Below are 72,089 nucleotides of genomic sequence, written 5' to 3' on the forward strand. Positions count from 1 at the left end.
TGCTTAGATGAATTTATTGGATACTAAACACATTTGATACATCGAGCGGTGAGCAATTGAATTCAATTGTACCTAATTATAGATACATATTCTCCAGTTACAAAGAGCTGTCACAAGATTTGCAACAATTTTGTTGAATTTTATTCTCCATATAGAGATGCTATATATAGTAATATGCAAATTTTATTATTATGTGTGTAATAAATGTTTGTGATTCAGAGAAGTTTGTCATGTGGATCAATTAAGTATACCTATTACGTAGCAACAGCAGCGCAACCTATTTTTTCTTTCTTGTAAGCGCTGCTTTTTCTGCCACCATAATAATAATTACTTCTGATCTGCTCAATAAATTCATTGGTTGCGACCCCTTTAATCCAATTCACTGTCTCTGTGTCATTATTACTAGTGTTTCAGGTTTAGTATCAAGTTGTATTAATAAACTGAATAGGTGACTTACAGAAACTGAAGACTGTATAAGTCTGATGACATATAAGCACCAGTTTTTTTTAAGGAATATTTGACACGGTTTGGTAAGGGTTAATGTTTGTTGCTAGCAGTGTGGGGTGCTATGACAGTCAGGGTTTTTAACCTATCAGTTTAGTCAATGGGGTGGCTTCATATAAATAGGCAGTTCAAAGAGCATTATCCCTTTTTCCAGTTTTGGATCCTCACCCACCCACCCGACTATTCTATGGTTTGTATAATTTTTAATGTAGTTGGAACTTTTAATTGCAATCTGATAATTTCCGACAAAAGGTGGTGCAGCATTGCGGAAAGCGCGCTCCTTAGCAGCCTATTTGGCGCAAGAGTGGTTCGGTGACATTTCCCCTCTGAGAGCGGAGAGTTGGTCACTACCTCAGGGGGAAACCTGTTCTCCATCTTATGGAGGGGCCAATGCAAGGCCAATTGGGGGGAGGTGGTGCTGCCTAACCCTGTTTGCGCTAGGGTGGGGATCCGCCCACATTGTTTAAAATTATTCTATTATGCTGTGGCCAAGGTAGAGCTGTCTTTTTCTGCCACCATAATAATAATTACTTCTGATCTGATCAATAAATTAATTGGCTGTGACCCCTTTAATCCAATTTACTGTCTCCATATCAGTATTTCTAGTGTTTCAGGTTTAATATCAAGGTGTATTAATAAAAACAATAGGTGACTTACTGGCTTTTGTGTGATTGCACCTAGTGTTCATGAGATAACAGCACCTACAGTACAATGGGTGTAAAAATCTATTTATGCAAACAATCTTGCTGTTAAAGTAATTGACTGCATGTGATGCAGTCATTAAAAGTTGGTGACACTTATACCCCTTTTACACCGGAGCTAAAACCCGGGTTTTTGAAGGGTTAACCCGGGCAGCTCCCTGGTGTAAAAGGGGAGAGGGTTGGATTGCCGGGTGGAGTGACCCGGCAATCCAACCCAGGTAACTAGCAGGGTTTAACACGGGCCTAGCCTGTGAAACCCTGCAGTGAGATCAGCGCACTCCGGGTCACGATGACCTGGAGTGCGCAGCTAGCCAGCCGATTGGTCCGGCTTCAGTGGCATTTGGAGATGATGTCATCTCCAAGCGACCACTTTCACTCCGCAAAAGCCGTGTCTATGCAGACCCGACTGCGGTGTGAGCGGCGCTGACTCGGGAATATCCCGAGTCGGCGCCGGCAAAATTCTGGGTCTGATCCGGATAGGAACTTTGTTCCAACTCTGGGTCTGACCCGGAATTTAGGTGGAAAAGGGGTATTACTGTACTTCAGCAAGGTAGCTGGGTCTCAGGTGTTTGGAAATATTACCCATAGACGGAGACAGGTTTCCAATGCCTGGCACTGTTTGTAAGTGTCTGTACATGTGCTATCAACTAAATTGTACGTTAGAGCTTTGATTCTTAACATTTATAATGAGACCTCACCTAACACTCATTGCTAGGTGATTGTTCTGTGAACCTGAAATGGTGCACACTCTACAAACTTTGATATATCAACTTCTGACTTCTGGCTTGCTTCATAACTATTTTCCTTCCTGGCTATGGATCAATTGTGGCCAGACACTACAAGGACGGTGATAAATACTTTATTATATCCATTACAGTGTGGAAAGTTAGTAATGATATATAGTTACCTGTGACACTTGTCACATGTTGAAGATTGAATTAAAACAGTCAGAGTACTATAAAATAGTACCCCAGCACTAAATAAGGTTCGGTTATTTATACTATGTTTGATAGATACTATATAAATAGTAAATCTGAGTTATCCTAAAATGATCCATCATTACCATTTTTGTTGCCACTATCAGCATCTAATATTGCATTATTGGCTCAAACTTTCTCACAATTGGTTGAGGTTTTACAACACCCATCTTAGAAACCAGTTACTAAAAGAAGGAAGATTGCCAATAGCACATCGGTGTGCTATGCTACTGTACCTAAAATACAGGAAAACAGTCCTATATGAACTAATCAAATGTCAGAAGCCTAATACAGTATGTACCTTTAAAAAATAATTTTTATAAAGTTGAATTAGATATATTTATAATAGTGTTTCTCTATAAAGGGCAATAGATTTGTATATGTATATTTATGCATATCATTTATTTGTTTTGTTTTTTAAAGTTTACAAAGGTAACCAGCAACTTACAGTACTTGCACCATTCATTAAAATACTTTTTAGATACCTTTTAGGCTACATTTACATTTGGATTTATCAAATGTCAGACTCTCATAAGGAAAAGTATGTGGAGGTAACTTGCACTTAATTGAAGAGTTATATTGTCAAGCCATAGTCGATGCAGGAAAACAAACCTATCATTAGGAAAATAAAGCCTTTCACCTACAGTACTATTGAAATGATAGCAATCTGCCCTAGCTTGCTATATTAGTAACACCATTCACACACCCGTCTACATTAGTGTACTTGCCATGGTCGGCAATGGGTTCTTAAATGTTACGGGTTTTTCAAAGGAAAATGCTGCATTTTTTTATTATCTTACATATAGGTGTGTTTGTACAGTACAGTATATATGTTAAATGCAACACGCTTCTGTACCACCGTTATGGAATACTACAAACTATGATCTGTTGTGCAATCCTCATAAACAAATCCCATGATTACCTATTAACTGAATTCAATGCTTTTCACATCGCTCATTAGTGAACTTGATTGAACTGGCTAAATGTAATTGAACATTACATGCTGTAAACAGAAGAGAGATATATAACAGGTGCAGACTAGATGACCTTCACAGATGATATAGATATTATGAGTTCTTGCTGGAGGACACGTAATACAGAATAAGGCAGCAATATTGATATATTTTAATGCAGTAACATGACTTATAACATAATAACCATTTGTCTACCAAAACTAAAAAGTGTAAATTTAAATAGTATATTGCATACTGTAGTTTGACATTTTAAGATGCATGTGTTTCTCAATGGCAAATGCGGGTATTGCATACTGGCATATTAGTTTCTGAAATCACACTATGGACGAGATGTATCATGTATTGCAATTTGATTCCAATACCTCCCGATCCTGTTCCCATGCCTACTGGTATTTTGTGAAGTCACTATGTATGATCACTTACCTGCCGGAAACACTCTTTTGATGTAGAGCTGTCTTGGCAAAGTACTGCCATCGAGCGAGATTTCTGATCCCAGAAGTCCATTTGCCAGCACATGCAGAAAGCTGCAGTGGCACGGAGAGGGATCTTTCGGATCCCTCTCTGGAGACTTTTTATGAAAAGAAGCTTATACTGTAGTTACACTTGCCAGAGCTTGATGTGTATGGATACAGCACAGCCTCATATAATTCTATGAGGCTTACTGTGCTGCAGATCTTTTTAATACATAAGGGATCCATATGTATTGCGGTGAACCTCAGAAAACTGCAGTTTTCAGAGGTTTTGGTGCATTTTTAGTAGAGATGTGTGGTTTGGTTTTGCTGAAAACCAAACACCCACAAACTTTGGGGTTCCAAGTTGAATCGAGTCCTGGCTCGGAACACTTTTAGGGTTCAAAGTAGATCCGAGACCCTGCTCGGGTCTGCTGGAAGTTTGAAACTAGGATTTAAAAACGAATCTAGTGTCTTGGATTGCGTGTAAACAGGACCAATTGCATGATTTTAATAAAGAGCCTCGTAAAACTTTTATTACTGTCACTTATTAATTAATACTCGATTAAAGCCCCCCGAAAATACTAAAAATATTGATAAGCCATAATTATTTAAATATTTTATTATTGGGTCAATAATGTTTAAAAATAATAACATTAAAACATTATGCAGGCAATAATGTTTCCGTGTTAATGAGGGCCATGTTAATGAAATAATGATAGAATCACCAGTTATATTCCAAGCTAGTGGCACTACAAGAACCGTCACGGAGGTACTTCTAGCATTAGCTAATTAATATGGCCTCAATTTACATAAACATATTATTGTCTTCATAATATAAAATGTTATTTTTATTTAACATTATTTCTCCAATAAACAATATTATAACATAAATTAATTACATAATTATGGCCCACTAAAATATTTATTACCGTATATTATAAGGCTTCTTAATTGAGTATTAGGGAGTGACAAAATTATGTTTAATTTGGCACTGTACTATGTTCTGACTGGACAGATAGCATAAAATACATGCAGTGTTGGTAGTTTTTCAGGCAAATTTCCAGCAAGTTTACAAGTTGCAGATCACTACATCTGATGTCTTGTATATTTGACAAAATTGGGACGGTGACCAGTGGCGGTTCCTATCTACTATTACTGGTCTGAAGTGAAATGTGTGCATGTGCGGGATGGTGTTCTCTCACATACGCACAAATCAACAACCAAGCTTCTAGGCCAGGGGTTCCCAACCATGGTCCTCAAGGCACACTAGCAGTCCAGATTTTGAGGATAGCCATACTGGAGCACAGGTTACTTAATTAGTACCTCAGTTATTTTGATTTAACCATCTGTGCTCAAGTCTGGATATCACCAAAACCAGGACTGTTAGTGTGCATTGAGGACCGAGGTTGGGAATCACTGTTCTAGGCACTGCATCAGCTGCAACCTTTAGGAGCCAGATAGGGCTGTTCTTGTAGCATGGTCGTGGCTTCCCATTGAAAGTGCTCTCTCTGGCAATTTAAGTCCGCGCTGGCAGTCCGAGGGGGAGAAAACACCTCCCCTTGGAACAGTGTGTCCATCTGTGATAAGCAGGGAACACTTCCCATGGAAAGCAAGTGCCACTGTTGGGATGTAGTCAGGAAGCCGGCGGTCGAAATGCTGACCCCCGGCTTCCCGACTGTGAAATCCCGGCATGGGACTAATGAAAGGTGTCTAAATACTGATGCCTATCATCAGCCCCACGCTGAAATCCCGATGCCCGGCATACTGATCATAGGTAAGCCGGGTGTCGAGAGCTCAAAATGCATGCAGAGGGTATTTTATGAGTAAACCAATACAACTGCTTGTTAATGCAAATATCTAATCAGCCAATCATGCTTGCAGCAACTCAATGCATAAAACCATGCAACATGGTCAAGAGGTCCAGTTCTTGTTCAGACCAAACAGAATTAGGAAGAAATGTGATTTCAGTAACTTTGACCGTGGTATGAATATAGATGCCAGATAGGGTAGTTACCCTATCTCAAACTTTGGTGATCCCAAGGGATTTTCATGCACAGAGAATGAAGGGAAAGTGCAAAACAGCCAGTGTGTGGAAGTTCTGTTTGTGAATATGCCTTGCTCATGAGAAAAGTTACAGGAGAATGGACAGACTGGTTCAACTTGACATCAAAGCTATAGTAACTTAAGTAACAATCGTTACAACAGCAAAATGCAGAAGAGAATCTCTGAAAACACACACACAGCACTTTGAACCTTTAAGTGGATGGGCTACAGCAGCAGAAACCCACACTAGAATGACTTCCTGACAATTTAGAACAGGAAACTGAAGACACATTTGGGAAATGCTCATTAAAACTGGACAATTAAAGATTGGAAAAACATTGCCTGGTTTAATGAATATGCAGATGGCAGGGTCCTGAAAACTATTTTTGAGCAACCCTGGTAGTTCATTTATTGGTGGTTCTTCACACTTCACATATCAGCACTAATTAGCATCTTTGTTGTATTTTAAATAAATAACCTCTATACAGGAAAAAAACCTAAGTTAATATTTTTGTCACTCTTTCCCCCTTTTTGTAAACATTTTACATTTTACTCTAGGAAAGCACCACCTCTAAAACAATAAAATAAACATAAAATTAATAATGTAAACATAAAATCATAAACACATATCAAATAACAGGATAGATGAACTATACATAAATATTGTATGTGACTAAAGGAAACAGCGCTGGGTAGGTGTGAATATAATGTGGATATACTCTAAAAATTCTCCATATGCGGCTTGGTTAAAAGAAAAAATACATTTAATAAATCTGAATACTGTGATATATAATATCAAATATACAATTACTAAAAACAGTATATATGTATATATATAAATATATATATATATATATATATATATAAATATATATATATATAAAATTATCATTAATGTATATGGCGCCACAAGTGTTCCGCAGCGCCTTACAAAGTACATAAACAAATTGCAGACAAGCGACTTACAGTACAATACAATACAGGACATGGATAATATATGTGGCTACATTAGCGACCATAACACCCAGATAAGCAACAGAGTGTAAGCAACCAAGGTGTTAGGTGCCCTAGTGGTGAGTAAGAATTAGATGAAACTAAAGTAGGGTAGTAGTAGAGGGCCCTGCTCGTAAGAGCTTACATTCTAATATATATATGCCCACATTCTATATATATTTATATATATATATATATATATATGGCCATATAAAGGAGTACTTATCTAAAAAGTTGTACAGTGTGCACACTGATTTTATATGTAAAAGGTTATCCCAAAAATTCTGCTTTAAAAGACTCACATCATAGTCAAGTATATTGGTGTGTGTAGAATATCCAGGCGTGCCAATAACCATGCCGAGCCTGGGTAAAGGAGGGCGTGGCCTAATTGCAGGAGACGTGATCACGTCCCCTTAGGGAGAAAATATTTAAAAAAATATTTTTGTAGCATGCTGAGGGGGGTGGGGTGCTGTTAGCCCCTCAGCCTGGCACATAGCCAGTGGGGGGCACAATCAGTGTGATCGTTCCCCCCTCAGCCATAGGAGACTGCTGTGGCTGCTACTTAGCAGCCGCAAGCAGTCTCCCAGTGCAGCCCAGCACACAGCAGCGTGTGCTGGGCTGCTGTGATGTAAGAGGGGGGGGGTGGCACAGGGTCAAGGCCCCAGCCGGGCCCCACCAGCAAGCCCGGGCCTGGGTAATTAGTACCCAGAGAGGGGAGAAGAAAGTTACTACTTAGAAAATAAACTGTACTACACACATGTATATTTGTTTCTTTTTTATGATCCCCTCCTTCTTGAGTTGAGAAGAGTGAAAAGAAGGACCTTTTGTGAGACACGCATCATCCCTCAATCACCAGCAAAAGGGATGTATTTTGATGCATTTATGTACTTTTATTATTTATAAAGCACCAGGTTTATGAGTCCCAATGTTTTCTTACTTGATGTGTTATTTTAAACTTTGGTGAAAGTTTTTGTGGTGAATCTGAGATAGGCAGACTCTTTTTGTGCCAAACACTAGGGATACACTTGTTGCTTATAGTACCCACTCCCCCCACCTCTTGGCACCTCTGAGAATGTTTTATCCGGTTTATTATGCAGTATAGGTGAGAGTTCTATATTACCCCATGTGGATCCATAATTAGCAAGGTCCTATCTAGAGGTAGTAGACGATCCAGGTAGTCATCCCCAAAGAAAACTGGTCTGGGAATAATAAATGGATTATGCAGGTACTTATGTAGGTAGGCAGATCATGAATAGCACTACTCAGCTCTACATGTTTCTGTGTGGTATGAGCTCATACCTTCATCAGGAGCAAATATGTACACTGCTGAGGTGGTGAAGGGATCCACTCAGATTCCTCTTCACAATCGTGGACTTTCTGCCCAAAGGAAGGAACGGGGTTCTGGGAAATGTAATGCTATCTCAGAGTTTGCTGAATATTAGGCAGCCCCATCAGACCCATAATAATGAATATGGGTCCATTAATTAAAACTATGGATGTGCACCAACCCCTGTGTTTTGGTTTTGGATCTGGCTCTCACCTGATTTTGGATCTAGATTGGTTTTGCCAAAACCTCACCTGCGTGTTTTGTGTTACGGTTTTGGTTTTGGATTTGGATTTTTTCTTAAAAAATCATAAAAACAGCTAAAATCACATAAAATGGGCCTGTTTTTCTTCCTACAGTACTATTAACCTCAGTAACATTTATTTACTCTCGTTTCCAGTCAATTGTGACCACCTCACAGCTCACAATATTGATTTTTTTCATCTAGTTAAGGGCCAAAAGGTTGCATCCAACTAGCTGGCTGTCACGATTCCTAGGCGGAATCAAAACTGAGTGATAAATAGAGTTGAGGACTGTGCAGAGATGATGGTTGGGTACCCCTTGAGGATTGAAGAATTGATAGTGGATAATTTATGCAATCACTGGCTGAAGTAAGAGAATTGACAGTTGATAGTTGGCACAGCCACTTGTTGAAGTAAGAATAGTTGATACTTGATAATTGGTGCAGCCACTGGCTGAAGTAAGAAGAGTTGATACTTGATAATTGGTGCAGCCACTGGCTGAAGAAAGAAGAGTTGATACTTGATAATTGGTGCAGTCACTGGCTGAAGTAAGAAGAGTTGACACTTGATAATTGGTGCAGCCACTGGCTGAAGAAAGAAGAGTTGATACTTGAGAATTGGTGCAGCCGCTGGCTGAAGAATTGATAGTTGATAGTTAATTGTTGATGCAGCCTCCGGGTTGAGTAGTAGTGGAATACAGAGCTCTGATTAGGAAGGAACCAGTCCTGCAACAGCCTTCAGGGCTGGAACTCTTGGCAAGTTGTGGCCGTTACACCCTTGAGTGCTGGTGAGGAGTTACTACAGGTGGCCTTTGGGCCATGAAGCAGGATGCGGGCTTTGAGCTGTGTAGCAGCTTTGAGGGCTGAGAACCCTTGGCTAAATGTCACTGTTGTGCGACTTGTGCCGCCGGGTTGACACAACAAGCAGCAGTTGATTCAGAATTGTCTTTAAAAAAATGAAAGGGGCATGCAGGAGATGCTGTCTGTGGCATTACAATTTCTGGACATTCATAAACCATAACATTAAAAATGTCAGGCAGCAATGCCCCAAACAGCACATAATGGAAAGGAAAAAGGTGCAAGATGGAATTGTCCTTGGGTCCTCCAAACCACCCTTATGTTGTATATATGAAACAGGACATTCACAGTTTCACAAACCAATCACTTCAGCGACAGGGACTACCACTTGTGGCTGAAATGATTGGTTTGTTTGGAACCCCCACAAAACAAGCTGCCAATGCCCAGTGGACATTGGTGGCAATGATCCCATACACAAACTGGCTTTACAACATAGGTAAGATCAGATGTCATCATCATTATCCCCAACAGTGTGTACATCCTCTTCTCCACCATTACAGACACTTCAGTAGTTATTTTACTTAATTGCTGGTAAAGGTGGAATTTGTAATTAATTTTGATGAACATCATCTTTCCCACTTTCTGGCGAAGTAATCTCCTATGACTATCACTGACAAGGTTCCCAGCTGCGCTGAAAATTCTTTCAGAGTACACACTGGAGGGTGGCCAACTTACATAAAGCAAAGCCAGTTTGTGTAAGGGACTCCAAATTGCTATTTTCTCCTGCCAGTAGTGAAATAGACTATCTGACATGCCTATTTGGATGCTATCCCTAAAATAGTCATCCACCATTCTCTGAATGGTGACCATATCAGACAAAATCATGGTAGACATGTCACTCATTGTAGGCAGTTCTTTCAGACCCAACCAGATGTCATTAGTTTTTGCTGACTGATCTGCATCACCACCAGCAGTGGGTCTCTTAAGAAAATTTAATTTTTTTCCTGGCAGCTGCAGAAAATGAAGGAGGATAAGATACTGTGTCTCGTACCACTTGAGCTGACAATTTTTTCACCAACAGCTCTTTGCATCTTTTCAGATTTATGTCTATTGGACTGAAAGACACAAGGTTGACTTAAACATAGTATTTAGTATGGGCGCCAAAATATAGTGATTTGATTTCAAGAGATTGATGACCTTTGGATCCTGGCAAAGTGAGTGAAGGGCTTGATCTACCAGTCCTAAATACCTAGCAGAATCACTCCGTTTCAGCTCCTCCTTCAGTTTCTCCAGCTGCTTTTGCAAAAGTCTGATTAGGGGAATGACCTGACAACACGGAAATCATTCTCCACTGTCCTTGACTAAGGTGCATTCCCACTCCTCTCCATATGTCATAGGTGGTAGTGTAGACTTGGATGGCCTTTTGCTGCTCCTCCATCCGCTGAAGCATATAGAGAGTAGAATTCCACTTAGTTACTACCTCTTGCTTCAGATGATGGCAGGGCAAATTCAACAGTTGTTGCTGGTGCTGCAATCTTCGACACACAGTTGTTGAATGTCAAAAATGTCCAGAAATCTTACGGGCCACCGAAAGCATCTCCTGCATTGCCAAATTATTTGTGTGAGCAAAACATGGGATGTGTTTGAATTCGCCCATATGTAATGCTAGCACAATATTTCTGGCATTGTTAGAAATCACAAATTCCAAAGAGAGTCCAAGTGGAGTAAGCCAGTTTGCAATGATTTCCCTGAATTTCTCTAAGAGGTTCTCAGCGGTATGCCTCTTAGTGAAATTGATTATACACAGAGTAGCCTTCCTCTGAATGAGCTGGCATTTGTCAGATGCTGCTGCTGTTTGCACTGTTTGAGTCAATACACATGTCCAGCGGGCTTTCGTAGTCATGTAATCTTTAGGTTGCCTTGTCCCACTTGTCCACATATCTGTGGTCAAGTGGACAGTGGGCACATCACCATTTCGGAGGACATTAATAAGATTTATTTTAATGTCCTTGTACAAATTGGGAATTGCTATTCTAAAGAAGTGGAATCTAGAAGGGACATGGTAGCGGGGACACAGGACCTCCATTAACTGTCTAAAACCCACTGCATTAATGGTGGATACTGGACGCACATCTAATACCAACATAGCTGTTATGGCATCAGTAATCCGCTGTGCAACTGGGTGTTTGCTGTCATACTTGTTTACCAATGCAATGGAATGTGTGATAGTCAATTGTTTGGTTGAACTTGAACTACTAAAAGTAGTCTTCTTCCTAGTCCCCTTCTGGGATGAAAATCCACTCATAGCAACAGCAGCAGAAGGCGTAAAACTCAAGGATCCTTCTGATGAACAACGGATAGGAGAGGATGCAGGACTACTTCTGATCATGAATTAGGATGTTGATGATGATACAGGTGGTGGTGGAGATTGCAGGTGCTTGGATATAGATAGAAGGGAGCAGCTAGGTGACACTGGACTGATTATTGTTCGGTGTCTTGTCCACAAAGTTTCTATACCCTTTCCAATTTGATGAATGCACTGCAATAACGTAACAGGGAGGAGGTTCCAAGATGGTTAAAGTCCTTACCTCTACTCACTGTTACATGGCAATGGTTAAAAATGGCTTGGCAAAGGTTGTCCGGATTTGGATGGAAATGATTCCACACATGAGATGTGGATTTTTCCAAACATGGGCAACAACTGTTGTCTAATTTACAGTTTTTACACAAACATCCTTGACATCAACATCCTCATCCTCATCATCATCATCAACATCCTCATCATCCTTGTTGTTATTGCCAACTACATAAATATCCTCCTCATCCTCCTCGTGCAATTCCACAGAAGCATCCTGGATTTCTAAATCAGCATGTTGACTTGTGCTGCTCATCCCCACTTTTGCAGAGGCACACAAATGGTGGAAGGAGGATCCTCTTCAAGTATAGTATTAGAAAGGTCAGGCTCACACATGGCGACTGCGGACACACTTGTACTTGGGGATTTGAGATTTTTTACAGCACATAGTTGGTTCCAGTCTTAACAATTTGTTTATTTTTTTACTTCTCCTACAAGCAGAGGGGCTTAAATCATCACAACTAGAACCACCAGTCATAAATAAAGGCCACGGCCTTATCCTTTCCAAGCCACTTTGTGTATTGAATTGCATATTGCCAATTTTTTGTCTCTCAAAAGCTGACTTAGCTTTAGATTTTTTTCTTTAACAGGGTAAAAGTTACATTTTTTAGCCTGACTTTTTGACCTGACTTAAGCCCTGGTACATCGGCCTTCATAAATGACGTTGACGGCCTTGCATCGTCATCATGACTGCTGCCGGCAGCTACAAGACTGGTATGTGGATTCGGGTCTCCTGTCATGTGACTATCCTCCATACTCACTGTGGTCTTACAGCAGTATTACCAAGAAATTATAGCGCAGCTAAGTTGCAGCTAATGCACACAAACAACCACACACACAAAAAATAGTTTTTATTTTCTCACTGGTGGTGTGGCAGGCTAACACACACGCAAAAAATAGTTTTTATTTTCACACTGGTGGTGTGGCAGGCTAACACACACACACAAAAAAATATATATTTTCACACTGGTGGTGTGGCTAACACACACACACGTAAAATTGTTTTTATTTTTTTCACTGGTGGTGTGGCTAACACACACGCACAATTTTTTTTTACACTGGGGTGAAGAAGAGAACCCTTGATGGACAGAGCACCCCCTGGAAAACACAGCAGAACAGCCAGACAGCCCTTATGGACAGGACAACAGCCTGCCAGCCCCTATATGGATTAATACGGACAACAGCCAGCCAGCCTATATGGTCAGGACAATCTCAAAACATCGAGCCAGCCCCTATGTACTACAGCCAGCCAGCCCCTATGTACTACAGCCAGCCAGCCCCTATGGACATGACAACAGCCAGCCCCTATGGACATGACAACAGCCAGCCAGCCCCTATGGACATGACAATAGCCAGCCCCTATATGGTATGGATTATGGACAACAGCCAGTCAGCCCCTATGGACAACAGCCAGCCAGCCCTTATGGACAGGACAACCTCACAATTCTGCACAACAGCAGCACAGCACAGCTCCCAGCTCCCTCCCTCTTCACTCTCCACAGCCAGAATGAAAAATGGAGGCGATCACGGGACCTTTATACAATCTAAAACCCACGAGAATCCCACTGCGGGATGATGACGTTTTGCTTTGTTTTGAGATCCGAGTCAGGCTGGAAAACCTGAGCCGACATGGATCTGCCTCGTATCTGCTAAGTTCGGGTGGGTTCGCTTCTCAAGGAACTGATCCTGCTCATCTCTAATTAAAACATGCAGAAACTAGCATTTCCATATGTGTAATGGACTCATTACTGATAATGAATAGCCCCCTTCTATTTATTAATAATAATAGATACTAACATTGTGTTTGACTGTTATTTGGTTATAGTTTAAGTTTCTATGATTATTTATATTGTTATTGCCATTTTGAACACACACATCTGCAGCTGGATATTTTAAAAATGTTTTGAGATATACAGTAACAATAAATAAATATGTAAACATAAATGGTGCAGACATCCATTTAATCCAAATTAATTGCTATACTGTACATGTTTTTAAACCAAATGCTAACACCATAAATTACTAATCACAGGCAGTCCTAAACTGATAAACTAACCAGCAACTCTGCTATGCAGCTAATACCAAGAGAAAAACAGCTTCGGAATGGACAAGGAAAATTGAAGAAAACATGTAGCAGATTACATTACCCAATCTATACATGAAAATAAATACAGTAATTAAAGTAATTATATGACAATCAGAAAAAAAACTATCTGTAACTTACAGTCCTAAGCTGAAAAATAAATAAATTAAAAATGAAATATCATAGTATCTAAACCCCAAGCAAATCCCAACCAGCAATCAGAAAAAGGCCATTTCTGGAATCATAGCATTTTTATATATAATAATATATTTGATGAACATATACATACTGTTACTGTACAGTATATTTTATGTTATAACTGTTTTATTTGATAGAATTATTGTACATATGATGAAATGAGTAAAGAAAAACTTAATTGCCTTCAATGCTGTTCTGCATGCAGCTGCGAATGGGGCTCAGGCTAATAGGCATATTCAATTAGGTGCGGAAGTTTGTTTCTGCGGAAAAGTATCACCGGTGACATTATTTCGCCAGGCGAAAACTTATCCCTGTATTCAATTTCAAAGACATTTTGCCGATGTGGAAAGTCAATGCTTTGGAATAGGCGAAAAAGATTTGCCTATGAAACCAGGCGGAAAAAAGTGCAGAATTCGGGTTTTGGGGTGCAAACTTGCGGGAACCACAATACACCCTTGGGACAGTCCCCCAAAAATAAACTGTGCGAAAATAAGTTTTAAAAAAAACTTAAGAACACCCCAAAAAATGACTTTGAAAAAGAGGGTTAAAAAGTACAAAGTTGGGAGACAAACTGAAAAACTAGCAAAATAGACTCCAGGGGGGTCCCCAAGTATGTTCCAAGTGTTTTTAAGATTGCAGGTGTTTGTGACAGGTGGATTTTAACGTTTTTTTAAATCTTCACTTTAGCACCCATTTTCGTGTACCCCAAATTTGGAGGGACTTATTTTCTGCAAAAAAACTGCTAAATGCTATTCTTCACCACTTCTGCAAAGACGTTAATTAGCAGCTATTGAGAGCAGTTAAGTACTCCAAATACCTTCAGCAGGCCTATCCTGGATTATCTATAGTGATCCCCAATGTCAGTGCATCTTTTGGGGGGTGGCAGGATGATTTCCCCAAATCTGAGAGCGCTTTTCGCCAGGTCTGAATTCGCCGGGTCCCGTTTTCACTGATTTCTAATTGAATACAGGGATAAGCAGGGAGGAGCGCGATACTTTTTCACAATCAAAACCAGCGACGTCGGCGAAAAAACCCGGTATGCGAAAGTACGGGACTTTTCGCGTCTAATTGAATATGCCCCTAAGTATTCAATTTTAATGCGCTTACTGACTCCTTAATCTTAACTAACTTCCATGCTGTAGATGTAAGACAAAGACTATAATAATAGATAACCCTGAGAAGCTTTTAACCCTCTCATTATATAAAAATATATATATTTACATATAATTTCTATGCTTCTATACAGTATATAGAATTACTGTCTCTTGCTATGTATAGCATTGCAGGCATCTATTCTCTTAACTTGTTTTTTCCATAAATTTTACTAAAAACTGAATCTAGTTACCAGATGTCATACAAACTTACTACATATAAAAATTCATATGCAGATATGGGTAAACTTCATCTCTACCAACTTCTTATAATAGATTTGTTTAATACACCTTTTACACCAACCAAAAGATCCCTGATTGATGCGCATCAACCTGGGATTTTTTTCAGTGTAAATGGATCCATCCGGGTACTTTGCAGGGTTAGCCACTGGATGTTCCCGTTCCACCCTGTAGTCTAAAGGGCATGATCTGGGTCAAGAATACCTGTTGAAATTATTTAAGCTTATACATTTATTTGTATATTTCTCTTGATATTAGTTCAGATTTTAATTTAATAAATCCTTTGTTTAAACACAACTGTTACATTTCAACTAAAGGTAACATCTGTACCTGTCTATCATACAGGGAAGCTTTACAAGTTGATGGCAGTAATAGAAGACAGTTTCTGGCTTCAGACCTTGGTGTGTCTTGCAGGTTATGAAATATAGATATCCGGCACTGCAACCATGCTGTTCTCAAAGATCTGTCCCTTTGTTTTACCATCGTCATGACACCTGCTGAGCTGCAGCTGATGAAAAGTCATGCCTTAACAGAAGTGTCATCTCTCATTTACATGACCTTCCGAGCCCATGTGAGTTCTTCCCTAAATTACCACTGACAACGTCCTCACCTTGGTTTTCAACATTTGTAAGTGTTTTATGTCATAACAAACACTACTGGGAGAGAAAGTTGATTTCATTAAGAGAAAATAAAGGCATATTGCTACTTTGTTTTTTGTTAATGACAAAACCATTTTCTGTATAAGAAGTTACTTACATGGGATGATTTTCATTTCTAGTTGTGTTTTGCCTTTACTTGTTCTGTAGAGTAATTTGTAAATAGACAAGCAGGATTTAATGTCAGAAAAGGTTTTTTTAACCTTCACACTAAAAAACAAAAACAGGGACCTGCTAAAACTGTGTTAATGTCACAGAAGATTCAAATTCACTGGTCCCAAAAAATCTATAATGGATATAAGAGGAGTGTAAGGCTTATTTTATTCATGAGATGGGCTAAACCTCAAGGTTGTAGCAGGAGCAGTGGTACATTAAGAGTTACAGTATGTTGACTCCACCTTTTTACTTAGTGTGCTTTGCATTTGCTTTGTTCAGCCAATAGGGTTTCAGGGGGTGTGTTTTAAGTTTTATATCAATGCTTAGAAATCTCTCCCTCCCTTATCTGTGTTGTTTATGTTGTGGCAGAAAAAACTGACGGATTTAGTTCACTGGTTAGGTGTTTTAGATTGTCCTTTATTTAATTATAGACCAATTGGTCCCTGCCCAAAAATGACACAGCCCATCCAGGCATGCTTCTCACCAATGAATGATTTGTATGCATATTTCTGTCATATTTTGTCCGCTCTGTATTTGTCCATCAACATATTAACTTTATTTAATTTAATCAATTTAATACTTAAAAAATTACAAGAAGTGTAATAGGTTGATGTCAAAATAAATTTGACATAAATGAATCCCAAATCTAGTTTTTCAGTGTCTTTATATATTCTAAAGAAGTAAAGGTCATTCGCTGCTTTATTGCTTGAGGAGGCGGCCAGAAGCCATAAAATGCATTCAGTTTACCCCACCAGTGAGAGTCATTTTATTTATATATTATTTTATGCTTTATTTTTTGTTTATCTGATTTTATGCCTAAATGTTATTATAATGCTGTGGTGTTTTTTAAAAATGGAATATCTTTTTTTCCATATACTATCTGTAATAGTGAAAAAAATGTTTAACTCATTAATCCAAGACAGAAAATTGTATGTTATTTAAATGGCACAATAAACAATAAATTAACTTTTATGTAACATGTGGGTCATCTCTTTTGTTAAACCTATTGTATTAATGATTTTAAGGTTCTAATCCCATTTTGTATAGCTGTACCAACTCATTGAACCCTTCTCAATATACATATTTGCTTTTCATATATGGGAGAGTAAGGGAGGGCCTAGTAACAGTATTGGGTCATATAAACACATGTATAACTTATTGTGATTTACACTTGCACCCTTCCAGCACCAGAAAGTCCTTTTGTATATCAAACTGTCCAACAAGTGTCTAGGAAGCTCCAATTTCTCCTAACTTGACTGCATATACAGGGTACCCTTTGGTTCTGCCCATACCTATTGAATTTCACAGGTAAGGAAATATGCACTATGCAGGTGTGAAAAAGTTATTGACAACATAATGCCATTTTAACATATTGGCACACTGGGCAGCTGCCTAGGGCCCCACAATTCTGAGGTCTTTGAGTAGAAGAATACTGCCCAGCTGCTCTGATTGTGAGTTATCTACACTCAGAGCAGTCAGGGACCATCTTTCTCTGCTTGCCTCTCTGCTGAAGTGAGTGGCTGCACATTACACTGAGCCAGACAGTGAATGGCTGTCAGCATGCTGATTGGTGGATGGCTGAGACTATCCACCATTCAGAGTGCAGCATTCTCTACCTGTCTACAAGCCTGCAGACAGACTGAATGGTTTTAAGCATGCTGACTGGTGGATGGCTGGAGCAATCCACCAATAAGAGTGCTGACAGCCATTTACTCTATGAAAGCATATGTAGAGATGATGCATGGCCGCAGGAAGGGTAAGTTATAATTTTTTCCATTGCTTTGCCCAAGGTCTACAATGCTGTTAAGAAGGACCAGAGCAAATATACCTACAGTACCTACCTACTTAGCTTGTGAATTGAACTCAAGTAAACGGATAAAGTTTAGCCCAACCCTGCCCAATAAATGTAACTATATTTTGCCCTTACTGTACCATTAAAACAATATTTTCATCTCACAGGTTGTAGAAAAATATAATGCCAGAATACAAGCAAAAAAAGCAAAAAAATTGAAAATTGATGAAATCCAACACAACATCTAAAGGCTCTAAGTTGCCTAAATCTCTGTCCAAGATTGGAACAGTTTGGGCTGAAATAATTTCTCCTGTGCAGAAAATCTAATAAAGAACATTCAATTAAAAAAGAAAAATCCTAGAAGTGCTCATATTGTCAACATCTCTTCATGAAGGCAATAAGAAGATTTGTATTTGCTTATTGGGTGTTGTTCTCTCTCAGTTTTCATAGCATATCAGTGTTCATGGTTTTATAATAAATTAATTTCCCATTAGAATCAATAGAAATCAAATGAGTTGTACCCAAGGTCCTACAGGGGCTCCCTGCCAGCTGGTAATGGAGAATGCTACACACAATGCTCAACTCATGCCCTTCTCCACTACCCAATCCTCTCTGCTCCCATAACCTCAGTTCCTGGCTACCTCTGAATGATCTTCCAAGTCCATGTGCTCTCTTTATGAATGTCCTGTGTCCTTCTCTTTGTATGTCACAGCATGATGACATTGGTCATGGCAGGCTACACATCCATCACTGATACAAGTGGGCAGTACAATAGGCACATCAAAATATCATGCTGTTAGTCCCAATAAGTTTAATTTTATTCTGTACATAATTGGTATACATCATATTAATTTGTAAGAACATATACTTTCGGTGTAGCGCCAAAAATAAATTTTGGTGCTTATCTGAAATCACAGTACTCGGCACAACAATTTACATGAGCAATTCTGATACTTGTAATAGGTCTTGTCTCTCTGATATTACCTTGTGAAAACCTAGATGCCACTATTTAGAAATCATTAAACAAAAAAAGACCTTTGTTACTAAATATAACCAGGCATGAAGAGGAATTATAACCTGCATAGAATGTTTAGAATGGTTAAATTTTTAAATCATTTATTATAATTTCAATAGCAAAATAAAAAGATATCTTATTTTACAAAATATATTAAAATGCAGCAGGATCGTTTTTTTTCTAACACAAACCGCTTATTTAATACATGTTTATTAAGGTAAAAATGGATTATAATTTTCATTATAACTTTATTCTTTTTGCAAATGTGCATTAGTAGAAAATCCACATAGATTTATAATTACACCAAGAAGCACAAACAATATTATAGAAATTGAAGCAATAATAATGGTAATAATATAAAAGAGCTCAGAATGTAATAATATAAAAAGAGTTTACAAAGAGCAAAAAGGGGGAATCGGAATAGTTACGTGGAACCTGTGAATTTCCAGAAGACATATGGTACAGTATCTTGTAAAGTATTAGGAAACAGAATATGTGGTGGAGAAAACAACTAATTGTACTACACTAAGAGTTTGCGAAAATCACCTTTCAGTCCATACCCTCTGCATTGTCCAAATGTATTAATTGATTAATTAATTCATTCAACCCTTCATAACAAAGCAGGAAAGCAACATAAGGGACACAACTCACATTATTAAAGTTTAGCATATAAACTTGGACTGCATTACATTTTGGAAACACACAACATAAATTCTCTTTAGACATGTACCCTAAAGTAGGATGTTCCCATGTTCAACATTTGTCATAAAAACATAGAGTGCAACTATTTTACAGTAACCACTATTCCAAGAGGTTCCAAACTTACCATAGGGACAGCGACATAATATGTAATAATGTTTCAGAAAAAGCATCTTATACATAGTAGAACTGGACAATGATAAAGATTTAGGGGCCTATTCATCAAAACATAATTATCACATGTGATAATTATGGTTTGAACTTACTGTGATTTCAAACACAGTTTAGGAGGCATTTATCATACTTCCTGCCCCGAACTATCACTTCTGAATAACTGATGTTTGTGTAATCCCCCTTTTACCTCTATAAAGGGTCACCAGGTTACTAACACTAATCTAATGTACCCATCCTTAACATTCCACTAAGTGGTGTACATCCTATTATCAGTGCCTCCACCCAAGTAATAGTGGTCAGTCCGGGCCTACTTGGGAAAACCCAAATGTTAATAGGAATTAAGTAATTTGGGGTAGATAACCCAGTATAAAAATTATAATAGTAGTCTTGTTCAAATCCTGTCCTTCTTAGGTTTGGTGTTCACCAATAACTCTCGGTGCTCCTCCAGCTAAGTAACTCACTTAGATTATAATTCACATATCTTTATATGAATAAGTAATACCTAGGCAATAACAAATGTTTACTAAATACTTTAACTTTGAAATACAAAGTTATACATGTTTATATATTCATACATTTTAATTGAACAATACATTTATACCATATCAGAATAATCTATATAAAGATATATTGATCCGTAAATAGAAAATATGCAGGAACATAAAATGTTACAGTGAATCCGACATCCCTGCAAATATCACAGTCATATACAGTTATCTATGTCCACTTGTGTGAATAGTCTCATACAGTAAAGTAGTTAGATCAGAGTAATAAGACGTTTCATAAAGCTAGCAGAGGAAGTAGCCACAGAGTAAAAATGATGTATCATAAAGGCAGCAGAGGAAGTAGCCACAGAGTAATAATGACGTGTCATAAAGCCAGCAGAGGAAGTAGCCACAGAGTAATAATGACGTGTCATAAAGCCAGCAGAGGAAGTAGCCACAGAGTAATAATGACGTGTCATAAAGGCAGCAGAGGAAGTAGCCACAGAGTAATAATGACGTGTCATAAAACCAGCAGAGGAAGTAGCCACAGAGTAATAATGACGTGTCATAAAGCCAGCAGAGGAAGTAGCCACAGAGTAATAGTGACGTGTCATAAAGCCAGCAGAGGAAGTAGCCACAGAGTAATAATGACGTGTCATAAAGCCAGCAGAGGAAGTAGCCACAGAGTAATAATGACGTGTCATAAAGCCAGCAGAGGAAGTAGCCACAGAGTAATAGTGACGTGTCATAAAGCCAGCAGAGGAAGTAGCCACAGAGTAATAATGACGTGTCATAAAGCCAGCAGAGGAAGTAGCCACAGAGTAATAATGATGTGTCATAAAACCAGCAGAGGAAGTAGCCACAGAGTAATAATGACGTGTCATAAAGCCAGCAGACGAAGTAGCTACTGAGTAATAATGATGTGTCATAAAGCCAGCAGAGGTAGTAGCTACAGAGTAATAATGACGTGTCATAAAGCCAGCAGAGGAAGTAGCTACAGAGTAATAATGATGTGTCATAAAGCCAGCAGAGGTAGTAGCTACAGAGTAATAATGACGTGTCATAAAGCCAGCAGAGGAAGTAGCTACAGAGTAATAATGACGTGTCATAAAACCAGCAGAGGAAGTAGCCACAGAGTAATAATGATGTATCATAAAGCCAGCAGAGGAAGTAGCCACAGAGTAATAATGACGTATTATAAAGGCAGCAGAGGAAGTAGCTACAGAGTAATAATGACGTGTCATAAAGCCAGCAGAGGAAGTAGCCACAGAGTAATAATGACGTATCATAAAAGCAGCAGAGGAAGTAGCCACAGAGTAATAATGATGTGTCATAAAGCCAGCAGAGGAAGTAGCCACAGAGTAATAATGACGTATTATAAAGCCAGCAGAGGAAGTAGCCACAGAGTAATAATGACATGTCATAAAGCCAGTAGAGGAAGTAGCCACAGAGTAATAATGACATATTATAAAGGCAGCAGAGGAAGTAGCTAAAGAGTAATAATGACGTGTCATAAAGCCAGCAGAGGAAGTAGCCACAGAGTAATAATGACGTATCATAAAGGCAGCAGAGGAAGTAGCCACAGAGTAATAATGATGTGTCATAAAGCCAGCAGAGGAAGTAGCCACAGAGTAATAGTGACGTGTCATAAAGCCAGCAGAGGAAGTAGCCACAGAGTAATAATGATGTGTCATAAAGCCAGCAGAGGAAGTAGCCACAGAGTAATAATGATGTGTCATAAAACCAGCAGAGGAAGTAGCCACAGAGTAATAATGACGTGTCATAAAGCCAGCAGACGATGTAGCTACTGAGTAATAATGATGTGTCATAAAGCCAGCAGAGGTAGTAGCTACAGAGTAATAATGACGTGTCATAAAGCCAGCAGAGGAAGTAGCTACAGAGTAATAATGACGTGTCATAAAGCCAGCAGAGGAAGTAGCTACAGAGTAATAATGATGTGTCATAAAGCCAGCAGAGGAAGTAGCCACAGAGTAAACTTATATGCTGACCTGTTGCTCTGACATCCTCTATACTCTATCTGCAACTGTAGTAATATACTTATTTATCCCAACAAAAGTGTATACCCTGTAATTGGCAACATTTGTATTTTTAGTTGGAGCTGCTGCAAAGTTTAAAGTTGAATTGCTTTATCCCCTGGAATTAGAAACTATGCAGGAACATAGAATGTTACAGTGAATCCGACATCCCTGCAAATATCACAGTCATATACAGTTATCTATGTCCACTTGTGTGAATAGTCTCATACAGTAAAGTAGTTAGATCAGAGTAATAAGACGTTTCATAAAGCTAGCAGAGAAAGTAGCCACAGAGTAAAAATGATGTATCATAAAGGCAGCAGAGGAAGTAGCCACAGAGTAATAATGACGTGTCATAAAGGCAGCAGAGGAAGTAGCCACAGAGTAAACTTATACGCTGAGCTGTTGCTCTGACATCCTCTATACTCTATCTGCAACTGTAGTAATATACTTATTTATCCCAACAAAAGTGTATACCCTGTAATTGGCAACATTTGTATTTTTAGTTGGAGCTGCTGCAAAGTTTAAAGTTGAATTGCTTTATCCCCTGGAATTAGCAGTTTTCCCAATGAAGGAATACCTGAAGGTCTGTCACTGAATTACCTCACATAAAGTTGTTATATAGATGATACCTCAGTGAGGGGAGAATATATTTCAGTATATGTAATCCTCTGGCACAATTAATACTCCTAATATGCTCCCCCAGCTCTCCTCTCAAGCTGAAGATTTCTCTGCTCAGCTGACAGACCCTTGAATTTTGCTAAATGCAGCTGTCTCCTCCCGGGCTGCTGAATAGCCCGGCCCCTCAGGTGCTGCATTGTCTCCTATTACAGCCGAGCCCCCTCAGCTGACTGACTCATCTCAGCTACTGCTGACCTCAACTGCTGCCTGCTCACCTCCTAAACTGCAGGCGCGCCCCCTCTCCTGGAACGCATGTTTGTCATCGTCAGTTCCCACCTCCGCTACCACACAGCTGCTGGCCACCGCAATCGCCTCTCTGGGCAGGGCAGGGTGAGTACCACTTCTCCCACCAGCTTCCCTGCTCCCTCTTTGACTCCACCCCCCTGTGCCCGAAACTGCTCGGGACACAGGGGGGTGACACTGTAGGGAGAGATCTGCAGACTCTGTCAGCTGTGCTGAGAGATGTTCTCTATCTCCTTAAAACCGGACTCTCTTTCCCTTACTCCCAGCGGTATCACTCCACCCCCTTCTACCACAGTGCATATACATCCCACACTCTGTGGAGAACATCCTCACCACAGAAAAAAAAGTACCACATCAACCCATATGTAAATATATGAATCACATATACCTATTATACAGTACATGATTTAAATCAAATATATATTTATTATGTTTGTTTTTCTTTTACATATTTGTAGCAACACATACATGATTACTAATATATGCAACATACTTTTACCAACTTTAACTAGTTAAATTTCCTGAAGTGTAAATATATGAAATATACACCCATATATACGGTACATTCTTATTAATTCAGTATATTTCTGTAACCCATAACCTGGGTTACATTTTTATGAAGCAGATTTTTTTAAGTGAAAGACTTTTCTCCTACACTTGGTGAGTTTGCACAGTCTGCCTTTAAGTTGTGCATGTGCAACTTCACTGCCACCCATGTACGATCTGCCCTCCCTGCAGGTCTACAAATGGCTCCTTCCCACCGCATTTCCTTAGCATGGGTCACCTGTCTTCTAATGAATCTGGCCACTTGTTTGCTGTGCCTTGATGCTGAGATCCAGGGCTCAGGAGTGTAGACACAGCAGGGAGGGATTTGAACAGATCTCTACTGCACTACCCTAGCTGTGGCCCTGCTTAGTGCCACCATATGCTGAGCTGTATGTACCTTTGTGATTACACCTATCCATAGGGTTGTAGTAATAGCTGTCATCGTTATCAGCCCACACTTACACCAGCCCTATACAGGACCTGGTGCAAGAGATAAAGAGCATCTAAAATCAGATGAATCTCTGTGTGTGCACAACTGAGAACAGCACACAATTCCGACTAGACATCGCCCTCACTAAACTTAGCATATGTGTGAAACCCCCTTCTCCACCCAGTTATTATTCCTATTCAGCCATTAGTGGAAATGTCAGTGAGATGCGCATGACTCTGAATCAGTCGTGGAGCATGTGCAGTGATAAATAAAGAATTACAATATAGTCAATTTAATGAACTTATAAGCAGCTCCACATTATCCCCATAGTCCTCAATTCTATTGAAGAAATAACTGAACTACATGGATCCAGTTAACCAACATGCAAACATAAACAGGCAATGACAGAAATGAAGGACAAAGTAACGCAAACCACTAAATGCAACAGTTACATTGGTGGTTTGAGCATATATTAAGAATCAATGGTGCAATCAGGTTTGGTATGATATACTGGCAGCTCTATAGCTGTCGGTTCAAATCCCGACAGCGGCATACTGATGACTGAAGATCCCGACAGTGGCGGTAAGTACACTAACACTCCACCTCTCCCCCCAAACCTTAACCCCCTCTTAGTGATGCCTAACCCTAACCTGCCCCCCCAGTGCATAACCCTAACCTCCCCCCGGTGGTAATCAACCCTAACCCCCTCTTCCTGCGCCCTAAACCTAATTCTCCCGGGGGGCTGCCTAGCCCTAACCTCCCCCCAGTGGTGCCAAACCCTAACCCCCCTCCCCATAGCCTAACCCTAACCCTCCCCATGGGGTGCATAAGCCTAATATCCTCCCGAGGGTGCCTAAACCTAACCACCCTATATCTGTGCACAGTGATACTTACCTGGAATCCGGACATTCTGGACTCAGGCGGTCGGGATGCCGACGCCACTATCCTGATCTCATTCAGTATAACAGCGTCAGCATTTTGCCGGCGGTAGGGATTCCGGAGTCAGTATATCGGTGGCCGGGATCCCATCCACCGGCTTTTTAACTACATCCGGTACAATCATATGTGTCCTCATACACTGTTGTGCAAATACAGTAGCATCAAATAGTCCCTCTTGGCACTCCAAGTCCAGGCCTACTCAGCTGCTCCAAATGTCTATCTTGCTCAAAATGTGCATCTTATACGCATAAATAAAATTACCAGCAACTACTGCTAGATTGGTCAAATTGATGTGTCACATTTGTTCATCTGAGTGTGACTCTGTGTATGAAGTGCTACGATGTAACGGCCGCAGTGTTTATTCACGCCAAGTTCCATAGTGCTTCATCTGTCACTTTGTACTTGTTTAAAAGAGAGATGTGCAGTTCTGTTCTCCAGAAATCCAAATCTACCCAAATTTTGTGAATCCGGACAGATCTGAGTCACAGTTGTGATCTTCCTGCGGTTTGGAATTCTGATTTGGATTGCATAAATTACATGATTTTAGCTGTTTTTAATAACTTTTTATCAATTTTATTTAAAAAAAATCCTGGATCCAAAATCAAAAACACATGATGGTGGTTTTCCTAAAACAAGACCAAAACTCAGATGAATCAGGATCCAAAACCAAAACATGGGGAAGCGCACATCTCCAGTTTAAAACCAATTCCTGTGCAGTTAATGTCACAGCCCAGCGCCTCTAATACACTGTGAGTGGGATTTGTGATGTGAATAAGATGCAAAATTTAGAGAAATATATGGTACACTTGTCATCAAGGGCACCGATAGGAGGGAGAGCAGGTACTATTTACCCGAGCCTGTTGAGGGGGCCCAGGTCTTGCAGCCCACCCCCCAATCCATCCCAGCTGCTGCCATTGCCGTCAAGTTCAGGCAGCAGGGAGAGAGTACTGACTGCTGCTGCAGCAGCCTCTCTCCCCAGCACACACATTGCTGTCACACTGTGTGCCGTGCTAGGGAGAGAAGCTGCTGCAGCAGCAGTCAGACCTCTCTCCCTGCTTTATATGCGGAAGGGGGGAAGTAATTGTGCCCTACCCCCTGCCACCTGCAGGGGGTGCGGCAATGAACATAGTAATTATTATTTTTTTGGAAGGAGGGGGGCTGACCACACCCCCTCCCTATACCTGGGCCTGGCAGAGCTGTCAGCAGCCCTGCTACTCATGCATCTCAGTCACACAGGGTATCTTGCACCTGGTGCCTGGGATGCCGAAGCTTAGAATACTGGTGCCAGAATCCCGACACTTGTCAGAATCCCGGTGACCTACATCCTGACCGCTGGCATCTCCAAAGGTAAGTAGCAAGGTTGGGGGGAGGTTAGGGGTTAAGGTTAGGGTGAAGTGTCAGGGTGAGGGGTAGAGTTAGGCACCTGGGGGAGCGAGTTATGTTTAGGGTGCAGGGAGGGTGAGGTTAGGTTTAGGCACTAGGGGGGAGGTTAGGATTTAGGTTCAAGCATCGGGGAGGGAGGGTTAGGGTAGGGAGATGGGGAGGGTTAGGATACTCATTTTCCTAACCGTGATGGGATGCCGGCATCAGGATTATTACCACTAAGATCCTGAGCGCCAGCATCCCGTACCCATCTCATAATAGGTAGAAAGGGCAATTATTTATTTTTTTCCCAAACAAAACTTTGTGAACAATTCTGTGTGATAATGAGGGTGGGGTGTATCTCCAACAATTCCCCTGTGGCTTCCAAAACATAGGCTGTAGCAATAGGAAAATAAGACACAGGTATCAGAGCATATAAGAAGGGTTTCCCATAGTTTATCTAACCATTTTCTGCTCAAACACAGAAAAATATGTCACTTGTTATGTTTGTAGTAATAAAACTTGCCGGAAAAGAATAAAGGAACCCCCCAAGTACCTAAATACAGACCTTGATGTCAGTTTATTTTTAACACAATAAATATCAATTTACACTGATAAGTCTCACACACTTTCTTATATAAATAAATAACTTTGTGTCACCATATACTGTACATACTAGGCAATTTTATGTACAGTGCCCATATTATACACTGTCGCTACACTAAGTCCACTCCTATAGACTGTAAGCCTGTGAGCAGGGCCCTCTTACCTATTTGTCTGTCTGTTATTACTCAGTTTTGTTTTATTACTGCTTTGTTCCCAATTGGAAAGCGCAATGGAATATGTTGGTGCTATATAAGTAAATATTAATAAATAGATAATTAGCTCACTTGCCAACATCAAAGCAGGTAGGTGAGTCCCTAGCAGCTGTATCAATAAGTGTACTCAGGATATCTCATTACTGACCATACAATATACTATGACAGGAAGGATCTGACACCCAAATTTAGAAACCAGCGATATTCAGATGCGCTACTTTACAGTAAATATGTGTAAACAAGAAAAATAAATAAAATCAATTAAAAACTGTTTTATTGCGCAAAAAGGGCTTGATTCAGAGGTGCATGCTGCATTGATGCCGTGCCCAAGTGGCTGATATTTTCAGCCTGTGCATGCATCCAAGCAGCACTTTCCAATTGGTACTGCCAAAAGGCGCAGAACAAATATGGATGCAGGGAGAGGCAATTTCAGTGGGTGTTTCTGGTTAGTAACAAGGAGATGGCTACTCAGATGCAGTCGCGTCATGGTCTGCACCTGCGTATTTTGTCGCACTTGCACTGACTCCAGTGCCCATGTTAAGATGGAGATTCTGTGCTTCCATAGGACTTAGGCAATCTCAGATGGTGGGAAAACCGTCAGTTGCGGCTGCAATAGCTTGCACCTCTGAATCAAGCCCAAAATCTCTTTTTATATATCTCTGAATATGCTGAGTACAGAAGTCCATTAAGAATACTGCAGAACAGAAAATTCCCTAATTTTTTAAAGAGAAAAAAAACAAATTTCATGTATTTTAACTTACATGTAATTTATTTTACATTAACTTTTATTTGTATTTTGTGTTTGTGCTTATATTTAGTTACATTGTCTATTGAATATGTGATGTTTAAAATTTTCTCCCTTTTGTATATGATACTCTGTTACATCTACTGTATTATAAGAGCACAGTCGGGTTGGTGCCCGCCAGCCAAAGATGACGAAGCCATGGTGGGTTGGCGCCCACCAGGAGAAGACGACAAAGTTCTAGGGTGTCGGCGGCCACTTAAAAGAGCACAAAGGCCACCTCCCCCAGGCAAAGACGCTGAAGTCCAGGTGAGTTGATGCCTGCCAGACGAAGATGCTAAAACCATGGCGTGTTGGTGCCCACAATGCAAAGACACTGAAGCCCTGGTGGGATGAAGCCCACCAGGCAAAGATGACAAATTCCTGGGTTGGCGGTGGCCACATAAAAGAGCTTAAAGGCCACTAACCCCAGGAGAAGATGTAGACTAAATAAATAATAAAAAAATTGGTGTAGTATGTTTATTTAAATTTTTATTTTACAGGTGTACTACAGGTACCAGTGGGCCCTAAATGCCCCAATTGCTGGTACTTGTGGTTCTCCAAGTAAAAGCATGTGGGGGAGGGAACTATAGTTTACCCGCAATAGAAAATGGCCCTCATTCAGAGGCCGTTGGAGGATGCAATCGGTCGCTCAGAAACTGGGCGGCCGCTTGCATCATGACCGGCCGCCTCTGTTTTGGTCATTAGGCTGTGGGACCCACAGCTCTAATGACCACTAGGGTGATGGTCGTGATGGTCATAGACCATCGTGACCATCGGGACTTACGACGAGACCCTAGGGTAGGGTCTCACTTTTCGTAAGCCCCGGAGAGCTTCTGGCTCTGTCAGAGCCAGAAGCTCTCCACTGACATCACTAGTGATGTCAGTGGGGCCTCCCCCAAATGGCAGGCATTCCCATGGGAATGCCTCTGTTTGGGCTGCCACCCCCCCGGCCCGCCTTCCAAATGGGGCGAGCTGTCAACATCGACAGCTCGCCCCCTTTGGAAAGAGACCCGCTACGACTGGCACTGTCAGTCATAGCGGGTCTCATGCATGCGCACGAAGGAGCCGGCTCCCTCGTGCGCATGCGCACTGGACAAACATCGAGGCGGCCGTACACATATATTCTTTCAAATGCACAGCATTACACAATTAACCTGGCAGCCACTGCCCTGGGGTGCTGAGAATAACCCTGGGCTATCAGCCCAGTCCTGGGGTACCCGAAGAGGGGGTTTCCAGCTCCCCAAGGATCCCTAGCCTGGGCTTATTAGTGGTCAGAATTGATGCTTTGGCTGGGGGAACTGGTGAAAGGGCATCCCTGGCTGTGGCATTAGCCCCCTGCTAGAAAAAGTCTGGTGCTGTCTCTGGATAATACAGGTGGACCCTATGCATTTTCTTCCACTATATTTTCAGAACCAGGACTGGCTCAGAGCCCAGTGCTGTTTGTGTTAAATACAGGGGACACCTATGTCATGTGTCTCTTGTATTTTCACAAACAGGACTGGTAGTGAAGAGCCCTGGGCTGGTTGTGCTTTAGGACGAGGGGGCCACTTTACACAATCAACCTGACACCCACCACCCAAGGGTGCTGGGGATAGCTCTGGGCTATCAGCCCAGGCCTGGGGTGCCCTGGAGAGGGGGACCCCTTTTTTGTGGGGTCTTCTGCTCCCCAGGGATCCCTGGCCTGGGCTGACTAATAGTCAGGGTTAATGCTTTGGCTGGGAGACCAGGGTAGAAGTGTTCCCCTGGCTGTGGCATTATCCCCCTTTTAGAAAGAGCTCGGTACTGGTTATGGAAAACAGAGGGGACTCCTATGCTTTTTGTCCCCTGTATTTCCAAAACCAGGACTGGCCTCACTGAGCTAAGTGCTGGTTATGCTAAATACAGGGGACCCCTATGTCTATTGTACCCTGTATTTTGGCAACCAGGACTGGCTCTAGATAGCCTGGTGCTGGTTGTGCTAAATGCAGGGGACCCCAATGCTTTTTTTTTTGTATTTTCACAACCAAGACTGGCTGTGAAAAGCCTAGGGCTGGTTGTGATTTGGGTGGGGGCATGTCCATTTTTTTATTATTTTACACATATTCAATTTTAAACATAGATGCATAAATTTATCTCACTGATACATCCATGCATTTGTGTCTTATTGATTTTATTTTATCAGATGCATGCCCAGCACCAGTGAGCCCCTCTGTTGCCCGCTGATGCCCCTGTGCACTGCCCCACTGATGCCACTGCTCCGCACCCCTGATTCTGCTGCGCCACACTCTTGCAGCCCAACCCGCAGCTGTCTCTGATAGAGCCAAAATCACTCTGGGCCTTGCGGTTGAGAAACTCAACCGCAGACTCCGGCTCGCAGTGGCGATGGTCGCGATGGTCAAGACCATCGCGGCCATCAACCTGCACGCTCGTATAGGCTGTGGGTGGTGACCCATAGCTATACGAGCATCCAGGAGGACGCTCCATAATTATGGAGGACGGCCCTCATTCAGAGCGTGCGCTCTGCTCAGAGCGTCCGGCTCTGAATGAGGGCCAAAGTCCTCACTTGCATTTTCACAAATCTCCCAAAAAAGCCCTGTTTGGTATGCCACAAAACATGTTACTAAGCCACACCATGATCCCCGTAACTCAATGTTTATTTTTACTGAATTTGCATCTGTTTCACATTGTTAATGCAATGTACATGTGATCTTTTAGTATTTTTTTTTATTAAATTTGCAAAAATCGCAAAAAAACTTTTTACACACTGTAACTAAGGGGTATTGTGTGTAGAATTTTGAGGACTAAAATTAATTTATTCCATTTTGGAATAAGGCTATAACATAACAAAATGTGGAAAAAGTGAAGTGTTGTGAATACTTTCCGGATGCACTGTATATATGTATAAATATATATATATATATATATTTAAATATATATATATATATATATATATATATGGAAAACGGGGTGGAAAGGACAAGCCCCCAGTAGTGTGATAAATTAAAGCTAAATGTGCCAGTGCTCAAATAGTAATGTGCGTACCCCAAAAAAAATTCTTTAAGGCTTATCTGAGTATTCTGTCGGGGAGAAGTGGATAATGCTGGACCCAGGTTTCTAGTGCCAGAGAGGACCTTAATGAAAAGAGGCTCTTGGCATAGCCAGATGGGAGAGAAAGACAATATAGTGTAGTACTTCCACAATATACATCCACAGATGGGAGATAAACACAATATAGTGTAGTTTACCAGGGAAAACTGGTATTAATAATTGTGCATACCCAATATATTCTTGTGTAAAGGTATATAAATGCATCCTTGGTCAGTCATCCAAGTTCCCTTTTCCTCGTGCCGCAGAGATACCCACATATAGTGGTGATGGGCTGCAACTCCGTGGACACCAGCATGCATACATATATAGCAGTAGTCCAAGACAGACGATCAGTACACCAATACAGTATATATGCAAAAAACTGTTTTTATAATGTACAATAAGACATATGTCCCATAATCAGTTCCACAAGTGTGCAAATAGTGCTTATATATATATATATATATATATATATATATATATACATATATTGATAGAAGCACTGGTAAAGTAGTCAGTGGCAGGTACGTTTGTCCTAGGTTTTTGGCCTATGTGTTCTAAAAAACCCCAGGAGAAGTCTGTTTTGTAAGCAGTCCAGAGTATCAGCTTTTGGAAAAGCCGGTTTGAGTCCTAGGGGGTGGATGTGAGGAGAGGGAGGGCTCCATCCACAGGCCACTTCAGGTTTTGGGCCTTTCAGCCTGGTAGCAGGCTCATTAGGGCTTACACCTGGAACTGACTAATTTAAGCTGTGTTCAGTTATAGCTGAGTGTCTCATACCTGGGAGAGCAGGCCGCAGGTTTCCTTGCTCTGAGACACTCTTGGCTGTAAACCAGAAGGTACTGTGGACGGGGATTTTGTTTAGTGTTCTGATAGTGAGGGAACTTACTGTCTAGTTAGAACCCAAACAGGTTAGGATTTTGATAATGTTTTGTTTTATTTATGTACCTTGCACAATTAAGACTGGCTCCGACCAGCTTGTACGAGAACCCCAGAATTGTGTCCTGGTTCTTCGGCTGTGGTGTGTGTTTGGAGAGAGTCCGTCTACACCAGGAGGGGGACCCTTATCCTGACTGTGTCGCAAGTGGTGGAGAATGCGGGCAATCACACACTGAAATTGCAGCAAGGAAAAACTTTTGTTTAAAATTTAAAGGGACAGACACCAATTTGTCACTGTGGATATAAAGTTGTGTCCTTTGAAGTCCATAGAGGTGGCATCCGCAGATGCTTAGGGAAGCCAGATTCTGCTTCCAACCTACACCCCAGGACTAGATGGAGGACATAGTTAAAGTCTTGCTGCAAGCTATGGCAGCTAAGCAGGAAACAAACAAACTTCAGCAGGAAGCTACCAGAGCTCAGCAGGAATCCACCAATGTGCAACTGTTGGCCTTGGAGACAGCCCAGAGGCAACAACATGTAGCCATCGAGGAAACCCGCCAGGCCTTTAAAGAGGTAGTACAGCACTAGGTAGCCCAGACTGGAGATGACTCTCCAACAAACACTCGATCTATACGAGCCAGTCATTTTTTGCAGAAGATGACCCCTTTGAGAGAACCGCAGAAAGGGAGAGTTGGCCAAGACACAGTGGGCAAGTCTTGTTGCACCCTTCCTGTCTGGAGAACCAAAAAAGGCCTACTATGATTTACGCCTGGATGATGCCAAGGACTATGCAAAGTTAAAACGGGAGATCCTAACCTGTTTGGGAGTCACCTCATTTGTTCGGGCCCAAAGAGTCCACCCCTGGGAATTCCAAATGGAAAAACCTCCATGCTCACAGATGCATGACCTCATCCATCTAACCACAAAATGGCTGCAGCCCGAGATGCTGACAGGACCACAGATTGTGGAAAGAGTCGTGATGGACCTCTATCTGCGATCGCTACCTGCGTCTCTGAGCAAGTGGGTGGGCCATGCAAACCCTAAGTCTGCAGACCAGCTAGTTGAACTGGTGGAGAGGTATGTGGTGGCTGAGGAGTTGTTGAGTCTGCCCCACTGGGCCCCAATGGCACAACGGCAAACTCCCATCGGCACTGGTAAGACTGTTCCAGGGGAGAAGGGTGCTGGGCAATGGAATGTACCTAAGCCTGAGGGTGAGGAACCTGGAGATAGACCAGCCAGGCCAGGAAGGTTCCTTCCCCGTGAATAACTAGAGTATAATGTGATTCAGTGTTTCTGATGTGGTGGCTTTGGCCACATTGCAGCTAATTGTCCACTTACCTCTGAACCTATGCAATGTGATACTGCTCATGTATACCGCAGGGGGTCTTTCTTTGTACTGCCGACCAGTGGGCTGAGACTGATAAGCCCATGTGTGTACTTACGGTAGAAGGAAACCGTGTAGAGGCTCTGTTCGATTCTGGCAGCCTGGTGACTCTTGTGAAAGCGGAGCTGGTGAACCCCTTGAAGCATAAGGGGAAAACTGTTGGTGTGACCTGCATACATGGGGACACTCGCTATTATATTACTGCAGAAGTGAACATCGAGACATCATGTAGTTCCATGATAGTCTCTGTGAATTTGGTACATGGCTTAATGTATTATGCAATATTGGGGAGAGACTTTGCTTACTTCTGGAAGTTGCGGGAAAGCCGATTTTGCACAGAGGTAAATCGACCTGACTCGTTTGAGAGGATTACTGGCATAGTAGCAGAGTCAGATATGTTCCCTTTTTCTATTATGATTGGCGAACTAGAGAATGCAGAGCGTGATGGTGGCTCATCAAGTGATATGCCTCCCACTGAGATGGGTAGTGTTGTTGAGCCAGTTGTTCTGATTTAGAGGTCAGAAGAGAGGTCTTTGCCGTGGAGCAGTTAAATTACCCTACTCTGGAAAAAGCCATGGAGAATGTCAAGGTGATCAATGGTAAACCCATAGACCCCAATAGTCCTTTGTCATATCCTCACATGGCAGTATGTCAGGATTTGTTGTATCAGGTGACTAAGAAGGGGGCAGATATTGTGGAACAATTAATAGTTCCCAAAGCATACAGAAGAACAGTGTTAGATCTGGCCCATGGTCATATATAACGGCAAGCCACCTAGGGGTAGAGAAAACCACTAAGCGAATTGTGCAGAGGTTTTTTTGGCCCGGGGTCCATAAAGAGGTATCTGCCTATTGTGTATCCTGCCCTGAATATCAGTATCATGCTCCAAGGCCACATTTTAAAAGTCCCCTGGTTCCGTTACCCATTATTGAGGTTCCGTTTGAAAGAATAGCTATGGATTTGGTTGGGCCATTAATGAAATATGCCCGGTGCCATCAATATATTCTGATGATAATGGATTACGCTACCAGTTACCCGGAAGCGAAACCATTACGCAATATGTCAACCAAGACCATTGCTAGAGAATTAGTCCATGTCTTTAGCAGATTGGGTATACCTAAGGAGATCCTGACTGACCAAGGTACCCCATTTATGTCAAAAATTATGAAGGAGTTATACCACCTGTTTAAAGTTGACCAGTTAAGAACCTCTGTGTATCATCCCCAGACCAATGGGTTAGTGGAGAGGTTTAATAAAACTTTAAAACACATGCTAATGAAAGTAGTGGACAAAGATGGTAGAGATTGGGATTACTTTTTACTTTATTTGCTGTTGGCCATAAGAGAGATTCCCCAATCCTCCACAGGGTTTTCCCCTTTTGATTTATTGTACAGGAGACATCCAAGGGGATTACTTGACATTGCCAAAGAGACATGGGGCAGTCCAGTCCATATAAAACAGTTATTGATCATGTTTCTCAAATGCAAGAAATAATTGCTGCTGTGGTGCCGATAGTAAGAGAGCACTTAGAACAGGCCCAAGAGGCACAGCAGAGGGTACACAACCGCAATGCTCACTTACGCAACTCTGCTCCTGGGGACAGAGTGTTGGTTCCCACAGTAGAAAGTAAACTTTTGGCTAAATGGCAAGGACCCTTTGAAATCTTAGAAAAAGTGGGGCAGATCGATTATAAAGTTTACCAGCCAGGGAAAAGAAAGCAAGAACAGATATACCATGTAAATCTTATAAAATCCTGGAAGGATAGAGCAGCACTGTCAGCCTTCCGAGCCCCTCCAGTGAACCCTGGGCCCATGGTACCCAAAGTGACAGTGGCAAAAACCCTGTCAGCCAGTCAACAGCAGGAAGTTAAGGAGTTTCTTATCAGAAATAGGGTGCTGTTTTCTGGCCTACCAGAGAAAACCATGGAAAATCATGGTCATTAAATATGACATAATCACTGACCCAGGGGTTAAGGTTAACCTAAAGCCCTATAGGTTACCAGAAGCCCAAAGAGAATCAGTGTTGAAAGAAATTAAAAAAATGTTAGAGTTGAGTGTAATTGAAGAATCGCATAGTGAGTGGTCAAGTCCCATTGTGTTGATTCCAAAACCCGACGGGAGTGTGCGATTTTGCAATGACTTCCAGAAAATGAACAATGTGTAAAAGTTTGATGCTTACCCTATGCCTAGGGTGAACAAACTAATTGAAAGGCTGGGGACAGACAGATATTTAACTACTCTTGACTTAACCAAAGGGTATTGGCAAGTGCTGTTAACTGAGAACGCCAAAGAAAAGACAGCTTTTTCTGCACCAGAGGGGTTGTTTCAATACAAAATGTTGCCCTTTGGGCTACATGGGGCACCTGCTACCTTTCAAAGAATGATGGATAGGATGCTAAGGCCCCATATACAGTATGCTGCTGCTTATCTGGATGATGTGGTCATTCATAGTCCTGATTGGCAGTCTCACTTGCCCAGAGTACAAGCTGTGTTGGACTCCATTTATAAGGCAGGTTTGACAGCCAACCCAAAAAAGTGTTGTCTGGGGATAGAAGTAAAGTATCTTGGGTACACCATAGGCAGAGGTTTGATAAAGCCACAGCTCAATAAAATCAAGTCAATACAAAACTGGCTACGACCCCTGAATAAGAAGCAGGTGAGAGCCTTCTTAGGGATCATTGGGTATTATAGGAGGTTTATACCCAATTTTGCCACCATTGCAGTCCCACTGACTGACCTTACCAAAGGCAAAGAGAAAGGTGGAATGGGGCCCTGAAGCAGAGAAGGCTTTGCAGGAGTTAAAAATAGCATTATGTACCCAACCAGTTCTGATGACCCCTTATTTTGACAGAGAGTTTGTTGTACAAACCGATGCATTAGATGTAGGCATCGGAGCGGTCCTGTCCCAAAACAAAGAGGGTGAAGAACACCTGATTTTCTTCTTAAGGCGGAAATTAAATGTACATGAAAGAAACTATGCTATGGTTGAGAAAGAAGCATTGGCCATAAAGTGGGCATTAGAGACTTTCAGGTACTACTTGGTGGGAAGGAAGTTCAGATTGATCACTGACCATGCCCCTCTGAAGTGGATGTCAGAAAACAAGGACAGTAATGTGAGAATAACAAGATGGTTCTTGGCATTACAAACCTTTACATTTATGGTAGAACACAGACCAGGAAGCCAGCTGGCCAATGCAGATGCTTTGTCACGTGCCCAATTTTTGGGGGCTGCAGTTGCTCCACCCAACAGGTCAAAACAAAGCAGGGGGCATATGTAATAGAAGCAATGGTAAAGTGGTCAATGGCAGGTTTGTTTGTCCTAGGTTTTTGGCCTATGTTTTAAAAAAAAATCAGGAGAAGTCTGTTTTATAAACAGGCCAGAGTATCGGCTTTTGGAAAAGTCAGTTTGGGTCTTGGAGGTGTGGATGTGAGGAGAGGGAGGGCTCCATCCACAGGCCACTCCAGGTTTTGGGCCTTTCAGCCTGGTAGTAGGGCTTACACCTGGAACTGGATGATTTAAGCTGTGTTCAGTTGTAGCTGAGTGTTTCATACCAGGGAGAGCAGGACGCAGGTTACCTTGCTCTGAGACACTCTTGGCTGTAAACCAGAAGGTACTGTGGATGGGAATTTTGTTTAGTGTTCTGATAGTGAGGGAATTTACTGTCTAGTTAGAACCCAGATTGGTTAGAATTTTGTTTATGTTTTGTCTTATTTATGTACCTGGCACAATAAAGACTGGCTCCGACAAGCTAATATGAGAACCCCAGAATTGTGTCCTGTTTCTCCCTATCCCGACTGTGTTACAAAATATATATATATATATATATATATATATGAAAAATAGGTGGGGATAGCGCCAGCAATAATTACAATAATTTATAAGTGATATGCCATATAATAAACCATGTAAAGTTGTGTAAACCAAGCCCACTCTATATCGTCATCTGCTCTGTGTCAATAATAAATACTGGTAAAAGTATTAGAAAATGTGTATGAAAATGAGTTTACTGTAGAGCGACTGGTTTAAAAAAGTGCATTAATTATATAAATAGCCAAACCAATACTGTGGTTAAAGAATGAAAGTGCTAGTGCTTATGAAAAATAATTAACAATTTAATAGATACCAAATACACAATAATAAAACAGGAAATTAAAACATATAACATACACATAAAACCCAAGAGACAGATGGATAAAATCAGAGGAAAAAAGTCTAAAACTCAGCATATATCATTCACTTTAAAAAGAAAACATTCTTTTTAAAAGTTAAATAAATAAATAGCTTATCTGAACAAGGTAGATAGGATTTAACACATTCATAGGTTCAAGAGGCAAGGCAAGATCTCTATATATACAGCGGGTAAAATAAGTTTTGAACACATCAACATTTTTCTCAGTAAATATATTTTGTAATTTCACCAAATTTCACCAAATGTCAGCAACAACCCATGCAATCCACACATGCAAAGAAATCAAACCATAGATGTTCATAAATTAAGTTATGTGTAGTAATGTGAAATGACAGAGGGAAAAAGTATTGAACACATGAAGAAAGGGAGGTGCAAGAAGGCTCCAGCTGAAATCTGTCAGTAATTAGGAAGCAATCCTGCCCCTTGTCAAATTTAATATAAGCTGGCTCAGTCCCAACAGATGGCCTATAAAAAGGTATCCCATTACCAAGTCGTCACACAAGAAACATCTCATGATGGGTAAAAGCAAAGAGCTCTCTCAAGACCTTCTCAATCTTATTGTTGTAAAACATACTGATGGCATTGGTTACAGAATGATTTCTAAACTTCTGAGTGTTTCAGTGAGCACTGTTGAGGCCATAATCCGGGAAGTGGAAAGAACATCATTTCACCATAAACCAGCCATGACCAGGTGCTCCTCGCAAGATTTCTGACAGAGGAGTGAAAAGAATTATCAGAAGAGTTGTCCAAGAGCCAATGACCACTTGTGGAGAGCTTCAGAAACACCTGGAATTAGCAGGTATAATTGTTTCAATGAAAAAATAAATAATGCATTCAACCGCCATAGCCTGTATGCACGCTCACCACGCAAGACTCCATTGCTGAAAAAAATGCATGTTGAAGCTCGTTTAAAGTGTTCTGCACAACATTTGGACAAGCCTGTGAAATACTGGGAGAATATAGTCTGGTCAGATGAGACCAAATTTGAACTCTTTGGATGCCATAATACACACCATATTTGGAGGAGAAATGACACTGCACATCACCCTAAAAACCATACCAACAGTGAAGTTTGGAGGTGGGAACATCATGGTGTGGGCTGTCTTGCAGCATACGGTACTGGCATACTTCATATGAGTGAAGGAAGGATGAATGTACCAAGACATTCTTGATAAAAATCTGCTGCCATCTACCAGTATGCTGAAGATGAAACGAGGGTGGTCATTTCAGCAAGACAATGATCCCAAACACACAGCCAAGAACACTCTCAACTGGTTTCAGAGAAAGAAAATTAAGCTGCCAGAATGGCCCAGCCAATCACTTGACTTGAATCCAATTGAAAATCTATGGAAAGAACTAAAGTTCAGATTTCATAGAAGAGGCCCACTGATCCTTCAAGATTTGAAGACTGTTTGCATGGAAGAATGGGTCAAAATCATACCTGAGCAATGCATGCGGCTAGTGTCTCAATACAGGAGGTGTCTTGAAGCTGTAATTACCAACAAAGACTTTTGTACGAAGTATTAAATAAACATCATTAAGTGTGTTCAATACTTTTTCCTTGTGTCATTTCACATTATTACACATAACTTAATTTATGGACATCTATGGTTTGATTTCTTTGCATGTGAGGATTGCATGGGTTGTTGCTGAAATTTGGTGAAAATTTTATTACAATAGCCCCATTACAAATATAAATGAAAAATGTTGGTGTTCAATACTTATTTTACCCACTTTACATATATATATATATATATATATATATATATGCATACAGTATATCTATATATATATATAGAGAGAGAGAGAGAGAGAGAGAGAGTAAGTACAGTATAGTAAACCCTGAGACGTTACATTCTGCAATCACAACACATGTATGCCTGTGGCATTGCACTGCTGTTACTAATCTTGCTATACAGTAATTTGATGTGATGGTATTTGGGTAATTAGCGCATCTCCTGATACAATTAGAGATTCTGTTTCCAAGCTGTCCCTCTTGTTTTTTTTCGAACATTATGTTGTGTATTTCCTTCTACCTAAATCATTCACACTGCATTTAATCTAAATAAACCATTAATGTGTCTCTCATTGTAAAATGTTCTGTTAACTATTACCTTGGGCCATCATTTAGTTGAATTTGATAGTGAGCACACATTGACATTGTTAAGGTTAATCGCCCAATGATTAAAGTTACACATCTGAAGTCAAATTATCAAGTTAATTTGCTTCAAAGAAGAAAGTACACAGCTAGGAATGTGTGACTGTAACTAGATATAAACATAAGACACAATTATTATTATTATTATTATTATTATCATTTATTTATATGGCGCCACAAATGTTCCGCAGCGCCTTACAAAGCACATAAACAAGTTGTAGACAAGCGACTTACAGAACAATACAATACAGGACCAGGACATGGATAATATACATTGCTACATAAGTGACCATAACACCCAGATAAGCAACAGAGTATAAGCAGCCAAGTGTTAGGTGCCCTGGTGGTGAGTAAGAAGTAGATGAAACTAAAGTAGGGAGAAGTACAAGAGGTTAGAGGGCCCTACTCATAAGAGCTTACATTCTAAAAGGGGAGGGGAAGACAAACAGGGGTGACACAGATGACTGGCAATCAGCATATTGGTAATGGATTTCTATTTTAGAGATGAGTGAAATTTCTTAAAGTTTAGGAGTTGTCATATTGTGTCGGATGTGTTCACAACAAACTTGCAGGTTCATCTAATATAATTTGCACAAAAAGGACCAGGAAAACTTGTGATTTGAAAGCACTAAAGAAATTGGCAAATATTGTTGACAAACACAGATAAAATGCCACGCCCCTTTAAACATGACATTTGGTGACTTTTTTTATGCCTAAATATTTTGGGACTTAACCTACTCATTACAGCTTAGACTCATGTGAGTCTTCATTTGATTTTTAATAGAATAAATAAGATTTGATTTCATTAGAGTGCGTAGCCTCCCTGCATCAATATATTACATCACCCCTATCTCTACCGCGGACCCCTCCTAGCACCGGGACTAAGGATACCAGCAGGAACCGACAAGTTTGGTAAGTACATCCATTACTTACCTACCTGTATCATTGTGTATACCCTGTCCCTGATACTGTGCCTATACATTGTATTCGAGGTGGAGAGGAGAGAGAAGAGGGCGTGCTGCAGCAGAACACCCATCCTACAGCATTTAACAGACATTTATTGTAAAGACTTTACTTCATAAAGAACACACATCCCACAGATTTTTGAGACATTTTTCCAAGACTTTTCATTTTGGATTCCCATGGGGATCCATTAAAATATTGTGGACAAATCAGACATTTCATGGTCAGGGACAAGGAAAACCATTCTGTGACATCTATAGCTGATTGATCACTAAGGAACATTGACTTTATAGCTTACTAGTAAGGCACCATCTTCACCACATACCATTTAGTCAGCATAACCCAGAGCGCACCACTACTATACTTTTATTTATGTTACATAGAGGTGGAATACCTCTAATGAAGTGGAGCTGCTAGGGTTATAATAATAGGCTATTGACAAGAGATCCAGAGCGCTGTTTTATTTTTACCTTCATACAGATAAAATGTTGGCTAGTTTTATAGCACTCTGACATCATTGTTTGTATTTCTTGCTATTGCAGCCAATGTAGATAGGCATGAGAATTGGAAAGGGTAGGGAGACTTATACCCCTTTGCCACCAAAATTCCAGGTCTGTCCCAGATTTGGAATGGGGTTCCTATCCGAATCAGACCCGGAATTTAGCCGGCGCCGACTCGGGATATTCCCAAGTCGGCGCCACTCACACTGCAGTCGGATCTGCATAGACACGGCTTTTCCGGCATGAAAGTGGATGCTTGGAGATGACGTCATCTCCAAGTGCCACTGAAGCTGGACCAATCGGCCGGCTTGCGGCGCCTGCAGGTCATCAAGACCTGGAGTGCGCCGTACACACAGCAGGGATTCACGGGTTACTCCCATGTTAAACCCTGCTATTTAGCTGGGTTGGATTGCCAGGTCACTCAACACAGCGATCCAACCCTCACCCCTTTTACACCAAGGAGCTGCCCGGGTTAACCCTGCAATAACCCGGGTTTTAGCTCCGGTGTAAAAGGGGTATTGTACTGCTTTTATACCAAAATTCCAGGTCTGACCTGTAGGTTGGAACAGGGTTCCAATCTGGATCACACCCGGAATTTCCCGAGCCGGCGCCATTCACACCGGAGCCGGGTCTGCAGAGACCTAGCTTTTCCGGCGTTGAAGTTGGCCAATCAGCAGGAATGCGGCACGTTCCAGGTCACCGTGACCCAGATCGCGCTGTTTACACTGCAGGGTTTCACGGGTTATTCCTCTGTTAAATACTGCAAGTTACCTGGGTTGGATTGCCGGGTCACTGGACCCGGCAATCCAACCCTTTCTCATTTTATATCAAGGAGCTACCCGGGTTAACTCTGCAATAACCTGGGTTCTAACTCTGGTGTAAAAGGAGTGTAAGTACAGCAGGTCAGAAAGAGAATTGCAGAGTATAACAAGGAGCAATGGATAAGGTAGGAAGAAAAGTTGTAGAGATTATGAACTAGAGTTACAGAGGTAAAGAGATGCAGAAGTTAGTAATGATACTACAGTTGCACAGAGTATGTAGAAGAGTTAAGCTGGGAACACACTTTGGGGCCTATTCATCATTGGGGGCCAGATGATAATTATGCCCACTTGCCACAGGAGATACTTATCACCGGAGCAATTCAGCATTGCTCTGATGCGGGGACAGCTGCACTGAAAAGCAGCTTTCCCAGCCATTAGCAGCATTTCTACTTCAGAACTTCAGTAGCAGTGTTACTTACCTCCCCTGTGACTGGCTCCTGCACATGTGTGAGGTCACACATATGCAAAGCTGATTGGGAAGCAGTGAGGAACTGGTGGAGGGATTCACTCGGATCCCCCATCATGCAGTGTGTACATCCAATCCATCGTTCACTGCCGTCATTCATTGCAATGCCCCATCCGCTGTTCTGCATGGAAGTTGGGATGATGCGATGAACAATGTGTTGCACATCATATAGTGTGTATGCACAATGGCACCACGACATGATATATTGTGCATGATATATGTGGTGCACATCATCTAGCATGTATGCACAATGGCACCATGACATGATATATTGTGCACGATATATGTGGTGCACGTGTAGTGTGTATGCACAATGGCACCACGACATGATATATTGTGCACGATATATGTGGTGCACGTGTAGTGTATATACACAATGGCACCATGACATGATATATTGGTCCAACCTTTCCTGTGAAGATGTCACCTGAGCTGCTACTTCCATTTCTGCCCACACTCTTTGGTTTCTCTCCTCCACATAGCTTGTAAGTACATAACTCATGAGTCTTGTGGTGCAAGTGATTTGCAGCAGTTTTCGGCACCTGTGCTGCACAGTGATTCCATTTCCCAGCCATCCAGAATATTCATAATATTTGATAATATTTTCCCTATAAAAAGTACTACCAAACAGACATTGGGGTCTATTCATGAAGTAGTGAAAGCCCTGTTTAACTGAAACAGGGCTTTTCAATGCTTTATTCTATTCATGAAGCAGGTTGCCATGGAGACATTTATGACTTCTCCAGAAGCTCCCCCGCACCGTAGCTGGATCTCTTCCCCATACTGTAGTATGGGGATAGTGATTCAGAATGGCATAATCTGTACAGTGAACCGAAAAGAGCAGGGAACTTAAATACTTCCCTGCTCTCTGCCCAGCACCCGGCTCTTGCTCTGCCCCATTTATACCAGTGTCGTTTGCAGCAGGTCTGATGTGACCTGCTGTTCTCAGATGCTGGCACATCCACAGTGAAAAGAAGACATATCGGACTCCCGATATGTCTGTCTTCGAGCTGCTTCCCGGGATTGCGGAGTGTCCATTTACCAGTGGGTGTTGTCGGACAGGTAAGTTTACATGAATCGATGTAATGCGATATATAGTGATGTTTTTTGTAGTCAGTTCATGTTTTATAGGAATAGAGCCCATTTTTTTCAATATCACACACTGTGTTTTTGAGGCATCTGGACACGGCTTTTGATCTCCCTACAGCCCAGATAATTTAATATATATTTTCTTTCTGATTTGACATTCATAAATGTAATCTAGACCACAGCTGTACACTGTATAACACAAGGTTGTCAGTGATATTAGCTTGTATATATGTCATTGGCCCATGAGTTTACATTTATTTGCAAGTTTTTACTATACATAGGCAGTTTTCCCCCCAAGAATATTTTTCCACCTTGGTGGCATAAAAAAAAGTTGCTGGGCGGAATCTTATAAAAGCTGGTGAAAGCTCAAAATAAATTGATCCTGGGGAGAACACTGATATGTGTACACCATAATTAATGCTGTTTGTGATGTATACAAAATTATAGGTGACAATGCTCATTAATTGTACATGTTGTAATACCATATTTTACATAGGCTGGCAATATGTTGCAGCTATCTTAATAAATGATATTAAACAAAACAGCAAGAACAAACCCACATCTAATACATCAACAATATACTGTATATTTTACATTACATGCAGGCACAAAAACATATGTATAACTATATTTGTTGCAAGTTAAAATGATTTGCATGCTCACATTCAATATGTTCTGATGGGTGTGTTAAACTTTTTTTTTTTAATCTCTTTTATAGCTAATATGTGCATGGAAAGGAATAGTGAGTTTACGAAAGGGTTCCTTAAAGTGTACAGGCAGAATGAATGTTTGTGGTTGGTATGTTCAAAGGATTATTCTAATAAAGTGAAAAGAGCAACAGCTATAGTAAGCCTGGTAGCCACCGCCAAACCCTTCAGCAGTGCGGCTAATGCAGACTGGGTGAAGAAAATCCAAAATTTCCAGACTGTCTTCATGAAGGAGCATAAGAAGGTGAAGTAATCCAGGATATCGGTGTGGGAGCTGATGACATCTATGTTCCAACTCTTTGGTATTACGATTTGCGAACTTTTACACTTGGCCTGGAGGCACAAAGATCATCTTTAAACTCATTAGATGTTTGACTAGGAGAATATCAAGAGGAAGACTGCAGCATCAATGACACGGTAAGGGAAAATTATAACACAAACCAAACAGACAACAAAAAATGTTTAATTACTTACTCACATGCCAAGTTCTAACAACCACTCCTAATGTACTGCGCAGGACCCCAGAAGAGTGGGATATGAACATAATTTTGTCAGTGATATATGTGCATTCACATAACTTGGTACTATATAATACACAGCTCTGATTAATTCTTCTCATTAGACTTCCATCCTCCTACACTGCCTGCATTACTGAACATGTATTTTGCCAACACTTTTTCCATGTAGAATATACATGTTGCTCAACACCTTAGCAAACTGTTCCCATGGCTCTTTCTACATCATCTGGGTTTGGATTGTATCCAGGGTCAACTGTAACTATTGAGACTCCCAACTGCGAGCTTTGCAAACCAAAGCATCTGAACAAAATACAATAATGCAGCATCAGTCACACATCATTTGATTGAGTGATTCTATGGTCCCACTGAATGGATGTGGGAATTGAGATGCTAGATCCATAATTCTTGAGTATGGGATCAAAGTCATAGGTTGTGACATGCCCCAACAAATGGTCGTGAAACACCTGCGTTCTTTGCAACCACTCCCCATTACCTCTCCCAAAACGCTCCCTGACTGTCAATCACTCTGCGAGTAAATAGCCGCTGTGAGAATATACAGTAATGTATCTTGACACATGCACAGATTATTGCTCAACTGTAAAAACATATGCATAGCATACAACTCTGAATCAGGCCCTTACTACTTAATAGTTTTTATGAAAACATTACTTATCTTATGATTTCCATAATTTTTATCAAGCTTATTTCTTTTTTGATACAAAAGAAAGACCATTACCTTCACACAAACACATTGACACTGCACTTACTTCAGGTCTTTAACATATGCAATGCCCAGAAGCCTCATATTAAAAAAATAAAATTTCTTTAGGAAGAAAGAGACTTTACAAAATCTCTAATTAGTGTTTCGTTCTCTACAATATGTGAGGGCACGGTGACATTTCATTTTCCCAGGTTATGAGTTCAAGAAGGTTTTCAAGAATTTTAAAATATCATTCATTCTTAAAATACATTTTAGAATTGTATAATCATCTCTCTAGTGGATGGCTTCTTATGTTAGATAGCCTATCGCACATATAATTTTGAATTAAAAAGCAGAATTGCCAACCCCAGTAAGTATATTTTCAGTAACAATTTTATAATTCGTCCTGTCGTCCTGGCTGTCGTCCTACCTCTCAGACCGGTCCTTCTCTGTCTCTTCTCATGACTCCTCTTCCCCACCACAGCCTCTTACAGTAGGTGTTCCCCAAGGTTTTGTTCTTGGACCTTTACTATTCTCCCTCTATATGTCCTCTCTAGGTGAACTCATCAGCTCATTTGACCTCCATTATCATCTCTATGCTGATGATACTCAGATCTACCTTTCCTCCGCTGACCTCTCCCCCTCTCTCCTCACTCGTATCTCCAACTGTCTCTCTGCTATTTCTTCCTGGATGTCCCAGTGATTTTTTAAACTTAATATGTCTAAGACTGAGCTGATCATTTTTCCACCCTCCAACATAACCTCACTTCCCACTATTTCTTTAACAATTGATGGCACAACTATCTCTTCTAGCCCCAAAGTGCGCTGTCTTGGAGTTATCCTGGACTCCTCCCTCTCCTACAAACTCCATATCCAGAGCCTCTCACAGTCCTGTCACTTCCATCTCAAAAATATTTTCAAGATTAGACCCTTTCTCACCCAGGATGCCACCAAAACCCTCATACACTCACTGGTCATATCCAGATTGGACTACTGTAACCTTCTCCTATCTGGCCTCCCCAACTCCCATCTCTCACCTCTCCAGTCTGTCCTCAATGCTGCTGCTTGACTCATCTTCCTCTCCAAACACTCTACATCTGCCTCCCCTCTCCTACAAGCCCTCCACTGACTCCCCTTCCCTTTTAGAACCCAATTCAAGGTTCTCACACTTGCTTACAAAGCCCTCACCCATTCCTCTCCCATTTACATCTCTGACCTCATCTCCCTCCACTCTCCTGGCCGCCCCCTTCGATCAACCAATGCACACCGCCTCTCATGCCAACTGATTACTTCCTCCCACTCCCGCCTCCAAGATTTTGCCCGTGCTGCTCCCGACCTTTGGAACTCTCTCCCTCTCCCTATCAGACTCTCCTCCTCTTTACAATCCTTCAAATGGGCTCTCAAGACCCACTACTTCATCAAAGCCTTCCAGCTCCAATCCTAACTTGCTGCAACATGCTCCTTCCTCCGTTTAACCCATCTGTGTCACACCTGTTTGTCTGCCACTACCCTTTAGAATGTAAGCTCTTACGAGCAGGGCCTCTACCCTATTGTGCTTCTCCTTACTTTACTTTCGCCTACTTCTTACCCCCCTCCAGGGCACCTAACACTTGGTTGCTTACGCTCTGTTGCATATCTAGGTGTTATGGTCACTTATGTATCAATGTATATTATCCATGTCCTTGTCCTATTTTGTACTGTAAGTCAGTTGTCAAATTATTTGTTTATGTACTTTGTAAGGCGCTGCGGAACACTTGTGGCACCATATAAATAAAGGATAATAATAATAATAATAATAATAATACTTTACTGAAATACACTATTTTGGTACTGTCATTTTCTTGTACCAAAATATATCCAACAGGAAAATAGTAGCGATGCCAGTAAACTTTAAGATCTTTATTATTATGCTGTGTTTTTGTTTTACTTTATATAATGGAAAAACAATGAACACTTACCAACGTGAGGCAGCCCTCTGAATCGCTAAGTATCTGATTCCTATAAGATGGGTTTGTAGTGTCCTGGTAGCAGTTTAACAACATATTTATCAGCAAACTGTCTTGTATACATATACATATAAATGTATATATACAGAACAAGATCACCAAGAGCAATTTATAGCTTTGTGCTCAAATAACTCGCCCTCCTTGAATGTGTATGTGCATGGGGCTGTAATATATGTATGTTTGTGTGTGTATCCCCGAAATAGTTTATGTGTGTACAATGTTGTTGTTTGGGGTTGATGGCAATGTTCCAGTGGAACCTTGGCAGGCAACTAACTCTAGAAAGGCTATTTGCTGGTCACTGAAAAGCTGTAGTTATAATTGGAAGGTGGTTATTACCCTCAACCTGTTCTATACACTGTTTGCACAAGTTACAGTGACACAAATTCTTCACCTTGGCCCTCACTCTCAGCGTATTTCTCCTCTCCATGACCAGAGACAGCTGAACAGAGCGTAAATTGATACTTTCCTTTGCTCTGTGCATTAGGTCTGCCCTCTCCCTGAGCAACAGGCACATACACTTCTCTGCACTTTTTCAGTCTCTCTCTATCTTCCCTCCTCCTTTTCTCCTTTCCACCCCAGTGCACCATCAAGACTACCCCTCCTTCCATTTTCCTGGGCTCTGATTGCTTCCTCTGACCCAATTTGCAGAGTTTCTGTCCAAAACACGCATTCCTCTTGAACCTTGATTCCCATAGTACATTCTGGGCAAGGAAGTCTCCTAATACAGCTGCAGACCCATGTGCCATCAGCAGGCTGCAGTAGGACACCACTGAAAGTGATACCCAAGGAAGGTGAGGGTACTCCTATGCAAAATTATAAGGTCTGGGTGCCAGAAAAACTAAATATTTAGGTATTTTTAATAGAATAAGAGAATATGACACTAAATAGAGACATTTTATCACAGAATCACACATTGGCAACATTTTGGGTACATTCAGGAGACTTGATAATTAGGGATGTGCGCTGACTCCCATGTTTTGGTTTTGGTTTTGGATCTGTATCTCCTTCAAGGTTTTGGATCTGGATTTGGTTTTGCAAACCACCCACAAGTGTTTTGGTTTTGGTGTTGGATCTTTGAAATAAAAAATAGATAAAAAGTTTTAAAAACAGCTAAAATCATGTAATTTATACAATCCAAAACCCGAAATTCAGATTTAAAATCTGAATTCCGAACCTTAAAAAGATCAGAACCGCGACCCAGATTTACCCAAATATCCTCAGGAGATTAGAACCGCGACTCGGATTTACCCGGATTTACAAATTTTGGGTCTATTTGGATTTCTGGAGAACCGAACCGCACATCTCTACTGATAATGCTGCGATATTTGAATACATTTATAAATGATCACTATTTAGGATCTGCTCCAGAAGTGCTGTGTGTGTGTATGTGTTTATGTTAATACATAAAAGTCATGTTTATACTGTACATGCATCTAGAGTGCATACATTAAAAAAATGCATGAATGAGAATGGTTGAAATTCCTCTAATACATATACATATATTTAAGAAATATATTTACCTATTGATACATTAAGGTGACCTTATTTAACTGGTGTGAAACTAGAACCCTGTTTTGAGCTATGATGATAAGTTTAGTTGTTTTACATTTTTTTAGCTTTTTGACCTAGCATGCTAGTGTTTATGGAATACTGAAGTGGTAGCATTTATATATGCATGTAATTAAAATAACCTTATCCATAAGAGCTCTGATATTTTATGTAATACTGAAGTGCTACCAATTGTAACCAGCAATTTGAGGCAACATACAGTACCCATCTCTATGTTAAGGAGAGCTTCTAGTAATTAATAACCTATATGGGTCTGCTTATATTCAGTAAGAGCATTTAGAGCAGCGGTAGCCAACCTCGGTTCTCAAGAGCTACTAACAGTTCACGTTTTCCAGACCACCTAGTTGGGACACAGGTATATTCATTACTCACTTGAAAAGATCCACAGGTGTAGATAATTATCTCACCTGTGATTCTGTGAGGAGACCTGCAAAACATGCACTGTTGGTAGCTCTCGAGGACCAGGGTTGGCTACCCCTGATTTAGAGCATCTGGGCCAAAGTTCCTTAGACTGCTGTTATTAAGGCTGAACTTTTGGGTCACAACCACAAAATATTAATTTACAGAAAATCACATGATACATTTGAAGAAAAGAACAACTTGCCATCCACTAAATATTGGGTTGAATTCATCATTCTTTTGGATTGTTTATCAGCCAGTGGCACAGAAATATTTTCCAAGGCTAAAGGAAGAATGGATTCAGCTAACTATCCACAAATCCTAGAAGTTGAAGTCGCATAGTTAGTAAATTAATTGAAGCTGAAAAGAAGTTTAATATTTCAGCAAGACAACAATCCTAAACATTCTTCAAAATCAACCATTAAGTACAGGAATGAATGATTAAGGGGTTTGGAATGACCTTCACAGTCCTCAGACTTGAAACTATTAGATTTCAAATATGCAGTGTATGCAAGAGCAAAAAGACCTAAGAACGTTTATGAGCTAGATGGGTTCTGCAAAGAACAACTTGCAAAAACAGGAATAGAAAGACTTTTATCTTGCTTCAAAAAATGTTTAAAATGTTGTTTCTCCTGGAGTAGCTTTTATTAAGTGCTGACTGGCAAGGTGGCCAAATTTTTACACATGTCACATTCACTATTTTTGCAAAATCTGCTGCACTTATGAAAAATTAATAATATATGGTGCAAGCACCTGCTAGTACCTTAGGTGATTATTAATGAGCTCAGGTTCCTGCATTACTGTCTACAAATGTGTTAGAATTGCCACTATTATGGTAAGTTCTTGATAAATTAATATAATGTATTAGTTTTAGGGATGTTAGGGACCTATCTGATGGGGTTCATCGTGATGTGGTAGATGGGCATGCATTTTTGAACAAACGTGCTAAGAACCTCATTTATGCTCCATGTTAATTGTAGAGTTTATCATAATGGTTTTGACTACCAGTGTTCTTAGTGCTTAGAGTGTGCACCTGGATTTTCCTTTTCCTACATGGCACTACAATTCTCAGCATGATAGCGCCTGTACATTTGTAATAGAGATGTGCACGGACCACCCTCAAATGCTTTGGTTCAGATTCAGTCCTTGGTTCGGTTTTAAATTTCTTAAAAATCAATGAAAATAAAAAAAAAACTTGAAAAAAAGCTATTGAACCTGTTTATATGCAATCTAATGGAGCATACACACGGTCAGATTTGTCAGACTTGTCAGATTTGTCAGATGAACAATTGAACGATTTGAACGATTTTACCAAAGTTTTGAACGATTTGAACGATTGAACGATTTTTGACTGCATTAAAATGAATGGAATCGTCCAAGTCTGACTGCAAACACATCAGATGTCAGATATCGTTATCTGACAAACGGGAACGCGCATCGTTGATCGTCCATCGTTCAGGTATGTCAGATATGTCAGATTTTCCTTCAGATATGAACGACTGAACGATTTTTAAATCGTTATCGTTCATATCTGAAGGAAAAATCTGACCGTGTGTATGCTCCATAAAACCCAAGTTCAGTTTTTAAAACTGAGTTCTGAGCTGACTGCAGAATTGAATTGTGACTTGGTTAGACTCAGAACCCCTAAGTTTGGGTGTATTTGTATTAAAAAAAAAAGCTGAACTGCACATCTCTAGTTTATAAGCTACAGTGACTTTGTTGCCTTCTTTTCATCTAGAGTTTTAGTGAAACATTAAAATAGCTAGGGTTGCGCATACTGCTGCACATATCTATATATTTATTACTACCTGATGTACCTGGTTTCACCAGGGTAGACTTTAGATATTTACTGTTTTCCATTTTCATCTCACCACTCCAGTAACACATTAATCCTTCACCTCTATAGTAATGCATCACTGCTATAGTAACCCTCCATCACCTATGTACTAACACATTCCACTCCCTCACCTATATAGTAACACATTTCCCTCCCTTGCCCACATTGTAACAGATTCAACATTTCCTCCTTCACCTGTGTAGAAATACAATCCCTCCCTCATACATGTAGTAACACATTACCGTCATTCGCACTTATAGTAACTTACTCCCCTCCCTCACCTCTGGAGTAACACATTCCCCTTCATCACCTCTGTAGTAACACATTATCCCCACTCACCCCAGAAATAACACATTCCCCTCCCTCAACTCTGTAGTAACACATTACTCCATATAACCCCTGTAATAACACATTAACCTCACTCACACTTGTAGTAACTTATTCCCCTCCCTCGCCTTTGGAGTAACACATTCCCCTCTCTCACCTCTTTAGTAACACATTATCCCCACTCAGGCCAGTAGTAACACATTCCCCTCCCTCACCCTGTAGTAACACATTTGAAATTACCCTCCCTCACCTGTGTAGTAACACATTCCCATCCCTCACCTGTGTATTAACACATTCCTTTCCCATACCTGCATAGTAACACATTCCTTTGCCTCAACTCTATAGTAACACATTCCCCTCCCATATCTGTATATTAACACATTATCCTCCCTCACCTATATAGTAACACATTTCTCTCTCTGCTGTTTTAACACAGTTTCCATTCTCATCTCACCCACATTCCCTTCCCTCACTATTCAAATAGGGCAGTCACACCAACTGCCAGTGAAGCAGCACTTGGGATGACAGTTGGCATTTGAATTCTGAACTGTGCTGCAGCCACAATGAGACAGTCAGGACATTGCACAGGGGGAGGTAACATTTTAGCCCTTTTCACCTTCTTAGGTGTTGAATTTTGAAAAATCCTTTCTTAATGGGTACCTGTGTTATGAAAGGAATATACTCCCCCATTTTCATGTTTCTAAGTCAAGGGGTTTAGGCTGGGCGTTCATGAGTCAGTAAGTCAGGACATTTGATTTTATATATGCAGATTGTGTTAAATTCAACATATTAAATGTTAATTTAATATAAAATGTTAAGCTTATTTGGAAATCTGCTTTGCCATTTGTTGAAACATATTTTCATGGTTCATAATATGCACACCACTTTCTTATATTATTGGCCTGTGCTGTATAACCTTTATAATAGTTACATAACTGTCCACTTGGTATGGTGCTCTGATGTTTCCAAAATGAGGGTGTCACCCAGGCTAAACCACTGCTACAGCTGTCAATAAGACAGTGGCATAACACATGCATGGGGCAAACAGGGCATGTGCCCTGGGTGCTGGGGAAGATAGGGCACCAATGCAGAATGAGTGTGTGCAATTTTGATCTTTTGGGTCCGGCCAGCTGATTGCTTCCCAGTATGCACTGCATACATGTGCCTGGAGCTGCGAGCTATGTCCATGCAAAGACAGAGCAGGGTAGATCTATTGTGGCTGTGGCTCAAGTATGTCTTTTTTTTTGTTCCTCCCCCAGCAGTTCAAAGGCAACTGGGACCACCTCCCCCCATATTTAAAGGACATGAAACACTTAAGTGTCAGGATGGAGCCCCCGCATCACCAAATCACCCCCTGCAGTATAGACTAGAGAGGACAGTAGTACCCCTTTACACCAGAGCTAAAACCCAGGTTATTGCACCAATAACCATGGTTCCCCCTAGGTGTTAAAGAAGCCAGGGTTGGATTCCCGGGTTGAAGACCCGGCAATCCACCCCAGGTAACTTGCAGGGTTTTACATGGGAACAACTCGTGAAACCCTGCATTGTAAATAGGTACCCTGGGTCATTTGACCCGGGTCCCAATTACAGCATGGGGACTTCTGGGTTTCTCGGTGCATGGAGATGATGTCATCTTCAAGCGTCAGGAGAAGTGTTCCACTGCACCCATGTGCAGTGTGATCAGCACCGATCCGGGAATAATCCGGATCGGTGCCGCAGTAGAAAAGGTTTGTCCTGGGTCTGACCCGTTTTGGAACTTTCTTCCAAATCTCGGGTCAGACCCAGGATTTAGGTGTAAAAGCAGTAAAACTGACCTCCCTGGAGGTTTCTTGATCCAGCAGCAGCCCCCATTATGTAATGATGAGGCTGCCAGAAGAAGGAGCAGCCTATCACTCTGCAGTGGAGACTCGGCTTTCTAAAAGGGACCCCTGCTTGCCTCACACAGAAAGGTCACACAGCACAGATCCCACACTCTATAACTTAAGTGCAGTTACATATCTTACACTTTTTTCCTTATCCCACCACTCATCCTTCCAACGTTTGTGTGTCTTGTAGCACCTTTCCCCTTTGTTTAACTTTTTCCAGTGCTGCTCTATCTTGCTCTCAATCCCCCCTACCTCTCTCTATATTAACATTAACTCCATGCATAGGTCCCCTGTTCCCTCCCCCACATGCACAGCACAGCAGAGAGATACTGATCATCAATCCCCCAGCTCATCTCTGCACTTGGAGTACAGAGATCAGCAAATAGTGCTCATAAGAAAACATCAGTTGACCACTTTGTACTTAAATTTAAATGTAATGTGGGCACAAAAATGGCAGTGTTGTCGGCATTCAGTCACTGCCGACATTACTGCCAGGGGCTGGACCAGAGCAGGAATCAGTTCTACACTTGTGCAGAACTGATTTACATTTCAAACGCTGGGAAGGAGGATAAGGGCACAATCCCATTGGATACAGCCCTGCTATTTAAGTGGTTTAAAGAACCATTGATTAAAAGAATGCATTATTCAAAGAACAAAGCTTTTATATATTGCTATTTATCAAATAAAACAAGTATTGCAGTAACCCCCCGACAGAAAATCCTGCATCTGCCCCTGAAGGAGGCAGTAAATAGAGTGAGACTCATGTGTGTTTATATAAGTACCAATAGAATAATTTAGGCAGAGGTTTAAAGAACAGTTTTTAAGGGGCACCATGTTTTTTTTGCCCTGGGTGCCATCAATCCTAGTTATGCCTCTGTAGTAAGATATTCAGAAAACTTGGGATTTCATCCCTGTAAAGTATGCACAAGTCACCACAAAAGAATCTTCTATTGCTGTATATAAATTCCTCATGTGTATGTCACTTTGTACAATTTTGCTGTCATAGTTAATTATTAATATACTGTGGGGTTAGTAATCAGGAAGCTGGCCCAACTGTGAAATCTCGGCATGGGACTAATGATAGGCATTGAAATACCGATGCCTATCATTATCCAGATGTCAAAATCCCGATGCCTGGCATACCGAACGTTGGCAAGCTTGGCGTTGGGACCTCTTAGCCGGGGGAGGAGGGGTTAGGTTTAGGGACTCCCAGGGGGACTTAGGGTTAGGCACCCCCCCGGGAGGTTTAAGGTTAGTCTAGCGGAAGGGGGGGTTAGGCACCTCCAGGGGAAGTTAGGGTTAGGCACCCCACCGGAAGGGTTAGGTTTACGGTGCGGGGAGGAGGGTTAGATTTAGGCATCCCTGGGGGGAGGGTTAGAGTTAGGCACTATGGGGGGAGGTTAGGGTTAGGCACCACTAAGAGAGTGTTAGGGGTGGAGAGGGTTACAACTTGCCTTATTTGGGATCTTCTGCTTACTGTCTTCCGGCATCGGTATTACATCCCCCGGGCTTAAGTCCAGCGGTATGTCATACCGATTCCTACTGTGGATACTTATATTTCTTCCCTGATAAATATTAGCATTGAATTTACAATGGGTTGTCATACAGTATAAATGATCTGTACCATAAAGTGTTGCTGTTCAGGGTCACTAATCACAGATAGTCTGCAAGGACAGACTGAGAGAAATCTCCCTACCACAAACTTTTGTGACAATTGTATAACAGGGCTTTACTAGCTTTTTAAGTAAAACATTCTTTCAGTACAATACATTACAAATATTAATATACTTAAATAATTGGATGAAAGACTTTCTCTGAAAATATATTCCAAAATGCTGATTTAAGAGCTACTGTAATTTGTCAAATTATGAAAGCAGTTCTTCAGCAAGAATGCTAGTGGGGAACATTTGTAGGTCTCATCTGTGGAAACGAAACCGTCAAATTTCCTTGCAATTACCTTCTTATGTTTTTCTGTGTCTCACTGTTTTTCATATTATTGATAATTGGATGAACGTCCCTATATACTCTGCTGAATGACACATTTAGGTTTATTTCAAATGTAGATTTCACATAAGATATACAAAAATCATGCAATAGCTCAGTCATTTTATCTTTGCAAGATATTTAAGAAGTTGTCATTATTTAGGAGTAAAGGTGCCCATCCACTAGACGAGCTGAAAACGACTGCACGATTACGACATTGTACTCGTGCAGTCTTTTGTCAGTCTGTGACGAGCCTACACTGAATGAGCAATCGTTCAGTGCAGGCTCATCAATCATCAAACATGCTGAACCTGATGATATCGTCAGATTGTCCAGCATGTTTGCACGATGATAGATGTCTAAACGACCCGCGGGTCATTTAAGACATTTTTACAATCGATTTGCAAGCGATTTGCAAACTATTTATGAACAATTGAATGATAATGATATTGTTATCGTTCAATTGCTCGCATAAATCGTCTAGTGGATGGGCACATTAAAAGGGCCTATCCATTAGCAGATGTATTTCTGGGCGATGAAAGACAAAAGATATCCCTTGATATCCCTTGATATCCCTGTGCTGAACGATAACTGTCATGTACATGACAGATTTTGGCAAACGATGAACAATATCGCATGACATCATTCAGGGAGTGGATTTTTTCTCTGCATTGTTCTGTAGCAGCTGCTAATATATTTCGTCTTTCATCGTTCACCGCATATAAACTGCACGATATTGCTAATATTGTACAGCTATATGCGATAATTGACCAACATGTTGGAGAGATGATAGATGCGATTTACTGGTCGCGGGAGTGAGCATCTGTCATCGTTCAGGGCCTATCCATTAGCAGATATAATGAACGATTGAACGATATATCGTTCAATCGTTCATTTTATCTGCTAATGGATGGGCACCTTAAGTCTACAAATTGCCTTTTCAAATTCAGTGGGAAACATCATTATTATATAACTTTTTGATATCATAAAATTGATTTATTATCAAATAGTTAAATAAAAAAAAACAATTGTTTTTAACATAATCTTGATTTAGCAACATTATTAAATACCAGCTGGGATACCCGGCGTTCCCCGGGTGAAAAATGACCCTCGAAGTACATCTGCAGCCTTCATTTTTTACATTCTCCTTGCCTTTAACCCTGATCCTTTGATCCTGAATAGGATCCCACTGTTTGCTAACATGGTTTTAGCCCGGAAAAGGACCTATCTATCCATTTATATGTGCTTTGAGTATATTAGTAACTGTCAGTGCAGTGATCATCCAACTCACTGCTATTCCGTTGGAGATCTGCCTGCCCCCACTGGTACATATCAGCCTGTGTCTTAAGATCAGTGCAATTTTAGGCACTGGAAGACATTCTGAGCAAACTTTCTTAAACAAAAATTTCAAATCAGAGACTCTACAGCCTACTTGGTGGGCACCATGTGGACCTCCATGGCCCTGACAAGCTTCAAACATAGCCAAAACCTAATCCTGGTCAAACTACACCAATATGCCAAATTTGGTGGAGCTAGGAACAAAACTTTGGCCGTGCATAAACTGAAAAACAGACAGACAAACACACACAATTTCTTACTTATTATATAGATTTTGTATGTAGAATGTATAACCATGAATAGTAAATTGTTGATTCATAAGTCTGTTATGTAAATGGAGACTACTCAAGAACAGAAGTCAAATAACCAAATATATATATTCCAAACTGAATAATTGATTTTGTTAGCAAAATTAGTAATCAGGCTCCTTGTGAGTGCCTGCTTGTATAAATTAACTAATTAAGAGGTCCACAACAATGTTCCAATTCATAAATTAGGAATTATTTACATCAGGTTCCATAAAGAAATGGTCTTAGAGGTTCCTAAAATATGTCAATTTGTTAAATAAATAGAAGTCACCATGAACTAGATTATTTCTTAAATTTTATGATGTATTTCTTATTCACGATGATTGAGGAAAGATGCCTTCATATTTGTGTCAATAATAAATTTAAGCCTGTTAAAAATATCTTATTTTCAGTGCCCTTGGAAGTGCCTAATTAGATCTCTACTAAATAGTTACCTTCTGTTTTATTGAGAAGAAAGTGTTAAACTAAACTAGAATAATTACAGTTAGATTAGATGTGCAATATACAGTCAGGTGCATAAATATTGGGACATTGACAGAATTTTCATATTTTGGCCTCTATTCACCACCACAATGGCTTTGAAATGAAACAAACAAGATGTGCTTTTACTGTAGACTTTCAGATTTAATTTGAGGGTAATTACATCCAAATTAGGTGAACGGTGTAGGAATTACAACGGTTTCTATATGTGCCTCCCACTTTTTAAGGGGCTAAAAGTAATGGGACTATCAACTCAAAAGCTATTTCATGGATAGGTGTGGGCTATTCCCTCGTTATTTCATTATCAATTAAGCAGGTAAAAGGTCTGGTTAATTCTAGGTGTGACATTTGCATTTGGAATCAGTTGCTGTCGACTCTCAATATGAGATCCAAAGAGCTGTCACTATCAGTGAAGCAAGCCATCATTAGGCTGAAAAATCAAAACAAACCCATCAGAGAGATAGCAAAAACATTAGGTGTTGCCAAATCAACTGTTTGGAACATTCTTAAAAAGAAAGAATGCACCGGAGAGCTCAGCAACACCAAAAGACCCGGAAGACCACGGAAAACAACTGTGGTGGATGACAAAATAATTATTTCCCTGGTAAAGAAAAACCCCTTCACAATAGTTGGCCAAATCAAGTACATTCTCCAGGAGGTAGGTGTATATGTGTCAAAGTCAACAATCAAGAGAAGACTTCACAAGAGTGAATATAGAGGGTTCACCACAAGATGTAAACCATTGGTGAGCCACAAAAACAGGAAGACCAGATTAGAGTTTGCCAAATAACATCTAAAAAAGTCATTACAGTTCTAGAACAACATCCTATGGACAGATGAGACAAAGATCAACTTGTACCAGAGTGATGGGAAGAGAAGAGTATGGAGAAGGAAAGGAACTGCTCATAATCCAAAACATACCACCTCATCAGTGAAGCATGGTGGTGGTAGTGTCATGGCTTGGGCATGTATGGCTGCCAATGGAACTGGTTCCCTTGTATTTATTGATGATGTGACTGCTGACAAAAGCAGCAGAATGAATTCTGAAGTGTTTCAGACAATATTATATGCTCATATTCAGTCAAATGCTTCAGAACTCATTGGATGGCGCTTCACAGTGCAGATGGACAATGACCCGAAGCATACTGCAAAAGCAACCAAAGAGTTTTTAAGGCTAAAAAGTGGAATGTTATGCAAAGTCAATCCCCTGACCTGAATCCGATTGAGCATGCATTTCACTTGATTAAGACAAAACTGAAGGGAAAATGCCCCAAGAACAAGCAGAAACTGAAGATATTTACAGTAGAGGCCTGGCAGAGCATCACCAGGGATGAAACCCAGCGTCTGGTGATGTCTATGCATTCCAGAATTCAGGCTGTAATTGCCTGCAAAGGATTTGTAACAAAGTATTAAAAACTGAAAGTTAGATTTAGGATTGTTTAGTTTGTCCCATTACTTTTGGCCCCTTAAAAAGTGGGAAGCACATATAGAAACCTTTGTAATTCCTACACCGTTCACCGGATTTGGATGTAATTACCCTCAAATGAAATCTGAAAGTCTGCAGTTAAAGCACATCTTGTTTGTTTAATTTCAAAGCCATTGTGGTGGTGAATAGAGGCCAAAATATGAAGATTCTGTCAATGTCCCAAAATGTATGCACCTGACTGTAATTGTTAATTACCAATAGTAAGAAGAAGTGTAGACATAAATAAAAACAACTTAAAAAAATAATGTATAAAAACATAAGTCATTGGACTCAAACAATTTCAAATAATTTAATACAGTGCATCCGTAAGTATTCACAGCGCATCACTTTTTCCACATTTTGTTATGTTACAGCCTTATTCCACAATGGAATAAATTCATTTTTCTCCTCAAAATTCTACACACAATACCCCATAATGACAATGTGTAAAAAGTTTTTTTGCGATTTTTGCTAATTTTATTACAAAAAAACCCCTAAGAAATCACATGTACATAAGTATTCACAGCCTTTGCTCAATACTTTGTTGATCCACTTTTGGCAGCAATTACAGCCTGAAGTCTTTTTGAATATGATGCCACAAGCTTGGCACACCTAGCTTTGGGCAGTTTTGCCCATTCCTCTTTGCAGCACCTCCCAAGCTCCATCAGGTTGGATGGGAAGCGTCGATGCACAGCCATCTTCAGATCTCTCCAGAGATGTTCAATCGGATTCAAGTCTGGGCTCTGGCTGGGCCACTCAAGGACATTCACAGACTTGTCCTGAAGCCACTCCTTTGATATCCTGGCTGTGTGCTTTGGGTCATTGTCCTGCTGAAAGATTAACCATCGCCCCAGTCTGAGGTCAAGAGCGCTCTGGAACTGGTTTTCAGCCAGGATGTCTCTGTACATTGCTGCATTCATCTATCCCTCTATCCTGACAAGTCTTCCAGTTCATGCCGCTAAAAAACATCCCCACAGCATGATGCTGTCACCACCATGCCTCACTGTAGGGATGGTATTGGCCTGGTGATGAGCGGTGCCTGGTTTCCTCCACACAGAATGCCTGGCATTCACGCAAAAGAGTTCAATCTTTGTCTCTCATGGTCTGAGAGTCCTTCAGGTGCATTTTGGCAAACTCCAGGTGGGCTGCCATGTGCTTTTTACTAAGGTTGGCTTCCGTCTGGCCACTCTACCATACAGGCCTGATCGGTGGATTGCTGCAGAGATGGTTGTTCTTCTGGAAGGTTCTCGTCTCTCCACAGAGGAATGCTGTAGTTCTGACAGAGTGACCATCAGGTTCTTGGTCACCTCCATGACTAGGGCCCTTCTTCCCTGATTGCTCAGTTTAGATAGACAGCCAACTCTGGTTCCGAACTTCTTTCATTTATGGATGATGGAGGCCACTGTGCTCATTAGGACCTACAAAGCAGCAGATATATTTCTGTACCCTTCCCCAGATTTGTGCCTCGAGACAATCCTGTCTCGGAGGTCTACAGACAATTCCTTGGACTTCATGCTTGGTTTGTGCTCTGACATGCACTGTCAAGTGTGGGACATAATATAGACAGGTGTATGCCTTTCAAAATCATGTCCAATAAACTGAATTTACCACAGTTGGATTCCAATTAAGCTGTAGGAACATCTCAAGGATGATCAGTGGAAACAGGATGCACCTGAGCTCAATTTTGAGCTTCATGGCAAAGGCCATGAATACTTATGTACATGTGATTTCTTAGCGTTTTTTTTTAACTCAATTTGCAAATATCTCAAAAAAACTTTTTACACGTTGTCATTATGGGGTAGGATTTTGAGGACAAAAATGAATTTATTCCATTTTGAAATAAGGCTGTAACATAACAAAATATGGAAAAAGTGACACGCTGTGAATACTTTCCAGATGCACTGCAAATAATCTCAATGTCTCAGCTGAGGTATCCACTGTTCCAAAACAAAGATATCTACCCATTTACAACTCTATAAATCAGAACCATTTGAGTGTAGTTCATGAAATAGGAGGCTAACTACAGTATTTCACTAGTTTTAAAGAAAGATATCTATATAGCTTGACAATAAACTAAGGGAGCATGTACCTCATATTATTGCTTGTTGGGCGGTTTAGAGGATAGTTGTGTAATTTTGTTAAAAATAACAATGTGGATCTCTAGGATAAGCTCCTAAGTTTATAATGAGAAATTAAAGCAGTATTCAGTAATATAATTTTATACTGTATACAGTATCTTTATATCATAGACAGCTGTTTTTCAGTATTATTAAAACAAATGTTCACACATAAAAATAATGCAGCATAGTCTACAGTATAGGTCTGTGGCTACATAAATGCACTAATTAGAAACAAATACACTGTATCACTCCTGCCTTGGAATCAATGTTGCAGCCAATAAGAATGATGTAACTCAATGTCACAGCATAAAATGAAAGATACAGTCTAAAACGTATAATCACCATACATAATCAGGGTCCAAATTGATTCCTTAGTCAATGTAAGGTGTATAATGAAACCTGGAGGGTCTCCTGACCAACAGTACCTGCTCCCTTGTAACCTTTTTACCAATTGTGGCGGTGATGAAGCTGGACTCCCCAAACTGTTTCCCAGCCAAAGGCTCCCAGTATATTGTGGTAGCAGAGTATGGGGTTGGGTCACGCCGCTCCAGCAGCTCCCGACCAAGATGTGAGGAAGGGCAGATAACCGAGGTGATGTGCTCACCATAGCAAACGGACTTCAGGGGCTGGGTTACACCGCTCCATCAGCTCCCAACCAAGGTGTGGAGACTGGCAGATGCCGAAGGTGATATGCTCACCGTGGCAGATGAACTTCAGGTGGGGGAGGCAAAGGCAATGATACAAGCTCCATGTGGATGCAGCAACACTGACCGCTATAGCCGGTGTATAAAGTTCCAAATCCAGACACATGTAAATTTAAGAAAAGCAGTCCACTGAGAACCTTGATGCATTTCTCCCCTCTTACAAGGGTTTTTTCAAAAGGCAGATAGAATAACATTCCCTAGGAAAAAGACCTCTTTTAAACCTACGTCTAATTACTCAATCAATTGTAATTCAATCCATCTGTGTAGCTAGCATTCATAGACATATCACTATAAATATACACATTCAGCAAGCCCTAATAATCCTAAAAAGGAATATCGTACAGATACAAAAAAAATGAATCCATAAATAAAAATAAATATATAATGAAAAATAATAATAAATGAAATGATGATAATATTAAGAGGGAGAGAAGCACATGTATGTGCATATGTACACAACTGCACACACATGATAATCCCTCTCTAATACCTAAACTAAATATAATAATATATTGTTAACATTAATAGTGATAACCATATATAAAAAAATCTATAAAATTTAAATGTAAAATAAATTAAAAATAAATAGGATGCTTGCATACATGTACACACACACTCCTGTGCAAGTACAAGCACATGTATGTGTCTGCACAAATACATACAAACATCCTTCTCTTGAAAATGCCAAAAAAAACTCTAAAACAATCAGAAGCCCACAGCTGGATCAGAAGATAATATAAAGACCCAATTTGGGACAATCCTAAATACATGAACAAATCCTAATGATACCCCAAAAAATGAATGAATTTGACTAAATATAAATATAATTATTACAGGGCTCATATAATTACCCCCCAAAATAATGTTTTCATATATTAAATAATCATGAAAAAGACAATTAGTAAGTACCTCACTGCTCATAATCGAAATCCATATCTATTGTTTCATTTAGACCTTCCAGAGACATCGTTCACAGTGTATGTATCCTTAAAGCTTCCCTCATACACAACCTATGATATCTGTCCCCCCATCTTGGTGTGGGAGCAATCTGTTCAATGCCTACAATAGTTAATGACCCAGGATTTTTCTCATGCACCAAATTAAAATGTCTTGAAACTCTATGTTTCTCATAGCCATTAATGATGTTTCTCCTGTGTTCACAGAACCTGATCTTGAAGGATCTTGTGGTGCGATCAATATATTGTAGTTTGCAAGAACATTCTAATAAATAGATAATGTATTAACTATTACAATTTATAAATGATTGTATTCTAAACTTTTTATCAGAATCCCTAGCCATAAAGGTCAATGTCCTGTGTCTAATAGAATTGCGTGTGATACACTGAGTGTGTCCACACTTATAGTACCCAATAATTTTTGTGGATAAGTCAAATAAATTATGACCATCAGGTTGTTTTACATTAGATATTCCATACAGATTCTTCTCTTTATATTTATTTTTATTCCTGAAGAAACTAGGAGCTAGGATGTTTTTTTAGATTATTCGCCTTTTTAAAAATCACCTTTGTACCTGATTGCCCCTCTGATCTTAGAAGGGATCCATTTGTAAAATCTTTGAGTTCTTTTTCACAATGTTTTTAATTTTATGTGCACAACAGTTATATTTAGAAACAAAGATGTTAGACTTATCCAAAACATCTCTAGCCTTTTTGTTCTCTCCCTATAGGGTCTAATAGATCAATTCTATTAAGTTTAGATACTGAATTGATTGCATTTTGAAATATTGTTTCAGGATAATACTTTTGTTTAAATACTTCCACTAGAATAGCAGCTTGTTCCTCATAAGACTTATTGGTTGAACAATTTTGACGGATCCTTCGCAATTGTCCAGAAGGAATATTGTCCAACCATTCTTTCTTATGATTACTTTGATAATCAATTATACTACTTCCTTCTGAAATGTACATGTATGTATACAATTATCTATTATGTCCAACTTAATTTCCAGAAAGGTAATGGTTTTAGGGTGACAAGTGCTCATAAATGTGAGATTGAAATCATTTAATGTGAGATTGAAATCATTTAAATTCAAATAACTAATATACTCAGATATAGAATCCTCATCACCATCCCAAATGAAAAATAAATCATTTATATCGTCGATAGAGGACCAGGTTCACACTGAATCTCCCCCCCCCCAAATCAGTGAGTCCTCAAAACGACCCATATAAAGGTTGGCGTAACTCGGTGCGAACCGGGTTCCCATCACGGTGCCACTGCGCTGTAAATAAAACTGGTGATTAAACAGAAAATAATTGTGTTTGAGAATAAATGAGATAGATGACAAAATAAAATCACACTGTCTCCCCGAGACCCTCTCATCTTCCATAAGGTAGAGACCTGTGGCCTCTATACCCCCCTCATGTGGGATATTTGTATAGAGCTAGACTTCCACCCTATAGCTGATAAACAATTCAAAAAATCAGTGGTGTCCTTGAGATGTGATCTGAGGGAGACAGTGTGAGGTTGTAAAAAGTGATCAACATAAAATGATAAATTAGCCATGAGTGACCCAACACCTGAAATGATAGGACGACCCGGCGAGCAAAAAAAAATTGTGCACTTTAGGAAGGTGATAATAAGTTGAAATAATAGGGTGAGTGGGAAATAAAAAATCAATTTCCTTTCTGGAGATTATTCCATCACTATGCACTTCCTCAAGCAGGATCTTAAGTTTTTTCTGAAAGCAGAAAGTTGGATCTGAGGGGAGGGTGTGATAATAGGTCTCATCTGAAAGGAGCCACATAGCTTCCTTTAGATAATCACCCACATCTTGTATCACCACCGCTCCCCCCTTATCAGCTGACTTGGTTATAAAAGTTCTTTCATCGCTACTGTTTCCCGGTGGGAAAGATTTTGATTGTATTTAAAAATATCCTGTTCCTTTTCACACATTAACCTAAAGTCATCTAAAGTCTTCTTATAAAATGAATCTATACAAGAGTTCTTATATTGCAGTGGAAAAAATTTGATTTATTTGTAAATTTGGATATTTCCTGAGGACAATTTATATTGAAAACAGGTATTTCTTTCAACATAGAGTCTTGCTCCAACAATAGCTTTTCTAAAATAGAAACAGCCTCCTCATCCTCTCTATCCAAAATAATTGGGGTCCTTTCAGAATTTGTCTTTTTTAATTTTTTAGTATCAAAGTACCTCTTGCGGCACAGACTTCGTACATATCTATTTAACTCAATAAACAGTTCGAAAAAGTTGGTTTTGGTGATGGAGCAAATTTTAAACCCCTTATTAGTAAATTCATTTGTTCCTCAGAAAGTACATTAGAAGATAGATTAATTACAGCTCTTGTGGAGCCCCCATTTTTGACCCCTGAGGTTTTTTCTTTCTTTTTGGAATCAATCGTCCTCCTCTGACTCCTCTAACCCTGAGTTTCTCCTTTTTTTTGGTGTCCCTATTTGTAGAGGGTAATATCTGTTCTGCATTAGTACATTTGGTATTTGCTTCTGATTCTGATAATTTAGATCCCTCTCTTGATGTGAGTGAAAAACCGCAGTCCTATTTCTCTGAGGGAAATTAGTTTTGGGTCTAACCACTCTAGTTTCTCCTCATATTGGCTCTTTAGGTTTGGTGCTATTATACCAAGATCTGGTCGGTGTTAAATTTTTAAATGAGGATCTTTTCTCTGGTTCTAACTTATCCCTGGATTGATAACTATTATCCCATCTCCGCCCTGGGAATGGACCTTTGTTATAGGTTCTGACCATATTTGTTTGATAGTCTCTGCTTTCTTTAATATATTTAACATTTTTCCTGTCAACTATCTCTTTTTCAAATTTTTCCACCCTTTGGTTGGTTAAACCATCTCATTCTTGAAAGATGGGATGATCTTTCTGTAATTCTAAAGATGTTCTTACTTCCTCTATTTCAATAGCTTTCTCTTTAATTTTTGTATCTCTGTAATCTACTAACAATTTCATCAAGGAGACTGAACAAAAATCTAAAATACCATCCCATTTTTCACTAAATGCAATATCATCTTGAAAAGAAGACCTATTGAAAACTCGCAAACCCCTAGGTATAATTGTGTTCTTGATATATTTTTGTAACATACTCATATCAAGGCAATGACGGGTTTCTGTTTTCAAAAGGTCTTCTAATTTGAAAAAGGATTTAAAAAGAGTTTCATTTGTCCCATCATCTATATCCACAGTAGGACTATCAAAATATTCCTGTCTCCTTTTGTATCTGTCACTACAACAATTCAATAACATAATAGAAAAATTCTAAGTTAAAATAAAAATATATATATAATTGCTATTTAAAAAAAATAGACAGTATTTTAAACATAATGTGCTGCACCAATTCAGAATTAAAGAAAAACTACGAAGAAGAAAAAATTGTGCATTATCTGTTCAAATGCTGTCTAGTATGAACACTTGCAGCTGACACCAGAGAGATTCCTGCAGGATACCCTCAAAAACAAGCATATACAGGAAAGAAGGTGTCTGCGCTAGTGTCAATACATGAAACACATACCATGTATAATAATGTATAAATTGATTGCACATAAAAATAAAAATAAATATAAATTAACTGTAGTTCAGTTTTATTAAAACAAATGCTCACACATAAAAATCATGGAGCATAGTCTACAGTATAGGTCTGTGGCTTCATAAATGCAATAATTAGAACCAAATACACTGTCTCACTCCTGTCTTGGAATCAATGTTGCAACCAATTAGAATGATGTATCTCAATGTCACAGTATAGAATGCAAGATATAGTCTAAAAGGTATAATCACCATACATAATCAGGGTCCAAATGGATTCCTCAGCCAATGCAAGGTGTATAATGATGCTGCTGGATGCGCAATATTGGAAACCTGGAGGGTCTCCTGACCAACAGTACCTGCTCCCATGTAACCTTTGTCCCAATTGTGGCGGTGATGAAGCCGGACTTCCCAAACTGTTTCCCCGCCAAAGGCTCCCAGTATATTGTGGTAGCAGAGTATTGGACTGGCTCACACCGCTCCAGCGGATCCCGACCAAGATGTGAGGAAGGGGAGATGACCGAGGTGATGTGCTCACCATAGCAAATGGACTTCAAGGGCTGGGTTACACCGCTCCAGCGGCTCCCGACCAAAGTGTGGAGATTGGCAGACTCCGCAGGTGTGATTTTTTTTCTTCTTCGTAGTTCCTCATATACTGCCCTTTATCAATGATGACCCCCTACCCCCTTTAGCTGCCTGTTTTATCATTTTATGATTTTAAGATTATGTTTATTTAAAAATTTGCTTTTCTTGCATTGTCAAATTGGTATATTTAGGCACTGGTATTATAGAAAGATGTTATCAACTATCATGTATTAATTATATTGTAAGGGTTAACAATTAAAGTCCTCTTAAGTTCAATGTGTAATAGAAGAGTATAATGTTGCAGGTCAATAACAGTAATTTCTTATCTCACTAGAGAGCAAATATGTGTTTTATCCTTCCTAAAATATTTATTCAGTATTAGATTTTAAATATATTGTTAAAGTCATTGAAAGCATTAAAATGATAAGTCCAATTTGCCTGACATAAGCAAGGCCAGTTTCAAAAGCCTGTAACACGTGGTATGGAGCTCTACACTACTACAGTAGTACCTAGTGGTTATTTTTCTATTCTTTCATGCCCATTTTCTCCTTAGTAGTGATGCTGTCTATATTGTAGTATTTATTTAAGAGTTTCAAATTTGTTTCTGTTCCTTGCAATAAGGTTGTCTTCCAAAACACAGTTTTTTTTTAATTCACCAGTTAAATTTTCTCATTGTCTCTCTCCTCATCAAAATCTAAAATTCCATGAAATATATTCAAAATGTAATCTTTCTGTCTTGTACATAAGACAGAAAGAGCCTAACATCATTCTCAGGACAATCTACTTTTATCTTTCCATCAAATTTTTCTTTTTAACTTTGAACTATTGTAGTTCACTCTAAAGCTATTATAATATTTTTGTTTTCAGCTTAGATATAATTATCGCATTGTGGATGATAGTGTTCTCTTTTAGGGAAAGAAGCCCTTTACCCAAATGAACAATAAAGTTTCCTCTTGCTATTAAGACTGATTACAAAATTATTCCCAGACGTAGATTTATTAAAAGTCACTTTCCTACTGTTAAATGTACTTTTTAATGAACCTGCTGCCTGAGATACCATTGCACACAAGTTCCAAATGGCTAAATAGGGGGAACCCTACTGTATTCTTCCCCCCTATTTTTAAAACCAGGAACGGCTCACAGAGCACAGTGCGGGTTCATAAAATATGGGGGACCCCTAAACATTTTTTCCCCATATTTTTAGAACCAGGACTAGTTTAGGAGCCTGGGCTTGTTATGCTTTGGGGGGGGAGGCAACCCTACATCAATGTCTTTTTGCAATGTCGACACTGCTGCATATGAAATCATCACTCAACTAGAAGTCTCAGCTCAGCTTACTCTATAGTGTATTATATGGTGAATACTGTATGAGTGTAAGCAGACACATGCAGTACATAATATTGGAGGTTCATATATATGCAATGTACAAGTCTCCCAGGGGAATGGGGGTGGGATTTAGGAGGAAGGCTCTCTTGCAAGGATTGTAAACCAAGTGTCCGGCATTTTACTTTGCACAATGGGGTTTATTATAGTGCAGAGAAAAGCTCTATTTTGCATATAAATCCACTACGCTCTCTTTTTGGGCTTTATTTAATTAGTCTGGCCTTGTTTTGGGCTTTGTTCAGCATCCCAGCAGTTGGGATGGCAACACTTACATTACCAGGGCTAGAATCTCAACGCCCGTCAAAATCTTGGTGCTGGCATCCTGACCAATGGGATACCAAAGGTAAGTAGTGGGGTTGGAGGGAGGGTAAGGGTTAGCTTAGGGGTTAGGCACTAGGGGGAGGTGTGAGGAAGTTAGGTTTAAGCACTAAGGGGGAGGCTAGGGTCAGGCACCAGGGAGGGAGGGAGGTTAGGATTAGGGTAGGGAGAGGGGGAGGGTTAGCATACCGGCACTTGTTGGTCGGTATGCTAACACTGTCAGGATGCCGGCGTTGGGATTCTGACCACCAGGATCCTGAGTGCCAGCATCCCATACCCAACCTGTTTTACACTCATCTGTTGCCTGTTTTTCATTTCAGAGTTGGCAACACTGGTCCCAATATACTTCTGCTCTTTACTTCTTCTTTGCTTCTTTAGTACGCAGCTCAGGTGAACTGGCTGAAATCCACTTTCATCCAAATTCATTTGCATAGTGAGTGCCAGGTTTAAATGAAATCGAATATCCATCCACCACTTATCCATGTCAGCACTAGTCTACCTCACCCCTATGCACTCTCAAATTCTCTCACTCCTGCTTTCTGTTCTTATAGTAGTTCCCCTTACACATCTTCTGTTTTTGTTTTTTAAGATGTACTAGAACCGCCATTTACTAGAACTTTCTTTACTCTACACTATAAAATTAAAAAATACAAAAACAGGATGTATAACAGCAAATTTTTACTAAATAACAAAAAATTTATTAAATTAAATAATCTGTTAAATAATAAAACAAACGGTCCACAAACATATGGATAAGTAAACAGAAGAGAAGAACTAGCTCTGTGGTAAAAAAATTAAGTAATTACAACACTAATATACAGTACAGGTTAAGTCTCCCATATCCAAAATGCTTGTGACCAGGGATATTTTGGATATCGGAATGTTCCGAATTTTGGAACAATTGCATACCATAATGAAATATCTTGGGAACGGGACCCAAATCTAAACACAGAATGTTTTTATGTTTTATATACACCTTATACATACAGGTAATTTTATACAATATTTTTATTAATTTTGTGCCTTAAACAAAATTTGTGTTAATTTAACCATCAGAAACCAAAGGTTTCACTATCTCAGTCATGCTAAAAATATTCCGTATTTCGAATTATTCCATATTTCAGAATATTTGGATATGGGAGACTCAACCTGTACTGTATTTTACAGTATTGTAAACATTATATATAATATATATATATATTATATATCATATATATATTATATATATCAACATCAAGAAGATACACAAACTAATCAAGAGATGATTAATCCCATAATCAAAAAGCACTTAAAATCCAAATTTGACCTTCAATCTACAAATCCCTCTATCAAAACTTATACACGCCTCCTAAATGATTCTGTTATTAAATACACCAAAACTCCTAAAAAAATATATATATATCCAAACTTGAGCAAACAGGAATTTGAAGCACTTACAACACTGTGCAATGATAACTCCATTACTATACGTCCAGCGGACAAAGGTGGGAGTATAGTTATACAGGACATGAAGGACTATAAGGTGGAAATTGAGAAACAACTTAATCAACAAGAGACTTATGAACAACTGCCAGGAGATCCGACAGCAGAATTTGGTAAAGAATTAGAAAACATACTTAATGAAACGGCTTGTAATAACCATATAACCACAAAGGAACAAAGGGCATTATGCCCAAAACATCCAAAAGTTCCAGTTCTATATACTGTACCAAAAGTACACAAAACTCTGAAAAATCCTCCTGGCAGACCCATCATTTCTGCCAGGGGTTCATTATTTCAGCCTACAGCAGAATATTTGGATTCATTACTTCAGCTTCACGTTATTCAACAAAAAACGTATTTGAAGGATACAACAACATTTCTTACTAAATTAGAAGAATTCACCAATGTGGAGGATAATATCGTTATGTGTAAGATGGACGTCTCCTCATTATACACTTCCATTCCGCATTATGAGGGGCTTCAAGCCGTGAAAACATTTATAGAGACTTTCGAAGAGCCACTAGGTTTGGACCACAATACCTTTATGCAATTATTACGTATCATACTAACACGGAATTACTTTATGTATAATGGACGCTATTATTTGCAAAAATCGGGATGCGCAATGGGGTCCAGTGTGGCCCCCGCTTATGCAAATATTTACATGTTCCAACAGGAACGAGAATTCTTTTTCACTAAACTAGAATTTTCTGAACATATTCTTTGGTACATTCGATTTATCGACGATTTATTTATATTATGGAAAGGAGGCCCAGATCTGTTTGTACAGATGATGGAGAAAATAAATAGGTTACCATCAACCATCAAATTTACATATACATATAGTAAAACAATAATAAATTTCCTAGACGTTACAGTACATCTACATGAAGGCAGGTTTTCTACAACGGTACATTACAAATCCAACTATCGTAACTCACTTCTGGATGCGAGTAGCCATCACCCCAAAGCACTTAAGGAAGGACTGCCTTTTTCGCAAATGTTGCGCATAGCACGCACAACAAGCGATCCAGCTCAATTACCAGCAGCCTTGGAGGTGGTAGTTAATAAATTTCTACAAAGGGGCTACGGACTATCACTTTTACGAAGAACTAAAGCAAAAGTATTAAACTTAGACAGACAAAGTCTTTTAAGAAGGAATATATCGACACAGGATCAGGAAAAGTTCATTTGGACTACTCGCTTTTCAACAGCAAGTACAATTATTCCACGTGCCACTAAAGCACTATGGCCGATCATCACAACGGATTCTACTTTAACTAGCTTGAAACATACAAGGCCAATGACTTGCTATAAAAGAGGCAAGAATTTGAAAGACTTTTTAGTCAAAACTGATGTTACAGAATACAATCAAATAAAACCTATCTTTGGACAAGTTAAAAAGCCAGGTTGTTATCGTTGCCCCTCATGTGTTACATTTTATTATTTAATAGCAGGCTCAACTTTTCAACACCCCCACACAGGAGTTACTATCACCATCAAACAAGTATTGAATAGTACATCTAAATATGTAATTTACTATATTACGTGTCCCTGCAACCTATTCTATATTGGCATGACAAGCCGTACATTCAGGGAAAGAATAGCTCTGCACAGATTGGCCATCATCAAAGCCATAACAGGAGGTAAAGTGGATCAACCAGTGGCTAAACACTTCCAAGAAAAACATCATCCATTGTCAGTTTTGAAGCATCAAATTATCGATCAAGTACCCCCACTTAGGAGGGGAGGAGATAGAAATGCGATCCTCTTGAAATTAGAATCACGGTGGATATATAGACTCAATACCCTATATCCTGC

Source organism: Taudactylus pleione, unplaced genomic scaffold (assembly GCF_031769625.1).
Source record: "Taudactylus pleione unplaced genomic scaffold, aTauple2 ptg000531l, whole genome shotgun sequence".
In the NCBI taxonomy this organism is placed as follows: Eukaryota; Metazoa; Chordata; class Amphibia; order Anura; family Myobatrachidae; genus Taudactylus; species Taudactylus pleione.